Consider the following 61,146-nt stretch of genomic DNA (forward strand, 5'->3'; position numbering starts at 1 on the left):
CATCCTGGTTCATTATGGTTTCCAAACACAGTAACTGCGTACACACCAATGTAGTGAGGTGTGGTCCTCTGTTGCAATGGTATACATATTGTAGGTGTACACTATTTGTGTCTCTGTTTGTAGGTGTTTGCTCTCTCTCTCTCACGCTCTCACAGACACACACACATACACACCACCTGTTTTTACAAAGTAATTGAGTCACTTTATCCATCTCTCCCTCCTCTATTTTTTTTTTAAAGTTTACTTCACTAGGGTGGATGCTAACATGTGGATGGCTACAGTGGCGGGGGTGAGGTGGATGAATGAATCCTCCGGTTTATCACTCTCAGCATGTGTCCCTGTTTTATAGGAAGTCTGTGGGGGAATTCAAATTGACTCCACTCGGGCTCTGACTCTGAGTTTCTATTGTTAGACCCGGAGAGATTTGGTACCTTTCCTTTTTCTCCTTCATGCTCCTGACTACATTTTCCATTTCTGTTCTCCACTACTCCCTGCTCATATGAGCCTGTTAAAATAATTCTCGCTTAAAGGTGTTTATGCAAAAATTTGAACAATCAAAACCCTCATAAATGTACCTATTATCTGAAAAGCATTATATCATCTCTGTGTAAACGGACAATTCCAAAATGGTATAAACAGTATTACAAATATTTATAAAATCCTATGAATAATGTTTTTTTTTTTCTGTTTTTGTAGGTTTCGTTTACTTTCCTATTCAGGGATTGTCAACAACTGTGCAAAGAAACAATCAAAATATTAATTATGCATTGATGATAATAATAATAATAATAATAATAATAATAATAACAATAATAATAATAATAATAATAATAATAGAAATAGTAAATATGAAACAAACAACAATAATGAAACCATAAAAGGTAAACTGAAGTCGATGTGCTCGTTCCCTTTTTTGGTGATATTGATAAGAGCGGTTTTAAGGATTCACAGCTTTATTAGCGCGGATAGAAATTTTGATTACCTCACTTTACTGTTATCTGACCTTGGAAAAGTAACAAAGTGATGGAGCCACATGAAAGAAACGGGGTGTCTCATCATTCAGAGAAAGAGACTGACAATAATACAGTGAATATGGAAAATAATCCAGATAATCATTACATCTTATTGCAAAATCCTCAAAAGCACACATTTATTTAATAACAAATAATCAACAGTTAGTCACTGTTTGAGTTGTGTAATCCTGTTCTGTCTTTTTTTTTGTCAGAAGTGGGAAATGTCTGAAATGATTTGGTAAGGCACTGTCATGTGTAAGTGACAAAGATGACTTGGGTCCTAATGGAGAACCATACTGTATGGCCTGATTCACATTAAGAATTTAGCCCCGAATATCTATTAATCTGCACGATAGGCTCCACAAGTCAAATATTTATTAGCTCTGATTAGGAAATTCATATTTTAGATATGACTGTGTCTCATTCCTCTCAGCTCATAAATATTCACATCATTTCAGATGATAACCTCAGAAGATTTCAGACTAGATAGAGATTCTCTGTCAAAGATTCTGCTGTCCAGACATGTAACCATATCTTTAAAAGTTTCTTTGAACTTTATATCATTGAAGGTGGTGAAGGATTATGTGGGACATGTATTCGCATCCAAGTTAAACCACGGTGCATTTTCTGTCTTATGTTGTTAGATGCTTGATAAATCTGTATATAATCTCTGTGGTTATATTTTAGTAGTGGAGATGAGTAGGCCTGGGAATTCTCTCAGGGACAGATGAAATCTTCAGGAGAAGCAAGAAAAAGGGAGCAGTGACAGAGAGCATGGCGTTTGCCAAATTAGCCTGAGATCAGATTAGACTGACTGAAACTGGTCTGTGTGTGGTCACATCATGTGTTTTATGCGTGTGTGTGTGCGTGAGAAGGAGAGTGATTGTGTGAGTGCGCTCGCTGGCAAAGTGGTGTCTTTACAAGTTGAAGAGACCTCCTATTGGACTGTATGGGTCATGGGAACCTGCTCTCTCAGGGTCTCCATTGGCCATCACACACAAACACACACAACAACATCAGCGGTTGTAATGTGACGGGGTGCTTCTCTCAGTTTCTCTGTCTTCCAGTATCAACACTCGTCCCTAGAGCAGATTAGCACCACTTGTTTTTGCCAACTAGTTTACAGCTATACGTGCCTTAACCTGCAATTAAAACTCAGAGGGACAGTAGTCCCACACGCCTAAAGGGAAAACAAGTTCATGCATACTCTAAATAGGAAAGACACAAATGTTGAAATTTATGGGACATTGTTCCAATCTACAAAAAATTGTCAACTTTTGAGTCAAATAATGCTTTACTCCATTATTTTGTACTTTGAACTTGGAAACTGCATTTGGACATTTGTCTAAGGTCTAAGGCTGACGATACTCCCCAAAACCCTTTGCTCATTATAAACAAATGGGTTAAAAAAAAAGACAAAATGTTTGAAAATGACATTAGAAATGATTATCCTTCTTACATCAGCTGGCAATATGATGCATTACTTCAATTAAGCTCATTTTGGGGGGTCGGATGATTTGCAAACCATTAAGCAATATGCAAATGGATGTATTTGTTTGGGAGGTTTGGGAAGGAAAGAGGCAGGAGGGAGGGGAGTGGAGGGGTGTTTGGAAGGAGAGGAGAGAATTCAGTGCAATTGGCCAGACTACTGTCCTCTGCTGTGGGCTTAATGAGGTATACACACAGACAGGCACACACACATTGCAAGAAATTTCAGATGTCATCTGTGATGGTTGTTTGGCCATTAGCATGCAAAAGTGCTTTTATGCCTAATCAATAAAATTTGACAGGGAAAAGTTTAAGGGGCGTGGGGAGATGTTGTTCACGTTCACCCCGTGTGTATATCTTTAACTGTGAGAAAAATTGAAAATATTCTTTAAGTCCATCTTATGTTGCAAAATGTTGGACTGGGCTGGGACCTATTAATACTGTAAATAGAACAATGATTTGCAAGGATATCTTGTAAGCGATATCTAATTTTGAAAGTGAGAAATGTGATTGTTTTGGAAATATGCAAGTTTTTCTTAATTAGTAAGAATAACAAGTAGTATATATTACACATTATTCATAACTTTTCTTAAAACTAATGTAGTATTTACCTACTGTTAGCATGCTGTCTGTAGATTCATTGCGAGGGGGCAAAATTGTATTAGCAGTATAATTCAGTTGTTTCTGTACTGGACGCAGTTTGTGCTCTTGTCCTTTTGTGCAATAAAAATAAAAGTAATGTCCATATCCCCATTGTTGACCGTTCCACCATTTAACTCCTCGAGCTAATTGTAGTGCAAGTGTGCAGAAAACATGTTTGTTCCATGTTTATTTTTTTCTTTCCATCCATGCTGTGCAGAGAACTGAACAACTTTTGTAACACAAGTAACAGCATAATTCTAACAATTCTAACAATTATTCCTGACCTCAGTACAGTTATAATAATGCTCTTACTGAAAAATGCCATGTCATAATGAGAAACTGTCATAACCAGTCAAAACATTGAGGCAAGTTAGCAGTTACTGATACTAGTAGAGACTCAGTTCAGAGTGGGCACACAAGAGGAAGGGCTCAGGTGAGTTGCTCAGGGGATTGGCAGGTTAAGGTTTATCTTTGCCAGGTGGAGAGCCAGAGAGTGGGCAGCGAGGGGAAATTCACCCAGAGCAGAAAGAGGAAACCAGAGACAACAGAGGTCTGAGGGCCTGACATCTGAGGAATTTGAGACAATATAAGACGAATTTAAGTAACGCAGTTAAATTTCCTGACAGCTAAAGAAAGCCTGAAGTGGTCACCAAGCAAGTAGATTTTAGAATGTGGGAAAGATGAAGAACTAATCTTTCTATACACAGATGAGCAGATGAGTTGCTCACCTGTTGCCTACATTCACAACAGAGGAGAAGAGGTGAGAGAAGGGTGAGAGAGAGGAAAGGAACATAAAGGGAAGAGGAGAGAAGGGGAAGCCAGAAGCTGCCAGGGATCGTGACAAAAAGAGCAACCCAGAGCCTGGCTTTCAGACACAAGTTCACCACTCTGTGACGGCAGATACACCAGGTCAACAATAAAGGTAAATAATTTGATCAAGAATTTGTGGATTCTATTAATTATTTTATATAATAACAATAAATCTCTCTAAACCAGGGACAAACCTGAAAAACAATATGATCTTTGATGCCTGAGGTGTAACTGAATTAAAAGCAAATTGATCACATGAAAACAACAACACTTCTGAAAAGTATTGTTAGTGAACACAGATCTGACTTTATACACAAAAAACAACCAAAACAAACAAACTGGTTTTCTTAGTGCTAAAATACACATTCAGAGTGTGTTAACAGAAAAATAGATAGAAAAATATTTTCTCTTCACACTTGATTTGTTATATTTGTACTGCTTTATGCGTGAAAGCTTTAAAGTTTTGCAAGTCAATATATTCTGTTTTTATTGACATTTTACACAACTCTTTTTTTGGACTTGACTTGTATGTGTAGATTCGTTATGCATTATTAAGAGCAAAAAGAGCGTCTTACTTCTATATATTGAAATCTATTAGCTCTGCTGATGCCTCATAATGGAAGAAAATGAACAAACAAAAGAAAAGAAGAGTTAAACTGATTTGTAACTCGAAAGGCTGCTCTGAGAACATCACCTGGCTGCTCTTTGGATTTTTTTTCCTGAAAAACCAGAAAAAAGAATGTGTATGACCTGTAATAAGCTAATCTGTGTGCAGCTGTGGTCAAGCCTGCTTGGGGAGACTGTGTTCTTTCAGGCTGAACCATCACTGTCGCCTCTCACTTAATGACTTTCTGCTTCGTGAAAACTTGTGCGAAAGAGATTACATATAAAAAAATAGAAAGAGAGAGAGTGAGGAAAAGAGAGTGAGAGAAATTTGAGTTAGGGGTGGAAAGAAAAGACAAAGAAAGCAAAAAAAGAGAAAAAATGGTATATGGTGAGCACTGAAGCGTGCCAGTTTCTCTAAGGTTGCGTAAATTGGTTCAGACTGGTGTTGATCTTGATTACTGATCCATCTTGGTTCTCTTCTTCCCAAGAAGTCCAGTTTGAACTACCACACAGATTGTTTGCCTAATCTAACCCAGACAAGTGTTAGTTCCCATACTGTTTCCTGGAAATAGAGCAGATAGTTTTCATTTCTGCTGGCTTAGGTTTACACCACATCTACACGTCAGAAGTGCTCAGTACCCAGTACACCATCAATGCATAGCAGCCGTTTTTTTAATGTAAAATGCTGGAAGTTAGACTTAAAGCATAACCACATGCTTTCTAAAAAACGTGCACGTATAATGAACAAGTAGACTTAGTAAGATTTTGCACTTTTGAAATACAAATAACTCCAGAAATTGTCATTTTTACTTTATAGAAAGTACAAACAGTTAACAATAATTTAAGATATAATTTTATCACTACTTAATTAAATTATTGTGTTAGTTTTTATTTGATCAGAAACTCTTGCAAAAGTGTTTGTTTGGGCAAGATAACAAGCATTAACCTAACATATTGTGTCATGCAAACTTATAGAAAAACACAGACTCCCTACAGAACGGCTTTGCTCTGGTTAGGTAGCCACTAAGCATTGTGCTGCAGGTTTTGCCTGATCGGCTGTAACTATGTTTTCTTCAGGTGTACACTAAACATTTCCTAACTTAATAAAAAATCTAATGGATTTTATTTGCTGCCAAAACTATAAGAATAACCCCGTTAATAAATCAGCAAACGACAGGATTGCATGCTGTCACTTGCAGATATTTCTCATAGTCTGTCTTTACAGTATAGCTAATTTGAAAAAGATTTTGTTATCGGTATTGTACAACTGTTGTGAGTTGTTGTGTCAAATGAGAACCCATATCTATTGCTGATGCAAATGTATCATCTTACCTGAATATGAAGCCCTGCAAGGCAAGGCCACCGTGATTTCAATATCAGATGGCTCAGTCTAGCAACAATGCCTCTATTATGCAAACAGATGTTCTTTACAAAAATCTGTCCAGTTACAGGCAGCATTATGAATGTAATGCTTATAAAATAAATTAAATAAAAGTTCCTCTTTCCCTCATTGTCCTGTGCTTCCTTTTTCCCCTTGTGCCAATTACAGGCCGAGTGGAATTTGTTCTGTGTCTGTGCATCTCTCTTCCTGTGACCCCTGGGCTCATTCTCATGCTAAACTACTTTTCATTTGCTAACGATGTGGCACGGCTTCAGTCGGTCCATCTGAATATGTATGGGGGCAGTAAGGAGAGAACAGGTTTTATGGAGATGTGGATCCATTGCTGTCGCGTTTTCTCGGTTGGTCTGCTCCATTACTGATAACCCTGCACTCATCGCATACAGTAGACAGTGTTTTTTCAAGTTTATTGCAAGTTGCGTGTGTATTAATGTGTCTATCTGCATAAGTAACTGTGTGTGTGCGTGTGCGTGTGTGTGTGTGCGGTAACCTCTCATTTAGTCACACCTCATTCGGTCATTACGTCCACTAATGTGGAATATGCATGGCTCTACTCATAATCACACTTCTCTGATATGCAAAACGAGCACTCCACTGCACCTGGCATCCAGACACACACTTCTCATCAGCAACAGTCTCCTCACCCTAATTTGCTTCCCGTTGAAATGTAATAGGAAACCACTCATAAAGGAAAATGGTTTGTTTTGTCTGCCTTGATAATAACGTGTTAAGGGTTTTTTGCTGAATGGGAATGTGTGTGTTTGTGTGGGACAAAGGTTGTGTTCAGCTGCAGAAAACAACAGGAAATTGTAAATAGGAAAAACGGCTATGAACTGAGATAATAGAGTCGCTACAGGTGTGTTGAATTTTGTGCATGCTAACATTGGGACAATAATTGTTCTTTTGTCTACACCAGTAATGAACAAATCAATGCTACACTCATGTAAGCCACACAGAGCAGCTTGGACAATTCATTGCTCCGGTAAATATATTATCTGTGCAAAATCATTTCCAATACATGTGATAATTAATCATACAGTGACGTTTCTATTATCAACCGTGTCCTCAAGTGTGCGTGTGTGTTCTCTTGTACCAGTGTGCATGTGTTTACATGTCTATGTTGGCAGCAGATAGAACAGAAGGTGTGAAAAGTGGATGTTAGCACAGGCTGCAGATAAGACCGTAAAGCCTGTCTATCCAGACTGCTCCTTTCTCCTTTCTCCTCTCCTCTCCTTGACTAAATCTAAATAAGATCAGTTGGGTGTTTAAAGTCCTGGCAGCAGCCAGGTCCTCATTTCTTCTTCTAATGGATTACAAATGCCTGGCATGGGAGTTCTACCTTGTTATGTACCACCTTGTGGGGTGGAGCGAGGTGGACAGTTCAAAAAAAAGAAAAAAACTTTGAGTGAGCAATATCTAAATTTCTGTAAATACCTCAAAGAGAAATGCTATTTTAAAATTCAAATCCCTTCAAGGTTTGTTTAGGTTTAACATCAAGTATTTTACAAGCTTGTGCATAAGTTTAGCTCATCCTCATGAAGTGAGGGCAAGGAAGTTTTGAATTTTGGTCCACATATATGCTGTGTACTTGTTCACTGAACCTTTAATATGTTATGACTTCATGGTAGCTCTGCATTATGTGTGTCAGATTGCAAAGAAGGAACAGACCCTGCATACCTATCTAAAAAAAGGTTGGGAAGGGACACATCACCATGACAACACAGGGAGGAGTAGAATGTACGCCATTAAAAAATGCCAAGCTATGCCATGCATCTCGCTAGTCAAAACCATGCAGACGAAAAAAAACCCCCAAAAACATATTTGTGTGTACGGATAAATTAAAGCATGCTCACATGCACATGATTCCAAAGCCACACAAAACATAGTTCACTCAAGCACACACACACACACACACACACACACACACACACACACACACACACACACACACACACACACACACACACACACACACACACATTTCTTGTAATCCATTTATTCAGTCCTTGCCTAATTTGCCACAGCAATGACAAACTGAAGTAATTTCCTGCACATCTTTTTATTCCAGTTCAGTGAACTCTTAAACAATTCAGTTTGAACTTTGATTACTTGCTCCTCATTTGCATACTCTTAGTTTAAGACACTGTGGCCTCACATCAGTGGAAATGAGGTGACCTTAGAAGGCAAAAGTTGCACATTTATCCCCTTCACGCCTACGCTGCTTTGCTTGTGTTCGATAAAGGTGTGTTTCCTAACATGCCACAATAAACAGTTATGCTGTAATTATCGAATCAGTTTATCATTTTGAGACAAGTCTAGTTACACATTCAGGGAACTGTGTTAAAAAGAGCCGTCTACACAGATTTGGCAAGTGTTATCTTTTGAGAGCCAAACAATGTCAGCAAGCAGCATGTCTGAGTGGAATTTGACACAGAGATAATAGTGACATCTAGTGGTCGCTAAGGAGAATTCCGTGCTGATGACAAACAAAGCACTGCTTATTTGTCAGTGTAGCAATTTTTCTCCCAAAGGAAGAAGAGGACTTTCTCTCTGCTGTGTACCATTTCAGCTTTGATTCTTTGTGTGTTTTTAACTTGCAGGTGAAAGAACCTTTTTCTTGTTTTTCAGAATGTTTCTCTCCTGGGTCTTTTATCCCTGCATGCACAGCACACATATGCACCTACAAACACAGACTCACACACACACGCACACATAAATGCACACACCCAAGTGAGATTCTAGATCTAGGAAGGCTGTTTTTTTTCTGTGTGACACCAAATTTATTTAATCAATCCAGCACAGCCCCAGCTGTCCAACATGAAGTGTTTCCCAATTATCTTAATGTGATTTGCTCCCTGCTGTTGGCTGCTACACTACTGATTACGGTGTAATAAGATGCTGAGTCTACACGCGCAGACACACAGAAATATTTTTTTTGTCCTCTGTGTTCTTGTGTCATCAGATAGCCAGTGTGAGTTATGACAAGACAAGCTGTGACAAATAGGGGAAAAATAGACATAAACCCCAGGAGTGGAGGAGTGGTGGGATGGAGGAACAGGATGGATGTAGGGATAAAAAGCAGACAGACACAGAGTCTGTAGGCCCCAGCAGAGCATACACCAGTGGTTCTACTGTCATCAAATCAAAACAGAGCGCCCTGCAAAACGGCAGTGCAGACATCATCCTAACAATGTGGTGACAGGGCAGACGGGATTTTAAATACACATTAGGAGGCACGCCCCAACTCCTACAGGGAACAGACAGACAGTTGGAATATAACAAGACAGAAAGAGATGACAGAACAGTATATCAGTGTTTGGGGCCTCAGAGGTCTCGTGAATCCCAGCGGGCAACTCTGGCTGTCTCGGTCAGTCCCTTTGGTTTAATCCTGAGAGGTAGAATACAGAAGAAGCAACAGTTTTGGTGCCAAAGTGACTTAGTGAAGACAGTCAGATAATTAGATCGAATCTGGGAAATAGTGGTTCGGAGGTGTCGAGATGTGAACCTTCTGGCTAGGGGATCACACAACTGACAGTGTGAGCAGTGCAGTGGGTCTGCTGTCAGCAGAGTGGTTCTCTGACAAACGAGGGGAAGGAAGGTTAAAAGAGGCAAAAATTGTGGTTCTCTTGGGGCCTCTTTGAAGACCAAAGCCAGGGAGATGTTCTAAGCCATCTGAGCTGCAACCATGATTTTGACCTAGCTTTTATAACTTGGACAAGAGAGAGAAATAAAAGGAGAGAAGATGAAATTTGTCTTGGTTTTGTTTTTAGAACCTTGAGAATTCACAGAGGATAACATCTCCAAAGGAAACAGGAAACATTTGGAAAAGGAAATATGTTTTATTATGTTTCTATTAGATATTATACATTAATACTAAGTCACAAACAGATTGTCTGTAAACTCTGGCTTAGTATCTAATTTGTGTTTAGTTGTGTTGTCCACAGGGTGTTGAACATCATGAAATATGATGCCACCCTCTGAGTCTTTTGAAATCAATAAGACACTGTTTCACTCTGTTTATTTTGTCAATCTCTGCCCTCGGTACACATGCTTGCACTTCCTCTCTGATTTTGTCAAATCGCTCTTGAGAAAAAAAACAACTTTAGTCTTTTCTCCTTGACTTTAATTATTTGTCTAATTGATTTCATACCCATTTTCCACAACAAAGTTTCATATTTATGAGTAAAACTGTGGCCAAGCAACAGCTGTGTTGCAATTTTATGAACCACTTGAATGCTGGATGTTCTAAGCTGGAGCATTTTAAGGGTAATTACCTCTTTGTTCAAGTATCACTTATTGTATTGCCTAAATGAGTTTGTGCAGTAAGCTTCATTCCAGTGGTTCTAAACATTTCTGTATTTATTGCATTTTAAAGCTGACGATGATGATGAAGAAGAACAAAAAGATCATACTTTACGTCATATCTATGAGGAACGGCACCACGCTGAGTCATTGCTTTGTAGGTGTCAGAGGTCTTTACTTGGGACTAGTTGCCTGTATGGGGACTCTCTGGTCATGCTCTAATAGTATTTGAAAGTAAGAGTACTAACATTATATTATTATCCATGTTTTTCAATTTCACACTCAGCAGCTTCCATGTGGTCAGGCCTAATTGGGGCATCATCAGGGGAGTCTTTTCAATCTGCATACTATGTGTGTGTGTGTGTGTGTGTGTGTGTGTGTGTGTGTGTGTGTGTGTGTGTGTGTGTGTGTGTGTGTGTGTGCGCTCGCTTTTATGACTAGGACAAAAGCAGCATTGTTTTTTTTCCTTTACTACTGCTTTATCTTTAGCATGTATATTTAGCATGCTCTTAAAAAGAACATCGGGGAGTATCGCCATCCAAAGATGAAAACCTGAAGTCAACATCTGGATGTGAAAACAACAAAGCAGCAGGACTTCAACTCTGGCTTCTGCATTTTTGAGTCCGAGGCTATAAAGTGTAAATGGTAAACTCGTTCTTATTAAAACAACAAATACAGCACTTTAAAATTTGGTAAGTAATTTGACTGTCCTTTGGAATCAAATACAGAAAATATACGAACGTATATGTATTTGTAGAATCCTTTAATAAAATATCTATTTTACAGTGTTCAAAGTGTATCCTTGGAGTTTGACTGCATGCTCTGAGTTTGACCTGACAGGCTCAGTTCAGCTCACCGACATCAAAACACACCAACCTGAAGCTCTATCACTAACCACACATCAAAGGATTCAGTTCTTCCTGGGTCCATCTGTCCTTTCATTCCTTTCAGTCACTCCCCAGGCCCAGAGAAACAGTGCCACCTCTTCGGGATAGGCAGTCAATAGACCATTTCCTTTTAAAGGTAAACATAAAATTCATTGGCCTAAGGACGAGACTGAGTCCATGAAAACAGGTTTACAACACTGACATTCATTGACACAGTCTACAAAACTTGTGCAGCTGAAGTCACCAGGGGTGCTGCATAGATATTTTGTCAACAGCCCAAAGACAGCTCTAACACAACAGAGCTCTATAATCCTTGACATGTCCTGCTGGGAAAGGAGATGGGGAATCATTTGTGGACTCCTCCCCAAAGACCTCTGAAAGTTAGTAATGTACCATACCGTGACGGTATTTTCTTTACATTGTACAACTTGGCTAATAAAAAGAGCTTCACGTCATGCAGCATATCATAACAAATGCTTTACTTTCATGACTTTAAGAAAGCAGTATAGATGTAATATACAGACACTCATAATATGGATAACCCATGTGGTTTTAGGTTTAAATTGTAGCCAGGGCATAGGGTAAACATTTGTTTTTGATAAACTCAAAATTTTATATAGGAGTAAAAATTCTGGGCCGCAACTGCCAAGCTACAGTTACACAAAATCTATAGTTTAGACTGGCTTACAATGGATGCCATTGTTTAAGTGCATGAGTCACGACCACACTTAAATATACTGATCACATTTTTTGTCAGCTTTTTAAGATTCAACCACAAAAATATTAGTGCCAGAGCTAAATACATGAAAATTTTTTATCTAGGCTTTGAAATTATGCCATGAGAGATTTCCTTTTCTTTCTTTCTTTTTTAACCAGCTGATCAATTTAGCTTGACTTTAGAAATAAGGAACATCTATCGTAGCTCTGTTCAAAAGTACTAACAGTTTCTCTCTGTAAATCTTACTAGTTAGCGTATTTTATATTGTTTCTTTAATTAGCTCAAAAAAGATTTATCCATCCATTTATCATGCAGTCCAAAAAGTTTAAACAAGGCAGCTTGTGTGTCATATTTTTAATTTAAAGCGATAGATACGGTTTTCATACTGCAGCAACACATCTTGCAGTCTGGTTTGTGCTTAATTTGGTTTTCAATGGACAATGACCAGAAAACACACCCTGAGGCTATGTAAGGAGATTAAAGAAGTGCTGCATTAGATCCCCTGACCCCCACAATCACCTTACCTAAATCCAGCTGAGATGGTTTAGATGTAGGAAAAAGCAGGCAGCAAGTGCTCAGCATATGTGGAGATAAACTTCTCCAAAGCTGAAGTGCTGCTGGTAACAATCCCCGGAGCTGCTTGAGAGAATGCCAAGAGTGTGCAGAGCTGTAATCAAAGTAAAATGTGGCTGAAATTTAAGACATATATTTGTTTTGTTTACACTTTCTTTACTACTGTTTGACTACTATTTGTGTTATTTCATAATTTTGATGCCTTGAGAATTGTTCTGCAGTACAAGAGTGAAAAATAAATAAAAAACCCTTGAATAACTGGGTGTTTTCCATAATTCTGAATGATACTTCACTATGTGACTCAGTGCAGAAAAAGGATCTGTGTTTTTATTTATTTTTTAACCTTATTTTGGACAAGTGAATTGATGCGTGCTTTCTCAGAACTGCACAAGACCTGACGGTAATGGAGACATTATCAAAACAATCTGCTCCAAAAGCACATAATGTATATATTTTCTGTATAGTAAAGAAGTAGGATGAAAGGAAGGTATGTCACATGCAGTGACACGGTACATTAACCATATCTACCCATTACAAAAGGCTACTCAAAGACAGCTTAAGGGGAAAGAACGAGAGGCAGACAGAGGGTTAGGGCGCTTCGTACACATAGTTAAAAACAGCAGGAGAATATGCATTTGCAGGCCTTCCTCTTTCATTTAGCCGATGTGTCAGTGGAACAGGTGTGGTGTATCAAGCTGCCTATGACTTAACATGAACACTATAATTACTCCCAGAGCCATTCTCTGTGAAAAACAAGCATATTTCCCTGTATTTTGGACCTGTATAGTGTGTGTGAAGGCAGGAAGCTAATCAACTGAAGTGCATTCCATATTATTATGATATATTACCACTGTATAGGCTAAATATGATCTTTCACACCAGTCAGTACAGGGAATTAATCTATTTCAACTCTAAATAATGACACATGCCACAGGGCCTAGGATGGGTTGTTTTCTTCTTTGCTGACAGCCTGTGTTCTTCTGTTTTGCCCTAAGGGATTGTGGGATTGAAGAAATCTGCTCTACTTTTACTGTGAATTCTAAAGGTGAATACTGTCTCTCATGAGACTACAATATGCTTGGGTAATGATTTTAAAGGATTAGATGACAGTATTTTTGCATCTTCATACAACAGCGACCTCATCCAAATTTTAGTCGTAAAATGCAATTAAAAAATGCAAGAAATTACCCCCCAAAAAATGCACGAATCATTGACATTTAAATTGGAAGCAGCCCTTTTGAAAGTAAATCAAAAGTAAGTGAATAAAAGAGTGTGCTGACAAGGGGAAGAAAATATGAAACATTTTTCCCCTAGATTCCCTGTTCTGTCAGAGGAAGAGAATGGTGTGAAGCTGGGAGAATATCAGCTTCCTATAGTGCATCTAGCTGTCAATCAAAACATTGCCACTAATTGGATGGTGCCATGCTGTAACCTTGGAAACAAAGGGTCATATCACATTCACAAATCACAGGAATGAAGGTCATGGAACAATAATAGTTTGAGCAAGAAGTATTTTTCCTGATACTTTATATCTGTCACTATGAGGTCTACTATCAAAATAGGTCCGAATTTCAGTAAGACCAAACCTAACCAGCAGTTACCTGGCAACACAAATGCTCTATGCTACTCATTTTGCTATTTTACAAGGATTTGACAAGATCTTGTAGACGCAATCCTAAAAATTAAGGGATTTAAACAGACCTAGATTCCAAAATAAGCTCAAGCAATGACTGCTTTAAGCATGCACAGACACACATGCAGGTGACCTCACACTAGACACCCAATGATTGATTACTACCCTTGGGCTCTCCCTCTATCTGAACTTCCTGGTTTTTAAGTCTTGCTTCCTACAGGGGTCATTGTTTTTTGTGATGTGATTAGCTAACAAGAGTGAGGTCATGATTCATGCTCTGGTCTTCCAAGGGGTTAGACCACAGAGTAGAGACAGTTTCTGAGGTGGTCTGACTGAAGGGGTGAAGGGGGCAAAAGGTGGGGTAGGGTTGGGATAGGTGGAGGAAATTTACCCATGTTTGCAAGGGTTTATGTTTAGGCTATAAGGTGGATTTTTACACGTTTCCAGTTTTATATTCTATCTGTCTTCTGATCTTATTGGTAAATTAGGAGATATAAAACAACTCATTTAACTCTTAGCAGAAGGTTATTTGTTATTTAAACTAAATAGGTTTATCCTAATCGATAGACATATGCTTAAAGTTACCGTACTTTAAACATATGTGTATACCATACCATACCAGTCCCCTTGCTTTCTAATTTCTTAATATTTGAGAAACAATTAAAGTCACTTAGCTTCTGTCTCCAAATAAACATATAGAACCCAAAGTCTATTGTCCTTCGGTCTTACTCTTTTCTGTCTGCATATCTCACCCTTGAAACCCAGTGCCTTCATGTGACCCTTTTAGCTTTCTAATCGAGTTTCTTCTTTTAACAGCCATATGGTATTGGTTTCAGTTCCGCTGCTCCAATATAATGAGCTATACCCTGTGGAAAAAAATAAAACCCTTTAGATTTATTTAACAGTCTCCTTACGAATTCTAAGAAATGACCCTGTGATTTGAAAGGTTAAAAATTTATTGCAAGCTAGCACAAACTCAGCTAACGACCATTACTGCAGATGAAAAGCAGATAAGGCGTCTCATTTTCCAAACTTTATCACTGTGTTACCCTTTCTCTACTCTCCTCCTACTTCTCTCCTGTCTGTTTATTGCTGGTTTTAGTCTTTATGGGCGTCAAAGTCAGGGAGTGTACTGTCACTGACTGTCAAAGTGTTAGAAAAATTCACAAAGAGGATCCAGTTAAAACAAAAGACATTACAGAATTTGCTAGTGGAATTCAGGTTGAATTCATCCGTTGAAGTGGTAAGGATTTAGCTGTTCAGGTTTATTCACACAAAGTATGTTTTTCCACACAGTACTCCATCTGTGTTCATGCAATGAACCGTTAGAGATTATTGTTGCATGACACAATTTGCTGTTACCAGTCTGTGACGGTGTGAAAGAGGGAGGTGTGCTGACATAGAGCAATAGGGGACTGGTACCAGTGAGTGAAATTCCATATTTGCAGCACTGGGCTGCCACTGTTATCTGTCCCATACGCAGTTATATGCACAGCAGCTCAACGGCTACAAGCTGCTTCCTGTTTCACCACCAACACCCTGCAGGTTAATGAGCACTGCCACCACTCCTAGCATATATCTCTGGCTTGTCCCATTGCCACTTCCAAATCACAGTGAGTCATTGTGCCGATCGCTCCTCATTTCCTCTCCAGTGACGGCGTGAGCTGTGTGGTAGCAGGCAGAGTGCAGGATCCAGCAGCCTTCAACGCTCATAGGCTTAATGAAGGTGAGGGTGTTTTTATGGCACATTCTGACCTGTTCAGTCAGGTGGCACATTAGGCACTCTCTGAGGGCCTTATTACAAATGTCTTTACACAAATGCTTACAGATGCACGCGCGTGCGCGCGCACACACACACACACACACACACACACACACACACACACACACACACACACACACACACACACACACACACACACACAGAAAACCAGTAATTACTCATACGTCTGGCAACCTTCCACCCAACACTTCATGTGCCTCTATGCTGTGCCCCCACTGAACTGCTTTATAAGTGGCTTGACTTTTATTGATACTCCTAACTGCTGAAAATTGTTTCCAATTAGACAAAATTGGTCAGTTAAAATAGTGGAAGTAACTTAGTTACTGAGTCACCCCAGCATAGATTGTGACTGTATTAGAAATTGACTCCTTGGTAATGATAAAGAGGCACCACCATTATCAGAACGTGGTGGTAATTGCTTAACTGCTCCTAATTGCTTTAAATTGTTTTTAGATACTGTAATAGAGTGATTTATGGATGCCAGCAGGCTAGCCAACACCAGTTATTGACACTCGGGTTCCCCAAAATGAATTAAAATCACACCTGAGATACACTTTTGGGAATTGGGAAGTTCACGCTTCACTGGCATACATATTCTCATCAATGAGTTCCTCTGAGACTTAATGAAAGTCGTGTAAATGCATTCCATTGTTATAATGAATAGGTGTGGAACACAAGCATTATAATGACTGTCTAAACAGAGAAGTCAGCCGTGCAGTAAAGAAGATTAGAAATAACAGCAGAGTTGATGGTGTATCGGTAATATGATCATATGGTTAAAGTTGGTCTGAATTATGTTGGCGTGTCTCTTCAAAGTTCCAGTGAAGGGAAGGGAAGGAATTCTGGTTTCTGGCATTTCTTTAAGAGGAGTCAATAAAAGGCATTGCTGATAAAAAAAAAAGATTTTTTAAAAAGAAAAAAGGAGGGAGGAAAGTTGCGTGTAGTAGTTGTTAAAATCAGTGGAAGGTCTGAGGAATGAGGTGAATCCATCTCTGTTTCTGTTTCGTGCTTTTCCTCCTTTGTCTGCCCCTCTCTCATGCTCATCCTGAAGCCATCTCAAGACAAAAACAGTGATTTAAAATGACTCATTTGGGGAATGCAGAGAGCTAACAGGCTGAAAACTGAAAAGTCGCAATGCAACCTCACTTACCACACACCTTATAATAGTGTTTAGTATCATGTTTACTAAACAGGCTACACAAATACAGTAAACATAAAAAAAATGTATTGAGTATGTAGACAGATGACTCTTCCATGGAACCTCCCTAAATTCAAGAAATATTATTTTATTGCATTCCAAATGTTTTCTCTAGGATTTTTACATCCATTTGTAGGGTATTTGTTCACTAAACCCAGGCCTACATCTGTTTACTCTGGCATGTCAAACATCGACTCTATCTTTATAGGGACCCAGTCTCAGTGTTTATGAATGTGGGCCTCAGGGGACAAGGCCCTCACTGAGTGAACTGTGATGTTTGATAAACTGTGAGAACTCTGAAGTAAATCCAGGGCCACAGGCATTGCTGTTTCTCTATCTGCTGCTCCCTCCACCCTCTCCTTCCCCTTGGGGTTTCTGTATCTTTAATTGCCCGAAAGGAGAGATCGGAAATCACATGTGGCAAGAATGGGGAAAATGAATATTAGAGAGAATGATCTAAGAAAACCGCTTTCTACAATAGCCTAACAGGAAGTAAACTTCACATGCTTCCTATCTCCACTTCCCCTTGTCTGCCTGTGCCTGATCCCATCATCTGACTCTTTTTGATAGCTTCTGTAAACTCAGTAAAACAACAGTATTTAATGAGATTACGTTTATTAAGTGAAAGCCTTGCATATTGTATGTTGCCTCTGGTTCTTATTTGATTGATTAACGTTGAGTTTACTGAATATAACAATAACACAAGGGTTTGTCAGTCTTTTAAGTTTGAAAGCTATCTGTTCATTATTATGTGTGTTAAGGTAAGCAGTACTGGGATCAGTAATTTAAACCACTCGTGTGTTTAAACCATTACTGTATGCTTGGGATTTATTTTACAAAATACGAACAGCTGATCGGGGGAGGAGAGGTCTGCCTGATAAAAAGACACAGAACACAGCTGTGCCATATCTCACAGCTGCATACGTCAAGGCTACACTCAAACTACACAGGGGACAACGTTGTTAAGTATGCTTTGTTCAAAGGCTTGCAGACCATCTGAGGCTGCACGTCAGCCTCCTGCCCTGAAGGTGTAATTTACACTATATCCTTCCAAGTCTCTCTCTCTGTCTTCTCCTCCTCCTTAGTGGAGTGTTGTTGTCTGATCAGACGAGTTCTCCAGATGTTTTTTTCACTAGAAAGGAATGCAAAGGCCTATCAAGATCTCAGACTTCAGCTCGACTATTTAGTCTGGATGCAATGCCAAATAAAAATGACGTCTTTAGAGTTTGGCTCAATTTCACTGAAACGACATGTTAAGGTGACAAAGAAGCATTGTTAGGGTTTTTAAAAACCCCCAAATGTAGCGACTGTTCTGTAGAATATTAAGTTCAAAGTTATTATGCAGAAATCAAGTTGGGACTTTTGTCAAAGTTGATTCTGCTGATGAATTTCCTTTGAATAACATTCATTTTTACAAGTCATTGCAAGATGACAGCCATTCATTTCCTAGGACAGTCACTCCTTTCCTAATCGGTACTTTGCACCTCTCTCCTCCACAGAAGAGATAAATGTTTGGGAGAAAGTGCTGTTGATATTGGCAGCTCTAGAATTTACACTGAACTACACCATTTTTGAAGTACCTGAGCAAGTTGTGGATTCCTTTTGGTTATTTCATGCAAAAATAACCTCAGTTTACTTCTTGTTCACAGTGTAATATCGTGTAATAAAGAAAGAAAGGAAGGAATAAAGCAAATACATTACAATGGTGTACTTTGTACACATTATACATTACCCAATTTAGAAATTAAAGTAACTCATAACACTATTTTATATATTAAAGTATTTATTTTACAACATATAATGTATTTGTATAGCCATAATGTGGAACAAATTGTGCTTCAGTTCTGTCCTTATTTTGAAATATGCTCTTCTGTACTTTTTCTTTAGTAAAATACCTCTCAGTGTCTCAAATGTTCTCCCCCGTGCTCTTCTCCCAGCCGCCATACAGCCCACCTGTTTCTACTTTCAGGTCACTTCACTCCTACTGCAGAGACTGTCGCGCTGTCAACCACAAAGTTGCATGTTCCTGTTAAAAATAAACAAATAATCCCACGCTTAGACACTTGCCAATCACTAACAAATTCAGAACACAAAATAAACAGAGTGCAGACGGGAAAAAACAAACTAATTTCCTCTGTGTACTCACTTTCTGCCTCTGAAGGTATGTTTTTGCTACAGTTTTCAGTCTAATGGGCCTACTTGTTTGTGCGTTTGGAAAACGGTTTTAAATGGACTGTGGGTTTATTGTTTGTTCTACACGCTGATATTTGAAGCTGTGACTGTTTGACTCTTAGCTAGTCAGAAAAATTCATTCTTGTGGTATTTTACTGGGGTGAGTGTGCATATGTGCGTGTGGTCTATGTATTATCTGTGTTGTGAGGACCTAAATCTGTTTACTAATCAAATCACATTATGGTGATTGGACTTCAAAAAGCGAGTCTCCATAACGATGATGTGTCGTAAGTCTTTGTAATGTCGTCTAAAGTCATGGATACATAACTCTGTGTGTGTTCTTGGATTACTCATGATATAGATCCGTTTACACAGTCACACAGTGGGAACAAAGACAAGTTACAAAAAGGAAAAGAAAAACAGTTCCTTTGAAATCTAATGCAGTGAAAACGTTTCCCTGAACTTTTTAAAAATACTATTGAGTTATTCAAAGGAGCTTGCAAAGAAAAGCGTCTGGACTTCTTTAAGTTGCTTGAAGACGTTTCACCTCTCATCCGAGAAGCTTCTTCAGTTCTAAGGTCAAACATCCAGACGCTTTTCTTTGCAAGCTCCTTTGACTACGATGACCTGGATGACTGAGAACCTTCACAGACTATTGAGTTATGATAAACATCTATTAGAGTGAATGGAATATATTTCAGAGAAAATAGTTTATAGGGCCTAAGTTCATGGTCGCGGTAAAAAGAAAGTGCACCGTCTTTTAATTCTTAAGTTTTACATATTAGGACACAGTAAAGAGAAAATAAATTCTGGACTCTACCAGGTCTTATAATGTAAATACAATTTCAAATGAACAACATGATACATGGTGTTACGTGCCAAGAGATGTGGCTTTGCTTTTGTGTTCTTTTTATCTAACAGGTGTCAAGCCTCCACCTATTGGCCAGTTCAAAGTTGATTGGCATGTATCTATTGGCTGGTCTGGGCACAGTTGGCCAATCACACTCCAAGGATCACTACAAATGAGCAGCTTCCTGACCAGCTGGGGGTGGCTGGCTTCTGCTATGACAAACATTTGTGAACAGGCGTCTTTGTATTATGTGTGGTGGGAGGCTGGACAGGTAAGCTGGGGTACCCTATACACTGGTTGCAGGTTTTAAACTGTTAGACACACTAGGTTATGCGGTTGATGCCACTTATGTATGTTTTCACTGACCTTTTGTCGAGCAGCTAGGTAGGCCTTTTGTTTTGCATTTTTCTTTTAGTTAGGCCCTGGGAGCTCTCGACCTCTTTTTGTTTTATTACTTTCTTTGATTTGGTTCAACCGCCCAGTCCTCCTCCCCCACCTTTTTTCTTTTGTTAAGTTTGACTATCAAGGCAAGCAACCAATAAATCCTACCTGATCCTTAACTGTTCTGTTGTCTTCCTCCTCCATTGATTGTGGTTGTCCAGTGTTGCTGTCTCCTTCCTACCTTTGCCTCCACCATGGTGGGGGGGGGGACATAACGCATGTTTTTTTTTTTTTTTTTAAATTTTTTTATATATATTATTATTTTGCAAAAACTCAGCAAACATGTAGAATCAGTGTGTTAAAACACCCTTACTGCATCCATAGGCATTAAAAGGGTAAGTAACAGCCTCTTGTGCCTCAAATGCACTTGATTACCTGATGATCAGGAAATTATGGCATCTAGGGTTGTGCGACATGATCAAAGTCTCATATCCCGATATAAGACTATTCTCATCCTGATAACAATATATATCACAAAATAGTGCATCTTCTGTAAATGTCAGGCAACTCAACTTGTATGAAGTGTTTTCAGCTGGGCGTCGGGTACCTGGAGTTGAGTGTTTTGAACGATGCATGAAACTATATATTTTTAGATATAAGTTGTAACGGCCCCCATTTTCTTTGTGAGTATTTATTACATGGCGTGCTGCGTGGAAAAGACTGTTCTAAAGTTTGAGTTTAAGGTTTATTTTGAGCATCTGACGGCTTTTTCTTTTGCTTCTCATCCGTAAACTCTCTCCACACACTTTCACGTGATTCTTGCATAGGTGCTCGAAGAGGTTTGTTGTGTTTGAGTCTGTGGTGGGGACTGGTTTGCGGCATAATTTGCATGTTTTCTGGTCTGTGTCAGACATTTCATAACCAAAGTATGTCCAGGCTACAGAGGTAGCCCCTCGTTTAGGAATTTCTTTTGACTGGTCCTTTTTTGAGCTACCTAGTTCTGCCTCATCTTTACTGGCCGTGATTGTATTCTGTTCAATGCATGGTCGCCATCCAAACGATGAAAAAAATATTGCCATAAACAGTGTATTTTGCAACACCACAAAACAAACGATAGCGTATAATATGAAACGATAGATGTTTTATTTTCATGATCCAATATATTTTGTCATATGATGAAAAGTAGAAGTTTTGGCAGTGTGTTCATCAACACCAACAAACCATCTTAAAGAAGTACTTGTTGCTGGTCCTCAATCTGGGAAGAATTATAGGGCCATTTCCAAACATTTTGAAGTGAGAAAGATTATTCACATGGCTGTCCTAGTAAATTCCCCCAGAAGTCAGACCGTGCAATATTCAGAGAAACTGCAAAAAAAACTCAAGTTGCATCAGGCGTCCGTTAGATTCAACAAGTATGACTTCTCTTTCCAAGAGAAAACCTCTTCTCTCTAAAAAGAACATTCCAGCACAGCTTAGGTTTGCAAAGATGGATCTGAACAAACCGCAAGACTTTTGGAACAATGTCTTCTGGACAGACAAGGCCAAATAGGAGATGTTTAGAGAAAACCAAACACAGCACAAACACCTCATACCAGCTGTCAAGAAAATGGTGGAGGGGCGATGATTTTTGGCTTATTTTGCAGCCACAAGACCTGGGCACCTTGAAGTTATCGAGTCGACCCTGAACTCATCAGTATACCATATCAAGTATTCTAGAGTCAAAAATTTGACCCAAACTGGGTCATACAACTCACAGTAATCCCAAGCATACCAGCAAATCTGCAAAAGAATGGCTGGAAAAACAAAATCAACGTGCTATCAAACATGTGAAAAATATTCCTCACCCGAGAAGTGCTTTTTGAATGCAGCATTAACCTTAACTCCTTCTCTAGCGCTCCAATCCAATTTTGATAATAAGTCACACCTGCACCTCATTGTTCAGGCTCTCTTGGCTGTTTGGATTTATTCTGATTGCAGTGGTTGTTATGGATGTATTGAAATAGATTCTGTATGTTGAAAATAGATTTGGTGTGTTTAGAAAACCTCTTTCTTATCCTAGTGTTTGTTGACTGTTTGATGGCTGTATTTGGCTGCCCAGTGCCTGATGATGGTGATTAGAAACACAGCATTAAGATCGCAGACCAGACTTTGGATAACAACCATAATGTTTTTTCGCTTTGTATTTTAATTCGGTCTTTCTTTAATTTGTTTCTCCTTATCTTTTTTTTTCTTTTAGTTGGTGTAGATTCAAGATTCAAAGTGTTTATTGTCATGTGTACAGAAGAAATAGCATTTCTCTGTGCAATGAAATTCTTCCTTTGCTGTCCATACACAAATGCCAAGTTAGGTAGGGTTGAAGGAAAAAGATAAATAAGGATTAAAAATAAGACAAGATATTAAGATAAATAAGGTAAAAATGAGGATTAAAAATAGTGAAAGATAAATAAGTACAAAAATAAGCAAATGAAGACAAGTGACTTGTCAATGTAGGGACATCTTGTTAGGAGGCTTGTTAGGTGAGGTTCTCTCCCCACACTTACACATGTGAATGGAAGAGGTTGGGACACAAGAAAATGCAGTGAGACACATCTGACAAGGACTTAGTGGCACCGTAGTTTGCCTCCCAGATAGTTGTATAGATTTATTTATTGGAGCTGATATTTTATTTAATCTATTTACTTTTTAAAATAAATAAATGTATTCTAGAATAATATCTAATATCTTTTTTTTGGTTTTAACTTGTTTATTTATTTATTTATTTGCAGCTCCAGGCTTGTTTTTAACTTATTGTCAGATAAAGAATTGAAAGTAACGTGTTACACCTGTTCCCTGCCTGTGAGCTTTTACTACCAACTGATTATGTAACAAAGTCATTAGATTAATAATTCCTGAGGTGCAATTCCTCAAGTGGCATTGTCGGTTCTCTTTCTTTTTTTACTGCCCTGGCCACATACTGAATCCTGGAGTGTACTTAGTTTTTCACACAATGTATCAGAATTTTAACTTAGCTTTTGTTTCATAATGACATGGTGTACTACATCATGTCATGAGATTTTGTTTTAATAACTTCAGAATCTGGTGTGGCCCATATTTCTCATTTTTGACTATGTTCTGATATGTGAAACCCCGAGTTAAGAGGGTGTGCTTTCTTTTTAACTACATTGCAGTGATGCAGCTACATAGAAACACCCATGATGAGTAACACACGTTTGTAATGTGATACAGCAGCCGCGATATCTCGATGGATTCCTAACATTGAAGTATCGTGAGCTATCGGAATGCTTGCCATAGTGTTTGTGTCCACCCATCCACAAATCATTGACACAGAAGTAGTAAGTAAGCCTCTTTGTATATGTAGAAGAGTAATAGACGTGAAAAGGAATGATGCAGATTACCATTCACAAACAACTTTATTTAAAGAAGCCTTAGCCTTATATGACCGTCTCTGGGGAAAAGATTGAGTCTGATGTGTTTCTGTATAGTTCAATTTTCTTAGGCTATTCAAATCCTTAAATGGCTTGTTGACATGTCTAGTTGAGATCTAATTAATGATCCTTATCCCTAATCATCAATAAGTAACAATTGTTGACAATTAACTCTGCTCCAGTTGTTTAAGAGCACCACAAGCCTGGTGGCAGTTCTTGTAATCAAGATTAGTTAATCAGTTCAGGTCTATTGGAAGTAAATCTTGGAGGCCTCCGTGTGTGTCCGAAGTAAAATAGGAGCTGCTTGTGTTGACAGGCCTGAATAACTGCCCTATTGCTGTAGATCTTGACGATTAGTGTTAGAAATTACTCACAGACTGCATTACATTCTGACAAACACTGTGTGTGTGACTGTGCACACGACCCTCTCGCCAACGAATACCACAAGTATGCAAGAAAAAGCCATTTCCTTCTCTAAAAACAAGTAAGGATTGTGAATCTAATAATGGAACTTTAATGTCACAGTTTTTAGCACATTCGCCTCATTTGACTTACCAGAGAACTTAGCCTTCAATCTTACACCAGCAGTTTCTTTTTGTGCTTTAGCAAAACCTTTAAGAAAGAATAAAAATATATAACCCACACTAAAATGTGACATATTGGCCATGTACATATCCCAAACACACACTTTTCCAATGAAAGTGTTTCCACTTTTAAAGACTGGTGATTTTGCATTCTTGTAGACACATTTATGCAAATTGTTCTTCAAATAACCACCTTTCTCCTCCATTGCCCACAATCTTCTGTTTACATTTTGGCATTAGATTCTTTTTCAGGATGATGTTCACTGTTCAATGAAGAGATCGGATGAGATGGCTGCAGCTTTCCACCTCATCCAGATTGAACATCTGATGCCCCATTAAGAAGCATCAATTAGAGGTAAAACCTTTATACACAACTTCTTATCCTGTAGACTTAAGTGGACATTCTATAAGCTAGAATATGCTAGCTCCAGCTTGTATAAAGTGCTCTACTCATAATATTAATTGGAACAATGTATAACGCTCTGGGGTGTTTTTTTTTTTTTTTTTCTTTCTTTGTTTCTTTTAAATAACTCAGCCAGTTTTTAGGAAACTTTCCCACAATTTGTTAAACTGTCCACTAAAATCATGTTCTGGTACTGAAATCACCGTCACACCGTCAGCATCCCTCAGATTTTAAATTGTTTGAACATTGTTTAAAATCCCACAAAGGGTCTCGAGTTACTTAACATATGTGCTTCTGTTGCTAATAGGTTAAGCTGCCAATCGTGCACCACAACGTCTCCAATTTGAATCTGAGCAGGTATTATTGTTGTCTCTCTCCTGCAATTTGAGCAATTTCTATACTATGTTTAAATAACAGGATATAATGGTCCAGTACGTGATAAATAAATAAACAAACATTTGGGTGTTTTTGGAGACAAATATATGTGCTTTGAGTTTGTGAAATGTAGTAATGTAAAGCGCTTTGGGTGCCTTGAAAAGCGCTATATAAATCCAATCCATTATTATTATTATTATTATTATTATTATTATTATTATTATTATTAATGTATTCCAGTATGAGGCTAAACTCTTATGTCACTCAACCCAAATCCCAGGGAAAATCCCAAGGAAATCAATCAATTTGTGCAAGTATTTTACTCGATTCCTCACACACGCAGGCACACACAGTTGTTTCAGTCACTTCACACATGAACTTACATTAATTTCCCAATCATTTACCCCAACCATACCATATCGTCTAACCACATACTATCATCTCATCATATAACATATGTTCCAAACATTATCCTGACCTAAAAAACAAAAACAGGTTTACATTACAAGTATATACACACACACACACACACACACACACACACTTTTGACAAAGCTCTCTGGAGAATGGGCAGGGATCAAATGAACATTGGACAGTGTGCAACCTTATGTCGTCAGTACAAGTCATCACTAACTGCTTTCCGCTTGTGTATGTGTATTTGCGTGAGTGTGCGCAAGAGAACGATATCCTGAGGAAGATCACACCCTGACACTAAACCTCCCAACAGTGCGGGCGGATACTCTTTTCACCTGTTGACCTTTAACCTAATCCTCTTGGGTAACTGGGACCCAGTCGAATTTGTTGAAGATACACACCCACCACTGGAAAAGTGATATGATCATCACAACCAAAAATCAATAACAAGCATTTTCATCTAAGTTTATGGGTGGGATATCCTGCAACTCTTTTTTTCTTGGTCCAACATTACTGCTCTGTTCTTGAATAAATTCATTTTTTGTGCATGTTTGGCTCTAACCCTTCCACAACTCACAAGAAGTGCAGATTTGGATTGACTCACGTCTGTGTGTACATGAATAGAGAGTGCCAAAGAAATCCATGTTTACTTCAAAATCAACTCCTCCATTCGTTGCACAGTCTTTTGTGACACACAGCCAAAATCTGCTGCCTGAACCAACATTCAGCTCTTGGTTCTTTCTGCTTGTTAGTAGATCAGGGAAACCCAGAGTACACACAAGTTTACAAAAATGAGCCGCATAGACTTTGACTGGACACAAATGGCTATATAGATCAAAACACGGACAGTTTAACCATTTCCCCAGGGGATTACAACATATTTTCGTGATTAAATCGATGTGAGTTACTCCAATTTACTTGAAAACAATGTAAAATTAAATAATTAAACACAGGTAATCATCTATAAACTGGAATGTCATTGGTTTGATCCCCACCTCCTACTGTACAGCTTGTAGGTGGAAGTGCACTTAGCAAGATACTGAAATCAGGCTTGCCCCCAATGTATTCACTGGTGTGACAGATAAATTGATGCATGCTTAAAGAAAAAACGGGTGAGGGCATTATTGTAGAGTGAAGCACTGAGTGGTCAATAAGAGGAGAAAAGCACCACAGAAAAATGTGAGGCAGTCCTCAGTGGTTAGGTCAGTCCAATGAGCTGACTGCAATAATATTTTCAGCCATAGTTTTGCCACTAATAATTATAAAATACCACATGATCACTAACATGTTTTGCAGTAACACGAGCTGTGACTGGTGAGTCTATTCATGGTTATGAATGCTTTTCAGATCAGTTTTAAGCTGTTTTGATCATGCTATTAGCCGAAATACATAACCGTTAATAAGGCCCATCGTAACTCTAATAGTCGGAGCACTTTCGGAGGGATGAAACTGAAGCTGTGGAGCGTCCAAAAGAACGGCGGTACAGATGCTGAGGGCCCCTCCCCTCCAGCAGCAGCAGCAGCAGCAGCAGCACAACTGGGAGTTTGCCGTCTGTCTTTCCCGGGGCGTACTGCCACAGACTACCCAGCCATCCAAAATACACACACGCAGTGCACGAAGAGTTCAAGAGCGCTTTTCAGTTTAACTAACGTTACAGGGAGTGGAAATATCTGCAGGAAGACCTCATTTTATCCATCCACTTTCCTTTTGGTCGGGTTGAAGTTGTGCCAAGTGTCATACTTTTGGTCGTTTTTTTGTGTGTGTGTTTGCAACGGACAACTTTCTGAGACACTGCTATTCATGTGGTGCACTTGCACGCGAGAAGAGACGAAGTCAGCGAGCGAGCAGGTGAGGAACACGCCATAATAATAACGAGGGTAATAATCTACACCAAGTTATAACCGTGTGTCAGGTGGACCACAGTAGAGTTTAAATTAATAAATTAATACTGCAGAGTTTTAAAGGGGGTTTAACGCTTTATGTGTATCTGTACATTTTATTAAGCTGGATTTACAAACTTAAACGTATTAATCAATATTTAAGTTTCTTTATTGTTTTCTTTTTCTTGATAGATCGTTTAAAGTACAGAGACTGTATATGGATATATGAGAAGTTGGTAAGAGGGAGAATTTTTGTCTTTGCACAGTGTTTGGGGAGGGGGTGGGAATTCTAAATGCCCCCAAACTGAATGTGACTATATGGACTTAAGCCAAGTACATGTCTACTGTCTGAATTAATCATACATACAGTAAAATGTTGACGTGGACACATTTACCTCATTGAGGTCATTTATTTGTGTTTGTGCATGTTAGTGGTTTACAGTCCAGCAGAAAAGAAAACAAGTAGTGATGTAGTTCTTTCTCACTGGTCCACTCTCCCCATATATTTTTTTTAAAGGTTTACCTAACTTTGGACTGGGATCTGGTGGTTCTGAGAGAGGTAAACAAGGGAGGGAGGGAGGGGAGTTTGTACTTGTGTGGATGCATTGATTTCTCTGGCAGTGTTTCAGGGGTTTCGATCAGCATGACTGAGGTAAATAAATGACTTCTGCCTTGGGCGACAGAAAGACAAGACAGAAAATCTTGTCTGATTTTCTCCTTTAAACAGCGTCCAAACATTGCGTCATTGAGATGCTGTCAGGCATACCTAATACATACACACTGCAGTATACACACACATCCCCATGTTTACTTGGCCGGGAATGGGGAAGGCTCAAGACTGCTGTGGCTGTGATAGGAACCTTCCATGTGAAAAAATAAGTTACTATGTTGGACTGATTAAAGGGGTGTATTCCATTGTTTGCTATGCCAATCAATGCCCTTCCCATGCCGTGCTACAGTTGTGCCTCCTGTGTGCACTAATTCATTCCAGTTCTATGTGGCATGTCTGGACCAATCCAACATTTCTCTAAAACAACCACAGCATCAATATTGAGCTGTGTTTTAAATGGCCTACAGCAACACTTCTGAGCTCTGTCAGAAGTCAGTGCAGTCTCATGCTGAGGCTTTTTCCTGGACAGTGATGAAAACTAAAACCTTAAAGGGGTCTTTTGCAAAACTCAACAGGTTTCGGGTGGAAAGTGTTATTAAAACATACTTGTATGCTGCACACTAGTCTAGCCTAATATGGTTATGTTTGCAAAATCCCTCAGTGCTGACAGACAAAGCAACTGAGAAGACACATTTACTGCAGTGATGTTAGTATGTTTAGAGTGTCTACAACAGCTAGGTGCCAGTGACTTGCAGACAGACTGACTGGCTCGGTTTGGCTGTTTTTCTGTGGCCTCTCTGTGTCCCCACTCTGTAAATGAACTGTGCTTAGGCTCATATGGAGATAAACTGCATAACAGAGTCTTTCCAGCACTTACAAAGAACAATACAGTTGCTTCTCAAGTGTGTAGATGACAGTTTGGTCTTGAGAAGAGTTGTTGCATAGCCTAGATGGGTGTACCCCTATATCCTCAGGCCATGAGGATACAAGTGGGTGCACTTACAAATGTCAGTCACTGTTTTCATGCCCTATATTGCTCCCATCTGCCTCCCTCAGGATGGTATTAGCTTACACGCACACATTTGTTCATACATGCAGGCACTCATACAGATTCTGAGTGGCTTTCCGGCATCATGACCTGTTCTGTGTGAGTAGAGTTACTGGTTTTGTTGTCAATTATCGGCAAAACTACCTGCATGTTTATCTTCATCCAACCGTCTCAGTTACATGGTCTGTTCTCTCTTTTACATATTCCCTGGCTTTGTTTTCAGCTCATGTTTTTTAATTGCCATTTTCTCTGTTGACGAGTTAAACCATAGATCAAGTATCACTCCTTGCTGCTTCCTCCCAGCTTTCCATTAACCCTTGTGTGTGACAGGAGACCTGAGCTGGCTCTGTGACAACTGCATGTGGTTGTGAGGAGCTGTGAACCTTGTCTTCTATTGTTGAAGACCAACAGTAAACATAAAGTGAGTCTTTAATAACAGGTGCTGGGGCATATTATTTGGCTTTGGTGTATTTGGTTTCCATACCAGCAGCCTCCAGGAGTGTTCCCTTTCCAGTGTTTTGAGATACAGACAAAATGTAGACAGACAGGACCTCAGGGTTGGAATTTAATCCATCTTCTTTGGTATTCCCCACAGACGTACTCTTCACTTCCAGAACGGAAGGAATTCAACTGGAATGTCCTCTTGTCTAGGCATTTCCATTCACAGATTTCATGCATATTGGTTTAGAGCAAAGTGTAATTGTGGGTTTATATTGTTTAAATTAAGACCTGAGTCATTTACTCTGGGAAATCCTCACTTAAATCCATTGACCAGGGCAGTAGAATCAACTGTCTGGAGTCCATAGAGTCTAATTTTGTATAGTTATGAGAGAGATTTGGTAATCAAACATTTTAGAAGTTATATGATATAATTAAAGGTAACAGATTCAGGAAATCCAGGCTGTCCGACTAGTAAGGGATCAACCCTATTCTGTTGCATGGAGAAATATTTGGCATCTTTACCAAGCATGGTTTGCACTGTGTATTCCTTCATTATTTGGGACTAATTTACTGCAGTGTTTTCAACTTCAAAGCCCATCTCTGTCTCCATCGCCATGTTTTGGATGATTAAATGTTGCGTGTAAGGGGATATTTTGGCAATTTATTTTGCATTCAATTTCTGGAGCGATATCTAATTTCCCAGGAGATGCACATGCTGCGCTGTTAGATATTATGTTTCAGTCAGATAATGTGGGATCACGTTAGTGATTAAAATGCTAAATGAATCACAGTTTGTGGCCTTGATGTCTACTTAATAAAATGAGTAAACAAATTACACAAAAAACTTGCACATTTATACTATGAAAGTTCCCCAAAAGCTTTAATTTATAAGCATGTATTGTAGCTTGTGGGGGGGGGGGGGGATTGATCTGTATCCAGAATAATACCTCAGGGATCACATGTTTCATATTTACATTTTTTGAACCAGCAGTTAATTCCTAGCATACTTTAAAGCCGCTGATTATGAGCCTTTATATCAGTCTTATTGACAGCTTATCTTATTGACCGCTTTGCTACTGTTATTTTAATGTGGTCATAAAGTCTAACATAAAAATAAAAGACATGACATGTTTAAAACACAAAAAGTAAGGTTGATTCCTGTCTTTATGGAACAGTGACGTATTTCCTTAATTACTTCCATCTATACCTGGAGTTATAGTTTGTAAACCCACTTTAAAATGTAATGTTTCTTCCATATTCTTTGTAGTTTGTATTTTTAGCATTTTTCCTGTGAGACATTAGCTCACACACAGAGAGTTGCATGCTTGCTTAAATACAAGGCTAAAGAAAGGATGATTGACTCTTGCCAAGAAAAACAATTAATGTCTTGAGAACTAGAAACAATTACCTATGTTGTTCTGCTAGGTCAGTGCCTGTGGTCAGGGAATAAAGACAAATAGCTGTGCTAATGCACTCCGTCCTGTGGAGATGGAGGAGTTAGATAATAGTGTACTCTACAGGGCACCTGGGTGTTGCTAAATGCCTCATTAGGGGTGGTCTTGGTGCAAGCATGCCCATAGCCAGAGCACTTCTTCACCATCTGCTCTTTTCTCATGACTGCTGGCAACTTCTGTTGTGTATTCACTTGAGCTAGTTTCTCTTTACGATTCTTGTACAGCGTGTCGGCTACTAGATTCACTGATAATACTAACTGAGTAGATGTTTTATGGCATGCAAAGACTGTATTGTTTAAACCGAAACAGAAGAGTCAGTATATTTAAAGGTGCTTTGTGTTGGTGAGAGATCAGAAGCCAGGAGCCCTTGGCTGCTAGCTTTAAATCTGTCACCATCTCTATCAGGATTGTTTCTCCTGACACCCTGCACTGTGTGCCGGCCATGCTGCCAAAGACAACAAGGACTCTAGTCACCAGGAAATAGGGGTGTTAGCTTAACTTACATGGCACAAGAAGTTGGTTTCCCCCATTATTCACATCTCTTGTTCACTTTTTCCCTTATTTCTCTTTTCATTTCCGTTATTGACACATTCAAAGTACTGACTCACTGGTACTCTGGTATTCCTCTTCCAGTGTGTGTCATCTATTACTCAAGAATTTTTTTTTTTTTGTTTTTCTTCCAAGACTTGTACTTTTCTTTTCCTGGGGGTCATTCTTCTAGCGGGGTGTTGCACATGTCTGTGCTGCAGATAGATGTGGGCACTCAAGCTGTGAAAAGAGATGCATTACTGAAGTGCTTATCACTTGAGTGAAATTGTATCACTGCTCTCCTGAAAATACTGTAGGGAGGATAAGCTTCACCATCAGCACTATCAGTATCGCTCACAAAGTGCAAAGACTACAGGGATTTTAGCCTCCTAACTTTCTCACTCTCTTTGCTGATTGCCCATCCATCACGCAGAGCTCTATATCTGTATTTCTAACCCTGAAGGTGTGAACACGTCTCAATTTGTCATCCTAAATAAACACCAGTCTGTTTATCAGAGTCTAATCCTCTTCGTTTTAAAGCTATGGGGCACTTGGAAGGGTGCCGCTCACCCCTGTTTCTGCACAAAGAGCTACAGTTTTAAACATCAGATGACTGAAGAAAGAAATCAAATAAACTTAAGTGAGTTGTAGTCGAACACCTAATATCTGTTTCACATTTTACCTTGCAGTACAAAATCGATGGGCAAAGACCCGGGTCAGTATATTTACTCAGGATATCACCTTTTTTTTTTAAGGTGCTGCTTACACATTATCAAATGGCTATTCTCTATATGTGGTGGACTTCTAAGGAGCATACATGCTGTCAATATTAGAGATATAGGAGTGTGAATGTCATATCTAATCTAGCTTTAGCTTGACATTGTTTATGTTGTCACTTGACAGGTTGATGTGTGCTTTCTGAAACTGGGTGGAAGGAAAGTAATGATGGTGGCAAAAGGTCTTAAGGGGAGGCATTCTTTCAATGCATTCATTAATTTCTCCATCAATAGTCTGGTTAATTAGTATCCTAATGGCTGTGGGATTTGCAGGAATGCAGGTTAAAGACAGGGACGGTACTCAGTCTGTACTTAGAAGATGCAATGAATGCATCAACGGTGTAATAAAGGGCACAGATTTCATGAAGCTGCAATGTGTGTAAAAAAACATTTTGCATGATTCTGCACCCTGTTTGAAGAGGTGGTAAAGTTAATCTGAATATTATCTTGTATTGTATGAATTGTGCTGACAAGCAACTTTAATTTTAAGAAGGAAAATTAGTATCAGGGTTCACTGACAAAGCTTTATATACTAGTTCCACTGCTTCACTTTTTAGGTGTCCATGTACCACTGAAAAAAATATAAATTTATTAAAACACAGATTTTCAGAATATAACAAGTGATTAGTTAATTTTTAGTTCTTGTCTTTTTTCCTTCTTACTTCTTCTTCTTTTTTTTTTTAAACTTGTAACAGTCTGTGCTCCTGCTACTTATTCTAAACCACACATTTATTCAAAAGCACAGCTTTTCAATCCTAGTCAGACAGCTAACTTTTCAGAATGTGAACTAATGTCTGGGCATTTTTAATTGATTGTGACGTCCTAAACAGGGCATGGCCCATTTTTTACATGGTATAAAGGAGGAAGTGACAGGGTCATCAACCAATCCTTAAGCTACTGGCAAGTATCCTTAAGGCAAAGAATTAAGTTGAGTTATCCATGTGAAAAGGATATGGGAGGAGAGAGAAAAGCGGAGACGTGCCTGATGAAAAGTAGTAGAATGCAACTGTTTTGTTAGTCTGACCTTTGTTTGGGGCAAACAGATTTAAAGGCGAAACAAAAGGAGAGCCGGTGACAAGCAACAGCTGATGTAGGATGGGCAAAGGAAGGGGACATGCCTGTAGGGCTCCATGGCGAAACAGCCACAGAAGTTTGTGTATATTCCCCCTCTCTGGAGTTAGATGAGACTGCTTGCATCCTCATACACTTATGATTGCTCCTCCCTAGCTTGACTCTTTACACTGGTCTCCCTCCAAGGTTGCAGAAAAGCACAAAGTGAAAACACTACAAGATGACTCCACACAGTATGAAGAAAGAGGACTCTGGCAATCAGACCTGGAATGAGGTTGGGGCTATGTTCTGCTTGTCTGGCAGTAATTATGGAGGCAAAGGGAAGAAGTTTATGGCTCTATTCCATCCGGAGGTCACACTGTTTGGACTGATTTTGTTGGCCATCCTCCCTGTTGGAGCAAGCATCAAACAGAGTGTCCCCAGGGTCAAACTCAGCCATAGAGGTAAGAACTAAATATTGCTGATGTTTGTTTTAATTCAAACAATATTGCTGTTTGACATAGGATTTTATCTTTTCATTTTTTTTCTTTCTTGTCATACATCTTTCCATCTTTCAGTGTGCATCTTTTTTTTCTTACTTGAATGTGACTTGTGCAACAGGCAGAGGAAATGGTAAGAGGAGAATTTAGTGAAGTTTATGGAGATGATCTGTAGCACATAAACATGAAGCAAAGTGAAAGGTTTCTCACTTACTGATCCATCAGTCTGCTGTGTGGATATTATCTGATTTTATAAATGTGCTCTGTGTCCATGTATGTGGCTTTGCATAAACCAAGTGTGTTTGCTTTGTGCCACCAAAAGTTAGGAAGTTATATTTTTGCATTCCTCAAACCTGAGTGCAAACTTTACTTCAAAGTTGTCATCCCTAATGCTGTGTATCAGCTACAAGGAACCACACATATTAACTTAACTTTTGTTCCATAAAATTGAATCCCCACTGTGACCTGAAAGTGAACTCACTCTGACTTCAACCTCCAAAAGCTTTTGGTCTTTTGGTCAAGGCTTCTAAAACCAACTATGCCTGGAAATAGATACATATGCATGTCCTACTGTATGTGTCCAACAAAAACATATGCAAGTAGCTGCAGGAATAAAGATTACTGTGGACACTGTTTTTTCAGCAGTTAGCCTAGTATTTAGCTCTACGGTTTGTCTTATTTTATGTTTCTTCCAAGCCAGTAAAGTAAAGTACTTTATCATGTCATGTAGTCTGATTGCCTTTAATTTGGCTACATGCTACTTTAATCTTCACTAAAGTGAATGGCTATTTGACAGCAATATCCATATTTGGTTCTCTCAGTGAGAATCACTGAGGCAAAGACAAATCTGTCAAAAATAACAAAAGCTTAACCAAGTGCATGCATCCTGCTCCTCTTGTCATCATTTCATTAGTGGACACTGTTCAAAAGCAACACCACCCAGCAGTGAATTCGCTTCCAGCATTGCATCAGCTTTACGTAAGCCCAAATACAGATTCAATGACTAAAGGGTGAAATTATAAAAAGTAAAAATCCCTCATTGAGGGAGTACCTCTAAACAAACTGCTTTAAAATAAAAACCCAAGAACTTTAGTTTTCATCTAGTGAACATGTAGCATTAGCTTCTAATCAATATGTCTGTCTGACCTAAAATATAATAGTGTCTGCCATGCTCCTCTGAATATTCTGAAACCAGAGGCATCCTACATTGCATATTTATTCCTGAGACTGTAATTGTTTCACCATAATCAGGTTTTGGTGGAGCTACAAGTGAAAACAGAAATGACCAGATGGATCATTCAATAAATGAACGTGTTACCCTGGTAGCTACAAAGTCTTTGATTACAAATGGGAATTGAGCAGGATAATTGTCTGGATAAATCATAGCAAGCATATGGGTGTGATGTGACCTGCATCCTGCACACCCCTATCCTTCACCATATGAGGTATTTTTAGCAGTGACAATGTGTCTGATGCAGTTGACCTCCTGCCATGTGCTACATGTGAGAAAGGGCAGATTCAGGCATTGCTTACAGCTCTGAAGAGGTCTCTAAGTCTAAAGCTTGATCAAGTCTTACTCCAATAACTGCGTGCATGAAAGCAACATTGAGTTCCAATAACAAAGCTAATCAAGAGGTTTTCATGTTGTTTAGGGCTCTCCTCTTTGAAGAAATGTGTGGAGACTATGCTAAGCTTCAATAGGCTCATAGTGCTGTGTGTTTACAGAACAGATTACTGCACACCACACCAAGGGCTAGCAGGCCTAATCTCTTTGTGAGTTTTGTCTGTTTGGGGCATGATATGTGTGTAGGAGGGAGATACATCAGCACATGGGGGTTCAGTGTAAAGGGGAGGTATTAAGGGAGATTGTGTGGTGAGGAGGGGTCCCAAAAGTTCAAATATTGAAGGTTGGTAACCTCTCCAATCATTCTCACCAAGAGGGTAATCACAGTGTCAATCCTTTCAGAGTGACTCCCACAGGACTCCTCTGCACCGAGCCAGTGTTTACTCAAGGCATGTGGCAAGTGTGGTGCGCTGAAAAGAGCCTCGTGATAGAAGAGAGTTCCTCTAATGGAGATCAAAGACACGATCCTGAGCTAAAAATGTCGAACATATTCAGCTTTCAGAAACCTATGGACCTTACAAGCTGCGAGTCCAGGTCTAAAGCAAGCAAACTGTATATATAATTTCATATAAAAACAGTACGTGTTCTGCATAAAAATGTACAAGTGAATAGCAAAATCGTACTATTGTGTAATGGATGAACAACAGGTATTCCTGTCTAAAAGTCTACTTACTGAGATACTATGCTATCTAAATTGAAAAAAAAAAAATCGTATTTATGAGCATGTGTAGCTAAACAGGATTATGCAACTTTAAGTCGAGACTTTTTTCATCTCAGTGACTGTCTTTGGGATTATACTGGTTTTAAACTGCTGAGAATAAATTGCGCCCCACAGTGTAGTCCTACCAAAATATGTTTTTTCAATTTAGTTTAATTTGACTCACAATACTGCATTTTACATGGCAGTGGGGATATTTGTTAATGTGTTTGTCTGTGTCTTTCTCATACTGGGACAGAACTGCTGAAGGTGGGCAGTGTATCTCTGTTTTTGAGCCCCTCCAATGGCCTTCATTCGCAGTCGCTGTTGTTGGATGAAGAGAGGGGTCGTCTTCTGTTGGGAGCCAGGGACCACATCTACTTGCTTGACCCTGACAATCTGGCTGAATCCCCTACAAAGGTATGCTATATATATGCATGTGTAAAATCAATATAGCATAAAGAATAATCCAGGTTCAGACGTAAAAAGACAAGACACTGTACTAAGTAAAGAGCAGTGCTTATTTTTGCATTTGTTCATGTCATTTGTTATAATGTAGACATTTTTTCAGGTACACGTCAATATATTTACAGGAGTGTAAAGTAGAGCCAGAATGATATATCAGGAGGGTCAATATATTTATAGATATTATCTGTTTGCTGATATAGCTGTATTAGCATTTATAATGGACAATAAATGAAAATTATAAAAATAAAGAAGAAACCAGGTGCACAACCTTATGAGTGTTGATGTTTTTCCACCAGAAGGCACTCTCCAACTTCCTGTTTGAAATGCCACAAACAAACAACAAAACAAGCTGAGTTGGGTAGAGTATAAATGAGTAAAATATCGAGGACCACTTGTAAAACTAAAACAAGAATACCTCAGTATTGGTTTAAAAACCTTATATTACTTGAAGAAATTTAAGTTTAAAGCTTTCACACACGTTAACTGACCTGTTAGTTAATGTGAACAATGCATTATGGAACATTTAGCTGCAACCTGTTTGGCAATTAAGTAGGGCGATAAGAATCGTTTTTTCCATTAGAATTTTCCTGAAATGCACTCAGCTATGTATTGTTTTAGGGAAACACTGATCTTTCAGTCAATAGCAGTCTGAAGTTATCTGTCTAGTAAGGTCAGGGTCATCAACTTAGAGAGTCCTTGCCCCCACCCACACGCATGGAGCACACACACAATTACATACATCAGGTATGTACACGTTTGATGGAGTGTGCATGCTCAGACTTTACACAAACACACAAATGCATTTGGATGGATGCCATATGTTAACATTTGTAGATGTTAGTGTGTTTATGCAGCTGAGGTTGATCCACTGGTGGGAAGACGGTGTGTTTATTTGATCTTTATCTGGTTGTTTTAACTCTTAGTCTTGCTCTTAAAGTGTTGCATTTCTGTTGCCTTTAGGGGTCATTGATATAGATGCCAGAGAGATATGAACAGAAAGTCTGACCCTCTGAGCCCTGTGAGATCAGCCTTGACAGTGAATGTGATCTTCCCCTGCAAACTCAGTGTTTATCAATTACTGAACACGCATACCTGGACTGGGACTAAAAGCCCCTGAAAGTCAGGGCTTTATGATGCTCACAAGCATTCCAGGTGTTTTTACCTTTTATTATAAAGAAGTCCACATAATTTAAGTCTTTAAATAACTATATATGCTAAAGTAAATTACTCATTTTTACTAGGTGAAACAAGGTCAGCGATCACATGAAACTCTATCCAAAACTAATTAAAACACTAACACAGGCACACTGTTCTCGCTCAGCACATCGTATTGTAACGCTGCTTTTCTGTATGATAATTCAGCCATGAATAAGTTTGGGGATAGCACTCCATGGTAGGATTTAGTGGAGGTAACACGCTAAGCACATAAGCCTGTTATAACACATGTATGAGTATGGTGGCATACATTAAAGGGAGGCTGGATGTTATACCTCAGCTAATCTCTTACCACAACACCTACAGGTGTTTAAATACTGTAAAAATGCCATTTGTTATTTAGATATGGATAGAGATGAAAGGGAAAACATTGTGTAGTTATTATTCGTTTCATTTTACGTTTAGCATATTTCGGTGTAAAAACAGAATGAAATAAAATACTATTTAAAGCAAAGGAAAAAAAGTTTGAGCGTTCAGGGGCCTGCTCTTGTTTTTACCTTTTTAACTTAAATGATTCATTAAAAAAGAATCAGGTTAAAGGATCTAAAAGAAATCCAGAAAATCTTGTATCCTACTCTATATTCTCAAAAGTAACAGCTATTCATGGAATGTTTGTCACAAATAAAAAAATTTAATCTTTAGAACTTAAATATTTTAGCATAACATGCACACTATAAAGAACTGCAACAGGTCTTCTGTAAATTGAAGCTGAATGCTCACATTCTGGTTATATTGTAAGAAGTGAAATATTTCTGATTTATCGGTTATTAGATTCACTGGCCTGCTCTGAAGGAAAACGTGGAAATGTGCAAACTGGCTGGCAAAAATGAAAATGTAAGTGTTTCTAAAGAAATCTATAGAGTTTAAGTTTCTGTGATTACTAAATGTATGTGTTCAATCAGTCCTTCCAGTGTACCTCATACATGTTCTTTTTCTGTCCCTGCTTGTTCCAGCTGGAATGTGCAAATTTTATCAGGGTCCTTCACAATTACAACCGAACACATGTCTATGCCTGTGGGACAGGGGCCTTCCACCCCACTTGTGCATTCATTGAAATCACTGGCCACAAAAAGGTAAAGTGGGCATGAGTGGATCTTAACAGGAAACATTTTGACTAGAGTCGATAAATAGGCTTACGTTTGTGAATCCTCTTAATTTTGTCTCTCAGGATGGCGTTTTGAAGCTGCTGTCTAATACAGAGGAGTCTGGCAGGTTGAAATGTCCTTTTGATCCCTTGCAGCCATTTACATCAGTCCTCACAGGTAAGATAACATAGGTGACATTGTACAAAGCAGTCCTCTACCTGCCTTATCTTTTATTGAGCGAGAATTTTATAGCTGCAGAGCGCCACGCTTCACTTCACTCAGTTATTTGCAATGAATTTGTATTCATGTCTTTGTTTGTCAGCCCTCTTCTCCCATTTTTGGGGGCCAAGAAAGTTACTTGGCAGACAAATGCAAAACAATTGTGTCTCTTGCATGTGCTTGTTTCAGTATGTTAATTGAAATCTTACTCACTCTGTATTTATTTTAAAAAAAAAGCTGTAAGATTTGTTTTCTAAGTCTACTGTGCTTCTATTTAGATCAGTACCTGTATGCGGGCACATCTTCAGACTTCCTGGGCAAAGATACAACGTTCACACGCTCCCTAGGCCCTCCTCCTGACCAACACTACATACGCACAGACATCTCTGAAGACTACTGGATCAATGGTACACACATGCTTGCACACATCCACGTTAACAGGCTGACTGCACTCCAAACTTGTTATTGCTTTTTCGCATAACTTCTGGCCTCTCTACTGATACAAAGAGCCTCTCTGTGCCCTCAGGATGGTTATTGGCATTCCAGAGGGAAGGAAACAGCCCACTTATTCATTTAGCTGGAACTTTTATATGATTGCCATAGCTGAGCCAGGACCACGCCTATGGGGGAATTTACAGTGTGCCACAAAGTTCACAGTCCTAGTCACACCGCATGTTAGCCAGGGGTATGCACAGTCATCACTTAGGACTGAGGAGTGACCTTCTCTGCATGCATCATCTCCTGTTTGCAGTGTTTTATAGCCACTGATGGACTGTCATGTATCAACAGTTGTCACTAGAACCTAAATCCTTACACATGGTCTCCACATTTCACAACTACACAGTCAGAGATTTTTGGAGTAATGCGCGCTCTCTCTCTCCCTCTCCCTCTCTGTCGGTGTGTGTAAACAGTGAGTGTCGACACAGGGCGGCCGTCTCGTTTTCCCATTTCTTGGAGTGTTTCGGTGTTTCAGTGAAACATCTTTTCATGACTAGCAATGACCTTCTGTCCCATGTGTTAGCTATAATGCATTAAGCCGTTCCAGTTGGTGAATCACCCTCTAGTGGTTGGCTTGGCTTCTAGGTGTTGAGCTAATGTTGATGTAATGTCACTGTAACGTTTAAACTTTTGGGCCTGTTCCCTCCTGATGGCAACATGCTGTTGTTTCTCCTCACTGCTATTTTCCTACATCATATGTAGCACTTGTTGTTTTAATACAGTGTCCAGTGCCGTAAATGCAGTTGAAAATTGTGCTTACTAATAATTCTTAGTAGCTTGAACAGTTAAAATCAATCCAAAAATAACCTATTTGCCCTCCAGTAATTTTCAGAGGCAAACATGCTTTGTGCAGTTTAACTGTATTGTAAGTATTAATTATCCATTTGATAATTAGCAAGTGTACAGATTAAATTTTGCACATACACACAGGATCATCACATAAAACATAATATATTCTTATTCATAGGCCCGTGACAGTTTTATTTTTTAATTTTTTCACAATCAAAAACATTTTAGACATAGAATTATCTCTCAACTCTTTTGTTCCATTCAGATGTCTGGACTGTTTGAAGTTTTTTCTGCTGTATCTTCTTTTGCAATTGTTGCATTCACAGCTGTCCTGCTTTACTGTCACCTTTGCATCAGCATTGTGTCTAACCACAGCAGGTACTTCCCTTTGCATTATTCAGTTTTTAAATGTTTGCTAAAACATCCAGAAGTATCGTGTCAGTTTCATGTTGATAGATTGCTTTCACGTCCCAAAGAGGCCAAAAAAACCAGTAACAAAGATTTTAAGTACAGGACATATACACTTGTCATAGATGCTCACATATAAATCAGATGTTTAACCCAGGGTGTGTAAGAGTATCTTTATGCTGCACTGATGCATAATTGATACTGCCTGACATACTGAAAATCATGTAAATTTAAACAAAACTGCTTTTAAAGTCAATTAAATCTTCTTTTACAATTGCTGCATGTACCTAAGTGCAGTTTATGTTCAGCCCATTTCAGCTTTACACTTAGTAAAGAGAGAGTAATACATCAAATCTCTCTGCAGAAATAGAAGACGACTGTAAATAAACACATGCTAAGTGTAGTTTTAATGCTACCTTAAGACTGCAGTTCATGCCAAAACCATTATGACTCATTTTAATGCTATTTCCTCTGTCTTCTCCATTCTGTGTCTTCAGAGGCCAGGTTTATAGCTGCCCATCCCATTGCAGACACCTACAATCCAGATGATGATAAAGTATACTTTTTCTTCCGCGAGGTGTCCTGGGAAGGCAACGACAAAAGCATCCTCTCCCGAGTGGCTCGTGTGTGCAAGGTGAGATATTACAGGAGAGAGGTGTGGAAAGTAGGAGATATATGGTGGAGGGGTGAAGGGGCTGGTACAGTATAACTAATGAGCAACAGCAAAGCCAATGAAAGACAGTATGATGCTGTACATGGATGCTGAGGCCCAGGTAGTGATGTGGTAGGTGCAGAGAACTGGTGCTTGAAAAGACAGCCTAAAGTAGATAGGACCTTGTAAAATAAGAGATGGTGTCCTGATCGGGTGTGAATCTTTGGCTGGGAGGAACCGTTCCCAATTTTATCCCAATTCTTTTGTGGTCATCCAACTCTGTCTGGAGCAGTAAATCATGGTTAGAATTCTTATGTTTGCTGTGTTTTTACTACCTAGTCAGTCACTGAGGTCAATATAGGTAATTTCTTTTCTGAAAGACCTTTGATGATAATGTGTCACTGCCACTTAGGTTCTGTTTGACAGCACGTCAAAACAACTATAAGTTTAGCTGCACCGCTGACTGTGGGCATAAGCAGTGCAGTTGCATGATCTGAGGCTCTCTGTGCACCACGCCGTGTGTCGCAAGAGGCAGACTAAACACAACAAAAAGCAAGCCATTTATTATGGCTGATGAAAAGTCCATAAATACAAAGTGCATAAGAAAAATAACAAAATAGAGACTATAGAAGTGGAGACAGCTGGGGCAAACTAGACGGATATAGGCAATCAAGAGAGGGAGACAAGATCAAGTTCAAGGGGGCCAAATACTTTTACAAGCCACTGTAAATCACCTTTTCAAAGATGCTTAAACATAACTGTGAGGATGAAAAATGAAATCAAAACAGGAATCAAGCCCTCAACCTATACTTAAAAAAAACAAACAAGCTATAAGACCAAACAGAAAACAGCCAATAAATGACTAAATCCAGAAATCAAAAGATTCAACTCTATGTAACAGACCAGGCATTATAACACAGTGTCCAATTAGTTCTCAGAGTGGAACTAGGTGACATGGCAGTTTAATATTAGCATGCACGATCCAGGACTGCATTCTTAGAAAAAAGCTTTCAGTGTGGTTATGACTTGAGAATAAGCCGTAAAGCAGACTGGAAGGAGATTCGTCTGAATTACGGCCCTTTCTTCTCTGAGCCATGTGTCTCTCATGTACTTTGTACTTTGGTTCATATTCATTATCTGCATTGTGAATGACAGCTCCTTACATCAATCCTCTTTGAAGATTATCACCATTGTGAAAGATCCCCATTAAGTGCTTACATTTTGGGGGGTCTCTTAAGCACAAGTGTGTTTTTTGTGTGTTAAACCATAACAGCCCTTTCTACACCACTTGGCTAAGCTTAACAAGGGGGGTCTTTTAAGTTTTCAATGCGTGACAAGGAGATACACTTGAACCCTCTTACCATACCTCAGTCAAAGGTCTCAATTTAAAACAGCAATTCATATGCTAAAGTAAAACCTGCATTATTAATCAGCATTTGAATTCTCCCCTTCATCACGCTGCACTTCCCCTTCGTTCGTTTTCCTTTTATGTTTTTCACCCTTCTCAGTGTTTTCCTTTCACTTTTCAGTTACTCCTGACTGAAGGTCTTCTTTGTGCAAGTTAAACAAGCAAATGTATTCCAGAGGCATGTGGTTCACTTGTTTATTTTCATAATTAGTGAAGGAAACCTGAGTCAGTCTATGATGCTCTGTGTTGTCTTTCCAACCGCATTGGCTGGATTACAGTGTTTATGCTCAAATGTATATTATTAATTACAGTTCGTGTTCAGCCGCGTTGGACAGCTGCACTCTCCGACGATGGTTTGTTACAGAGTGTGTGGTTGTGTTTCAGAATGATGTGGGTGGGCTGAGGAGTCTGACCAATAAATGGACAACCTTCCTCAAAGCGAGACTTGTGTGTTCCATCCCTGGGCCAGATGGCGTGGACACACACTTTGATCAGCTCCGTAAGTGACTGTAAGATTAAAAACTGAAAATCTGGTCAATAAAGTCAGTTATATGTTCTAAAAATTGTCTTCGGAGAAAATTTCATACAAGGACGGAAATGCATCAACAGTACCACATGGCTAATGGTGCTACCAACTGCAGTTCTTCAATACTGCAATTTATTGTTGGATGCTCGCCTAAATCTTTTCTGTTTGGTTATTGATAACAAAAAAAAAAACCTTTTTCATTCTTTTTTATTTTGTAGAGGATGTCTTTCTACTCCCAACCAGAGATGACAAAAACCCCATAGTGTATGCAGTCTTCACAACCTCTAGGTATGATTTTTATCAACACAACCTCAGGTCCTTTCCTGTTTCTCCAAGCATTAACCTGACCTGTTCTTTTTACTTTTCCTCCAGTTCCATTTTCCGTGGCTCAGCAGTGTGTGTTTATAGCATGGCAGACATAAGGGCTGTGTTTAATGGACCTTATGCCCACAAGGAGGGGCCTGACCACCGCTGGGTAGAATATGAGGGGAGGATACCATATCCCCGTCCTGGAACGGTATGTTGTATGCCAAAGAGAAGAGCATAAAGGAAAAAAAAGAAAAGAAATCATCTGTACCTTCTGCACTTATCACTGTTAGCTATTCTGTTTCCATATATTGGATAAGGTGTTTAATTTTCCTCCTAATCGAAAAATTATAAACATGGCTTTAATGTAAAGGTTTGCTGGAGGGCATACTTACATCTGCACATGCAGCCTGGTAATGCATGACCTTCACTTACACTTTGATGAGGTTACTTGAGAAGTTAATCAGATTCATGTTTCATTTTGTTTAAAAAAAAAAAGATTAATTAAGCGAAGTAATGTGATGGACAATTTGGTGCTGACATCAAGTGTGAAACAGATGTTTCACATATGCTTTGTCTCCTGCTGTTCTTATTTTAGCCTCTAGAAGGAGACACATACCAATAAATTGTTTGAGTGAATCTGCTCCATAGTTGAACTGGTGGAAGGAAATATAGAAAACACGGTCACTAATCAGCTGTGATTTTTTTGTAATTTTAGTGCCCAAGCAAAACATATGATCCAAAGATCAAGACCACTAAAGACTTCCCGGATGAAGTTGTCAGATTTATTCGATTCCACCCTCTGATGTATCACTCTGTCTACCCTCTCACTGGTCGTCCTGTGTTCACACGTGTCAAAGTTGACTACACCTTGACTCACATTGTGGTGGACAGAGTTTTGGCAGATGATGGCCAGTATGAGGTTATGTTCGTGGGAACAGGTGAGTCACACCTCTCCTCCTAGTTTTTGTGAAAGTCAACATTTGACCAGCAGAGGGCAGTATATTACTTGTTGTTTTCGTTGGCATTGGACAGATTTTGTGTAGGGTGAAATGAACATATGCAGTCTATGTTTTATATGCTTCTCAAGCAACTCTCTGAAGATATTCTGGTGGTAATTTCACCCCTCTTTCTTTCTGTCTCACTCTCCTAGATGTTGGCTCCATTCTTAAGGTAGTGAGCATCACTCAAGAAAACTGGTCAACAGAGGAAGTGGTTCTTGAAGAGCTTCAAGTGTTCCAGGTTTAGTTCAAAACACAGTTATTCAAATAAATACACACATATGTTACACACTGATTTGCTGAGTTTTGTTTCCTCATAGTGTAGCTGTCAGTGACTTATAAGACAGTGAAATATTTATATGTAATGAATACATAACTGACCTCCAATAATTTATATCCATTAGCTTTTAAGTTGATGGAGTTTGTTTTCTTTTTGCAGAATCCCTCGCCTATCCTTAGTTTGGAGATCTCGTCTAAACAGGTTTGTTCTGCACACTTTGTGCAATTGTTCATGCAAATTTGCTCTTCGCTTCGATTAAGCCACATGCATTAAGTTATATGCACATGGCTTGTGTGGCACAAATCATATAGTTTTTATCTTGTTATTCATGTTTTGGTTTTCCTCTCTGTCTGTAGTCTTCCCCATTTTCTTGTAGCTCTCTCACCCTTACGCCTCATTATATAAGGGTCAGGAATGTCAGTAGACACTTCAACCCCAATCACAGCTTCCATTAATCACCAACAGTGTTTGACCTGTGTCTGTGTGCCTGCCCGCTAGAGTTTTGAGGCGAGTCAGACTAGATCCAGTTGCAACTGCGAAATTCAGCCTATTCATTTTGCAAGCCAAATGTCAGCCTTCACAGAAACCTAAGAATATCTTGGAGTATTCTTTAAGTTATAACCTGATTTTCAAAAAGTAGTAATCATTTAAGAAACTTAACCATGTGCTTTTAATAAAATAAAAAATATATCAGACTCATATCTATATGCAGCCATTCTTTCAGCAGTATACGCTATCTTAAATTGGTCCTACACCACAAAGGAAACCATATGAAGACTATGCACTAAAGCATACTAGATCAATAGCAACCTTGCAACCGAACTTTTTAGAGCAGCAAAGATTTCTTTAAGTTTCTTGAAGACGTTTCACTTCTTATCCAAGAAGCTTCTTCTTAAATTCCAAGCTTAGAGCTGACGAAGCTGGTGAAACAACTTCAAGAAACTACCAGATCTGTTTTATATGAACTTGTTTCAGTGCCAACTCTGTAATTACATCCCATACTACACTGAAGCAAAAATGCCTTCAAATCACAAGTATCACCTCACATAGTTCACTCAAGGCCTTCCGTCTGTAGTCTACTGTTCTGTGTAGGTGTTTATGTTTTGTTGTCCTAGCAGCCTTGTTTCTGTTGATTAATGCCATCTTCGTTCTGTATTGTAATGTGATTTTTATCTGCAACAGATCAAGAATTTAGTGGAAGCCGGTTTTTACTCACTCAGAGCAGTTTAAATGTAGTGTATTTAATGTTGCGTAGAATCTTTTTCTTTATAAAAATAGTACATAGTGTACAAAGAAAATGTTATGCTAAGAAGGGGAAATCTTTAAATCTCTGTGTGATTCATTTAAAGCAAACATGTTCTGATAGATGAAGAATGCTAATGCGGAAAGAGGAAAACTTTTTAATAAATATAATTTTAATATAGAACAAATATTTTTTCCATAAAAAATAGTTTTAGGTTTAGCAGACTTAACTAATTAACTATTTACGCAACATAGTGATATGTCCTCTGTTGATGATGTACAATTGTTAAAGTTGAAGGTGCTTTGTATGTTTGTATGTCTTGAAGCAATGTTGTGTTTTACCATAGCAACGGCTCTACGTGGGTTCAAGTGAGGGTCTAGCCCAGGTTTCACTCAGCAGATGCCACCTATATGGCCAGGCTTGTGCTGAATGCTGCCTGGCACGAGATCCCTACTGTGCCTGGGATGGACACACATGCGCACGATATATCCCTGCCTCTAAGAGGTATGCACATGACACTTGTAGTACTTTTGTATTTTTGAAATGTCCTCATGCATTAATTCAAAGCAGTAAGCCTGAAACAAGTATCTGAACAAACCCCAAAATAAAAGGAAATCATTAGAGTGCAAATGTGGACCGGTGAACACTGACTCGTTGGTTCCATAGTTTGCCAGGGGGTGTGTCTGTTTGTGTGTGTTTCCAAGGCTAGTTCTTAATGCTGGAACTCTCAGACGTTCATAGCTCTCCCTAAATTTTTTTTCTGTTTTCATTCTCTTCACCTCACAATATTTTCCAAGCCATTAGGTAGTTATTTTTCTCAGGCAATGATTAAAGATATTTCAGCGTGTTTTCGGCTGACACTGTCATTCCACACTTGCAGAGTGTGGTCCTTGAGGTGAAAATCAAATCCTGTTCTGTGTTTTTGTTTGTGAGCTTGCTTGCATGAATCCAAGCTCTGAACAAACTGTGCCCTACAGTTTGGGTTCATAGTGCCATATTATTGCCCAGTAGGGATTTTCTTATGGTTTGTACAATAGTGGAGGCCTCCAGGGCTCTTTGAAAGCAGACCTTCAGAGTGTCAGGGAATGTAGGCTACAGATGTCCCACCACACAGGACTAGCAGGAAGTGGAGGAAGAAATCAATACAAACTGAAGGAGCCCAAGTGAGCAACACAAGTCAGAGGTCAAAGAAACTTGTTTCTTTCTTCTTTAAAAAAAAAAACCAAAACTGGTACACTCTAAATGTTTTTGCAGGAAAACAGATAAAAATGCCAACAAGATGATGCCCTCAACTCTGTGTGTCTGTGTATATATGTATATTTATATATGTGTGTATGTGTCTGTATGTGTGTATGTGTCTGTATGTATGTATGTATGTATGTATGTATGTATGTATATAAAAAACACCCAGCACGCCCCTGCGGGCGGTTTATCCTTCAAGCTCGGGTCCTCTACCAGAGGCCTGGGAGCTTGAGGGTCCTGCGCAGTATCTTAGCTGTTCCCAGGACTGCGCTCTTCTGGACAGAGATCTCCGATGTTATTCCCGGGATCTGCTGGAGCCACTCGCCTAGCTTGGGAGTCACCGCACCTAGTGCTCCGATTACCACGGGGACCACCGTTACCTTCACCCTCCACATCCTCTCGAGCTCTTCTCTGAGCCCTTGGTATTTCTCCAGCTTCTCGTGTTCCTTCTTCCTGATATTGCTGTCATTCGGAACCGCTACATCGATCACTACGGCCGTCTTCTTCTGTTTGTCTACCACCACTATGTCCGGTTGGTTAGCCACCACCATTTTGTCCGTCTGTATCTGGAAGTCCCACAGGATCTTAGATCGGTCATTCTCCACCACCCTTGGGGGCATCTCCCATTTTGACCTTGGGACTTCCAGGTTGTACTCGGCACAGATGTTCCTGTACACTATGCCGGCCACTTGGTTATGGCGTTCCATGTATGCCTGCCTAGCATCTTGCACCCTGCTGTTATGTGCTGGATTGTCTCTGGGGCATCTTTACACAGCCTGCAACTGGGGTCTTGCCTGGTGTGATAGACCCCAGCCTCTATGGATCTTGTACTCAGAGCTTGTTCTTGTGCTGCCATGATTAGTGCCTCTGTGCTGTCTTTCAGTCCAGCTTTGTCCAGCCACTGGTAGGATTTCTGGATATCAGCCACCTCCTCTATCTGCCGGTGGTACATACCGTGCAGGGGCCTGTCCTTCCATGATGGTTCCTCGTCTCCCTCCTCTTTCTTGGGTTTCTGCTGCCTGAGGTATTCACTGAGCACTCGGTCAGTTGGGGCCATCTTCCCAATGTATTCTTGGATGTTCGTTGTCTCATCCTGGACTGTGGTGCTGACACTCACCAGTCCCCGGCCCCCTTCCTTCCGCTTAGCGTACAGCCTCAGGGTGCTGGACTTGGGGTGAAACCCTCCATGCATGGTAAGGAGCTTTCTTGTCTTTATGTCAGTGGCTTCTATCTCCTCCTTTGGCCAGCCTATTACCCCAGCAGGGTACCTGATCACGGGTAGGGCGTGGGTGTTGATGGCCCGGATCTTGTTCTTACCATTCAGCTGACTCCTTAGGACTTGCCTGACCCTCTGCAGGTACTTGGTGGTTGCAGCTTTTCTAGCCTCTTCATGGTTCCCATTCGCCTGCTGGATCCCCAGGTACTTGTAACTGCCCTCTACGTCTGCAATGTTGCCTTCTGGTAGTTCAATCCCCTCAGTTCTGACTACCTTCCCTCTCCTACTACACTTCTCCAGTCCGAACGACATTCCAATGTCATTGCTGTATAGCCTGGTAGTGTGGATCAGTGAATCGATGTCTCGTTCACTCTTGGCATACAGCTTGATGTCATCCATGTACAGGAGGTGGCTGACAACTGCTCCGTTCCGTAGTTGGTATCCGTAGCCAGTCTTGTTAATGATCTCACTGAGGGGGTTCAGGCCTATGCAGAACAGCAGTGGGGACAGAGCATCTCCTTGGTAGATCCCGCACTTGATGGTGACTTGTGCTATGGGCTTGGAGTTGGCCTCTAGTGTTGTACGCCACATCCCCATTGAGTTCCTGATGAAGGCTCTTAGGGTCCCATTGATCTTGTACAATTCTAGGCATTCCAGTATCCAGCTGTGGGGCATTGAGTCATAGGCCTTCTTGTAATCAATCCAGGCCGTGCACAGGTTGGTCAGTCTGGTCTTGCAGTCTCGGCTGACTGTTCTGTCTACCAGTAGCTGGTGTTTTGCGCCTCTGGTATTCTTGCCAATTCCTTTCTGTGTCCCGCTCATGTATTGACCCATGTGCCTGTTCAGCTTAGCCGATATGATGCCTGACAGGAGCTTCCATGTAGTACTGAGGCAGGTTATTGGTCGGTAGTTGGAGGGGACCGGTCCCTTCTTGGGGTCCTTGGGGATCAGGACCGTCCGACCTTCAGTTAGCCATTCCGGGTGTCTCTCGTTAACTAGCAGCTGGTTCATTTGTGCTGCCAGGCGCTCGTGGGGTGCAGTCAGCTTCTTTAGCCAGTAGGCGTGAACCATGTCGGGCCCTGGTGCTGTCCAACTCTTCATACTGGAGACCCTTTCTTGGATATCTGCCACTGTGATGGTTACTGGACCCTGTTCAGGGAGGTCGCTATGGTCTGCCCTCAGAGCCACTAGCCACTGAGCATTGCCGTTATGGGTTGCGTCCTTCTCCCATATGCTCTTCCAGTATTGCTCCGTCTCCAGCCTTGGTGGTGCTGTTCTCTTATTGTTCCCTTGCCACTGAGAGTACACCTTTGCTGGTTCTGTGGAGAACAGCTGGTTTATTCTCCTGCCTTCTATCTCACTGGTGTACCTCCTCAAGCGGCTGGCCAAGGCTGTGAGTCTTTGCTTGGCAGTTTCCAAGGCCTCAGGTATGGACAGCTTGCTGTATTTCTTATGCACCTTCTTTGTCGCACCTTTCTGCAGCTCCGTTAGTTGGCTAACCTCCCTCCGTGCTACTTTGATCTTGCCCTCTAGCCTCCTTCTCCATGGAGGGTACTGCCCCTTGTGGCTGTTCAACTTGTAGCCAAGCATCTCACTGATCACTGCTGCCGTATTGTAGATCAGTTTGTTAGTGTCGGTAATCGTGGTTGTAGGTATTGTCCGTAGTGCTGCATTAACAACATCTCATTCCAACAACGCCCTGTTTTCGTCTCTTGCCCACCGATGCCTTCTTGTTCCAGTAGCCCACTTTTCGTCAGGGTGCCCTGGTTCCTCAACACCTGACGCGGACCTTGTTGATCCGGGCGACGTCCGAGCCGGCATGCTTTCATATTTATCTGTCTCGCTCATGTCTGCGGTAGGCTTGCTTAGCATAGGGGGTCTAGCCTTAGGACCCTTACTGGATACAGACGCCCCAGGCGGGAATCGAACTTGCGATCCTCTGTTCCAAAGGCTGGATAGCGTAGTGGTATATATATATATATATATATATATATATATATATATTTTTTTTTTTTGATATCCTATTGTAGTGATAGACAAGATTATCTTATGGAATAAAATGGAGTGGTTCTTCTTCTTTAGCTATACAACTATAAAGCTAATGCCTCCCTACATTTTAAGTGCTTTTGAAAAAATAGTAATTCTCAGACAATTTCTTCACAGGTTTATCACAAGTAATGGCAAATTTGGCATTCACGTGAAGTGTGTCAGAAACATTAATTTTAATAACTATTTGTTTGACTGATTTACAAAATGCAGTATTGAGAAACACAAATAAAGGTATTAAAACCCCTTTTTCTGATTTTTGTTTTGTTTTGTTTTTCAGTTTTCGCATGTTGCAGTGTTAACATCAATCTGGATTTACTTACTTTAATGACTGAAAAGAATTTCACATAATTTTCATATAACAGTGTTATTACCAACTTTGATTTTGGCTTTTTTGGCTTATTATGGCTGTTTGTTTTATAATGTCTAATTCCTGTCGAACCTTTAACTGTGATAATATGGTGATGCTAAAATTGTAATTCATAGAATAGAATTCAGATAAATGTCTAATAAGGACTTCATGAGTGGATAATCTACTAATATAATGTACACAATGTATATTAAATTAGCTAGATGCTAATTTTGTGAAACTCCCCTCGTGGAGAATACTGGACTGTGAGCGTAAAGCATATAAGTTCTTTATACTTTAAATTCTGCATCTCAATACTGAAGACTAAAGTGGTCATACGCTTCCTTGTTTTTTGCTTTGTTTCTGTGTTTACTTGCAAGGCGAGCTAGAAGACAGGACATCAAGAATGGAGACCCTGCCATGCAGTGCTGGGACACAGAAGACAGTATGTACACTTTATGTCTTAAGGGGTTCGGCCACTGTTTGTTTTTGTAAAGCATTTCTTAAAAAGTCAGGAAAGCATCTGATCACTTCAAATTCTGTCTGCTTGATAATGAACCTAAACCCGCAGACAGATTCAAGAAGAACTATAAACACTGTCAAGAAAGACAAAAAAATCCTGCAACAGATGGTATGGCTCCCACGGAGCTCCGATGTCAAGATTACAGAGTCAGATTGGGATCACATGAAGAGACAGAATCAACGGAGAACGGAAGTTTTTCAAAGAAATATGACAATATGTCCAAGATACTTTCATGTTGGCTGACACAGCTGAAATTTGTGTGCTTGTGTATCCATTGTTGGGGTTTTCATGTCATGCAACAAACATGTTTTTAATGACAGTGATGTCCTTTGCCTGGTACTGCATAATTGTCACAAAAAATAATCTAATTATGAGACATACATCAGATACTGTATCTTTGTTAGAACCTGAGAAAACATAGACACTACTTTTGGTTTTTACAGGTCTTGGTACTGGGAGTGTGGAGGAGAAAATTCTCTTTGGGGTGCAGAGCAACTCCACATTTTTCGAGTGTATCCCCAAATCTCAGCAGGCCCGGATTCGATGGTACATGCAAAAACTGGAATCTGAACGCAGAGAGGAGGTTAGAATATTACTGCATTTTTCATAGATTCAGCTCTCCTTCTGTAGTCTGAAAGTCTTTTGCTTTTCTTGGGTTCATGTTGAAGGGGTTGCATTTATTTTCTTCCTACATCAAAAAGTGGGGAAAGGTTAGAGTGCCTAGGAACAGTGTTTGCTACAGCGGCACTAATTTCTCACAGAAATGCTTCAAAACATCAAAACACACCACAGCGGACTTCATGTGCACTGCTTTTGGAGTGTTGAACTTCTCAGCAATTATTTGTACTAAAAATCTCTGCATACGCATATTTTTAATAATGTCTAAGGCCTTGACAGCAAAGTTTCCAGCCATTGCAAAAACAATAGGGTGGGAACAGAAAGGCATAAAAGCAGAAAGAGGTAATATATTTGTATTTGAGGTGTGGAAAGGAACTAAATAATGATGACAGTTGTCTCCTGATTGAGACAACAGAGATGTGCTTACTCAGCACCTCAGTGCCTTCCCCTCCCCCTATCCAAACATACAATCTATCCTGCACCCACTGCAAGTGGCCCTTTTAGTGCTTAACCTCTCTACTTCCCACTACACTAATTTCCTCCTACCACTGTGCTCTGTCCTCTCTCTCAGGGGTGAATGTAAGCACAGTGACAGGTGCATAGGCCACTAAAGACCCATGTGCTTCTTTATGGGCTCACACTGCACAAAGCTCTGCTTTTTGTCTGTGGGTGGATGAATGCATGTGTCTGTGTTTCTTTATGTACCCCTACAGTGAAAAACTATAACAGAGAACTCCCCAGGGACAGCCACGGGTTTTGGTGCAATAAACACAATGTGGTGTTTTCTGTGTTTGTGTGTGTAGGGATGAATAATATGTGACCTGTTGCACTGTTGACAAAGTGATGGCGGCTTGGATGGAGTCAAATAAAGAAAAGTGATTTAAAATTTCAGGTGTTTTGAATTTTAAGTAAGCACATAGCTCCTTAGGATTCATACCATAAAAGTACTTTGCAGGCAAAAGAGTTAAAATACAAATATAATGGAGATAATTTTGAGTATAGGTTGAAAACAGTGCTAAAAGAAAAACATGATAATAAGATAATCATGACAAGGATTAGACAAATACAGGGAAGCTATATAAGCTAAAAATAATAATAATTACAAAAAAACACGGCCAAAGCTGGAGCATGATTATGAGATTATTATGTGACTATACATAGTTACTATATATTATAAGATAAGATAAGATAACGCTTTATTGTCATTGCACAGTCATACATAGTACAGTAGTACAATGAAATTGGAAAAACTGTCCTACGTCGGCACTACATATAACACAACACGACACGATATGACACATCACAACGTAACAAACAACACAACACAGTATATTAACTTAGTATAAAAAAGAAGAATAAGTGTATGTGTATTGCACACTGTTATTATTGCACATTAATTATTATTGCACCTTGTTATAAATATAAATATTATTGTTATCGTTTTAAACATTGTTACCTCCCCCTAAAAAGTCCAGGGAGGTATCCAGTCAGGTCAGCTATTTACATTGATCAGGGCTATTGCCCTGTTGTAAAAGCTGTCCTTGAGTCTATTTGTTCGGGACCTCAGCAGCCTGAACCTCCTGCCAGACGGCAGCAGCTTAAACACCCGGTGTCCTGGGTGTGTGCAGTCCCGTAGGATGCTGCGTGCCCTCTTGAGACAGCGAGTGCTGTACAGGTCTTTCAGGGAGGGAAGAGGATGTCCAATGATTTTTTGGGCCATGTTGATGACCCTCTGGAGTGCCTTTCTGTGTGCTGTGGTGCAGCTGGAGAACCACACACCGATGCAATATGTCAGCACACTTTCAATGGAGCAGCGGTAGAAGACGGTCAGCAGCTCCTTCTTCAGGTCCATTTTTCTGAGGATTCTCAGAAAGTGGAGACGCTGTTGGGCCTTCTTTAAGATCGCAGAGGTGTTAGAGCTCCATTGGAGGTCTGTGTCTATGTGCACACCCAGAAACTTGAAACTGGAGACCCTTTCCACGCACTCCCCGTTGATGCTGACAGGCTGCAGCTCGGACTTCCTCCTACTGAAGTCAACTACCAGTTCTTTTGTTTTGGTGGTATTGAGGTCCAGGTTGTTGTCTGCACACCAATCTGACAGCCTCTGAACTTCAGCTCTGTATGCAGTCTCATCTCCCCCTGAGATGAGCCCCACCACAGTGGTATCATCTGCAAACTTGATGACTGTGTTGTCTGGGTGGGAACTAACACAGTCATGTGTGTACAGAGTGTACAGTAGGGGACTCAGTACACAGCCTTGTGGAGAGCCGGTGTTGAGGCTGAGGGCTGAGGAAAGATGAGGCCCCACTCTAACTCTCTAACTCTATATATATATATTATACTATAGTATTTCCAAATACATTTGCAAACTGAACAGTGGAAGAGCAAAGTAGTTTATGAGCAATATTGCCTTAAAACACTTTTTTTCTCGTTTGTGAACTCAGACAACATAAAGTAATTATATAATAATTTCTGGTACTTAAATTATTGGCCTTTTTACTTCTTTGTCATGTCGGTTTATACGTACAATTATAGTAAACACAAGATTGTGCTGCTTCAAAGCAGCAAACATTGATCATAAAAAGGATGGAGATCAAGTGAAAAACAAGCTGGAGGTCAGAGGAGCGCACACTTTTCAGATGTTGGAATTCATAGTCAGTTGTGTGGGCGATATCTTGAATATGTTCAGATAGCATTCTTGCAACTAATACCATTTGATTTCTTTAACTGTCTTAATTTTTCTCTTTGTTTTAATTACCTAGTGGCAATGGTGTGTTTGCCGATATGTGTGTTATGTATAAAGTTTGGATCTATGTTTTTAGGCCTTTTTTGGATGCGGAATTGAAACTACATACCTATTACAGTAGTTGGGTGTAATAGTTGTATCTTGGCCTTCTAGCTGTGTAAGGTGGTTTATGTGTTCTCACAGCTGCAAAGCATGTGATCATTTAAGTGTCTTGCACATTTCAATCTCTTCTTTTCTGCCCTGTTTTCTTCTGTCATCCTTTTATCTTCCCTGGCCGTTAACTTCCTCCTCAGCCCGACCCTAATCTTTGCTCACGTCCTGCCCCAATACTCCTTGCCTACTTAGCTTCCTCAAAACTTTCATGCTGTGTCCACAATTTCCCACAGTTTTCCCTCCTGTGTTTCTGGGTTTTGATAAAGGCAACCTCAGCCAGCTGTTCATAGCACCTGCAGCCCAGTCTAAAACTTACTCAACTCATAATCTCCTTATCCAGTGCCTCCTCTTATCTCCTAGTAAAACTCAGCTATTAAAGATGTGAGCTAGAAGAAATTTTGCCATCTTTCTCACATCATGTTTGTGCACACGTGTTTACCTCCTGGAGCCTGCAATGCTAGCCCATTGGGTAATCTCTAATAAGAAAAGTATGGAAAAGGTTAAATGTGTTGCTCAATGCTCATTAGCACAAAGCACCTATTTCTCAGCTTAGGTGGGAATTTCTTAATTTGATACTTAAAGCATCAAATTAACTTAGAAGTAGACTGCAAATATTCTCGCCTGTGTTTCATTTAACAGTTTAAACGTCATCATTAAATAACATTTCATTGCTTTACTCCACATTCATGCAAAGTTGTTAAAACAGAAGAGCATAAGTGTGTTTATGAACGCTATACACTACTATACACTATACACTGGATTGCTTTCCCTTGTAGGAGTTGCTGATGTGATTGCATGCCCAGACACACACAGACATATCCACACACAGGCATACAAATAAAGACAGACCATCTGGCTAAGTTTAAAAGCCTGGCATTGCTATTTAGTCACAGATGCCTTGGTTTTGGATGGAAGAGTGCAGGCGACTTAAAAAGCAATCAGATAGGCACATGAATGCTAATTGGATGATTTTAAAAGGCAGAGGACAGAGAGCCACGTAAGTGTGATGTTTATGTTTTTAATACGTATACCATATGTTTTGTCAAGTCAGTCAGGTGTGTCAGGAAATGAGAATGTGGTATGAGACTGGCTAGTAGGTCTAATGTGTGCAAAAGACAACATCCAGAAAGACTCTGAAACCTGTGGGTGTGCCTCTGCCTTGACTACACATCATTAGTGTCAGATCTGGAAACCACCACAGAGCTATCCAAACACACACACACACACACACACACACACACACACACACACACACACACACACACACACACAGAGAGACACTTGTGTATGTAAGAAAAAAATGGTAAAACAAGACCACAGCAAGCACATGGGCAAAAGACATGGTAATATTCTGCATTTCTTATCAGTTACACCTCTGGGGGTCAAAGTGCAGCTGTGGGAGGTATCCCTTTGAAGCAGCCACACTTTCACACATGCTGGACTCACTCCCTCATGCTCTTTCTGTGTCCTCTTAACACAGCTTTGTTTTTTTTAGGCTCTGACAGCAGTCACATCATCCGATGAACCGTGGTGGATGCTAGACGGAAATAGGGCCAAAAACATTAGCATGCCACTTACCTTAACAACAAGCACATACATTCCCAGCAGCGCTCAACGTTTACTCTCATTATGCATCTAAAGATCTCTCATCACATAATGACCTGTGCCCACCCACGCCGTGAACTATACTCGCCACACCTAATTCCATATGCTTCCCGTTTTAGGGGTCATTACCTTGTTCAACACAACTTGGTTACAAATCTTCAGAAATGTATCTGTTTGAGGAGGGTGTAGGGCTGTGCGATATGACCAAAATCTCATATCCCGATATTAAGACATCTATCGTCCGATAACGACATAAATCACAAAAATGTAACATTTTCTGTAAATTCTGTGAATCTCGGGCAGCTCGACTTGCGTGAAGTGTTTCCAGCTGGGCGTCGTACCTGGAGTCGAGTGTTTTAACTGATGCATGAAATAATAAATTTTTAGACATAAGTTATAACGGCCGCTGTTTTCTTTGATGGCCACTACAGTGACCATCAAAATAATGAAAAAATATTGCCGTAAACAGTTTATTTTGCGACACCACGAAAAACGATAGCGTAAAATGTGAAACGATAGACGTTTTTATATCGTCATCCGATATATATCGTTATATCGAACAGCCCTAGGAGGGTGATGTGTTAGCTGGGGTTTGTGGTGGTGGGTTGGCATTATGTAGCTCTTATATGTTTCTTGTTGTCTCTCAGGTCAGATTTGATGATCGAGTAATTCACACGGAAAGAGGTCTCCTAATTCGCTCCCTTCATGCTTCTGATGCCGGTGTGTATATCTGTGTAGCTCAAGAGCACACACACTTCACCCATACTCTCCTCCGTGTCACTCTACAAGTTGTTACAAATGGACAGCTAGACAGAAAAGCCAAGCCGAGTGACGACTCTGCCGGGGGGCTACACCATGGAACAGAGGCACGTCAGCGATATAAAGACTACCTGAGAGCGATGAGCTCTCCCTTCAGCTCTCTAGAAGAGTACTGCGATGCACTGTGGCTGGATAAGAGGCCGTTGAGGGTTCGAGGGCGAGGCTTAGGAAATGGCAAATGGAAACACATCCAGGAAATGAAGAAAAGCCGGAACAGGAGACACCACAGAGAGAATGTGGAAAAGAAAGAACATCAGAAGCAAGGGAGGGTAGTGAGGACAGCAGAACAATAGGCGACAGGATATAGAAACATTAAGGATGTTTATATTAACTGGTTTAAGGATCAAGCTAATGTGACTCAGAACTGTGAAACTGCAGTGTCAGATGAGCAAGTAAACTTTAACTCTTAAAGTGACATGAAAGACGATCAGTGAAATATGCAGTGCAAAAATGCAATATACTTAGCAAGCAACTTGAAGTAGTAGAGGTATGTTACAGGAAAACGCACAGTTAACTTTGTAAATAAATTATCCATTGATATCACTCAAGCCTCCGTAGTTTGACAGACTGCTGTTGCTCGTTTTACTCCAAAGTTTCATAGGGCTAATATTCCATTTGGTCACTTAATGACATTAAAAGTTAGGATTTGTAATATTGGAATTAAGATGACGCCATTACTTTCATTATGTATGACTGTAAATATTGATATGACATGTACAGGAGACATAGCATGCTAAGTTTAGTCTTATTACTGACCTATAACAGTAATCATTTATGATGTTATTCTAAAAAAAATGACATATTTTTGTACAATCCATTTACTCTTGTGTACTGTAGGTGCAATAGAGGTTTTTTTTTATTATAACTGTTTGTGAACGTTATTTAAATAAATGTGTCTTGGAGCCTCTGTTCCTTAAATTTATTGCTTACTTATATTCTGTGCACAGATAAAATCAGTATGCAAAAACTTTACTGCTGCAGTTACTGGCAGTCTCAAGTATATGACAGGCATACTCGGAATTAGTTAGGGTTAGCTCAGCTGAGCCTCTCCTGATATAGCAACACGGGTCCCTGTACACTGTATGCAGATGTCAGAATGATTCAGGACCAGCTGGTTTGTTTTTTAGTGTGTGTCCCTGTGTGTGTGAGCGTGTAAAGGTAAATGTGTAAAAGACAAGAAGAAGAAGAGAAAGTGGCAACTTCAGTAGAAACCATTTGAAATATAAAAGGCTGTGATCAAACCCAGTTACAGATTTCCCAAAATAAAAATAAAAAGTTGAGATGGCATCAGTGTCAGAGGCATGAGCATGAAAACCAAGCATTATGCAACCCAGTGTGCCTGGCCTGAATTTTATGTACAGACTTACAAAGAAATGGAAGTAATATGATACACGGTGCTTGTATTTCAGGCTGAAAATAAAATGACAAGGCTCTTCTGTGAAAGGCATCATCACAGTCATGGGAGTCCTGTTTTAATTGATTTAGTGGTAACATCTTAAATTTCATTTTGAGTGAGCTGCTGAAATACTGGAAGAAGAGTCACATAGAAAATTAGTCTCAAACTCAAATATATATATAAAAAATATGACTTTTAGAAATATTATTATCATTGCCTCATAGACCATAACTGGTCTATCATAAATAGCTATAACTGCCTTTATGATGGACACTGTTTTTCTTACAGAGACACATTTTATTGTGCTTACTTTCTCCCTATCTAACTGTATAAATAGGTCTCCCATTTTGTGCTTTTCCACAGTGATTTTCAGAGCTTCTTGTAACAAAGACAATAAATATTTCAAATGCTTCCTCTCTGTCTATTGTTTATTTATCAGTCAGCTGTAAAGAATAAACTGCATCTCCCCCGAACGGAAACAGCAAGAGGACTTTATAAAAACTAGAAAATCTTTTCTTCTAAATATTATTACATTAAAATATTATTTTTCACATTTTTTTTACATTAAATTATTTATCAACTTATTTCACATAAACAAATGTACATGCATATTTTAAGACAATGTATTTTCTTAAATCAAAATTAGTTCAGCTTACCAAACATTTATTTATACTTCACATCGTCCTGTACTGTGGCATTTTCATTTCCCCTCTTTAGACCATCACAGCCAACTGCCACAGTACCACCACACTCTCAAAAAAAAAAAAAAAACAATTTGAAAGACCACTAAGGGTGATAACTGTCAAAAATATCAGCTCACTGCTCAGTGTTGCTATTGCTAATGGTTTCATTTCAACAGCATCAACTTATTATCTTATTATTTATTACAACTTAGTGTTCCTTATTTATATATAAGGCTGAATGATAATGTGCTATCCTGCACAGAAGATCTGTTGTCAGATGCCATAAGAGATCGTAATTGTAGACATAAGCATACTATGTATGCTCAGAGTTAACTTGACCCTCACATGTGGCTGGAAAACAACCCATGAGTGAAGTGATTTGCTGTTCTAGACAGGCAGACAGAAACAGTGGGGGTTAAATGAGGAAACAGAACCATGGAAAGGAACCAGAATTTCTAGAAGGAAGTGGTTAATTTGATGTGATTGGTGTAATGAGCAAGCAAGTGTGCTTAGGAGCCCCTGGAGCGAAGCCTTACAGTGTATTCACACACAGACAAAGGCACACGTACACAGTATACTTCTTTTTCTCCATCAGTGTCATGGCTGTGTGCAGGAAGGCAGAGGGGAAGGACCCAAAATGCAGGACTCACGGAGGCAAAAGTAAACTCAGAATAAACTGCTTTATTGCAGGCTGCTGATCAAACAGAAGACTAACTAAACTGGAAAATATAAACTAACAGGCAGGTAAATACAGTTAACAGAACACACAGCTGAAACTGAGGGTGAATAGACATTGACGACACGACAGAGAACAAAGGAAACACAGGGCTTATATACACACGGCAGTAATCAAGGGATGAGAGACAGGTGGGGAACACACCTGGGAGAAATCACAGCTGACGAGACAGGGGAAATGTAACCTGAACACACTCACATAAGACAGGGACCTTCAGAATAAAACAGGAAACTAACAGACACAGAGGACCAGACAAGACACCATGGACAGACAGAGGGACATACAGGCAGAGAAGACTAAGCACAGGCAAAACCTAAACTAAACCCAGAAATAATAATCATCATCATCATAGGATAGCTAAAGAATCAGAACATAATTATAATGAGCACAATCTGGAAACACACCAAAATACAAGAAACCGAAAAAGCAGGGTCAAAATGACCCAGAACCGTGACAATCAGTTACATTTGTAAAAATTGGTTTCTCTATGATCAGTGATCCACATGGGCAACTACAGCAAGAATTGGTTCTATAGATGGGATCTACAGGTTAGATATGATCTACAAAGCTATGTAGGTGTTTTAGTGCTTGTTTTAGTGTCTTTACCTTACAACATAAAGCACCTACAGGTGGCAGTTGTAATTTGGCACTA

The 61,146-nt window shown here is 39.7% G+C and overlaps 1 protein-coding gene across 3 annotated transcripts; it reads left to right on the forward strand.

Annotated features, from left to right (window-relative positions):
* Positions 1-27,228: 27,228 nt before the first annotated feature.
* Positions 27,229-60,577, forward strand: sema3d (sema domain, immunoglobulin domain (Ig), short basic domain, secreted, (semaphorin) 3D). Of its 3 annotated transcripts, none has more exons than XM_026176096.1 (18): positions 27,229-27,504; positions 33,651-33,907; positions 36,524-36,684; positions 38,719-38,781; positions 38,901-39,020; positions 39,116-39,209; positions 39,530-39,658; positions 41,444-41,580; positions 43,391-43,505; positions 43,751-43,820; positions 43,905-44,049; positions 44,557-44,779; positions 44,992-45,080; positions 45,279-45,320; positions 46,709-46,866; positions 51,596-51,660; positions 52,182-52,321; positions 57,508-60,577. In XM_026176096.1, exons 2-18 carry the CDS (start codon positions 33,685-33,687, stop codon positions 57,970-57,972), a joined length of 2,439 nt encoding a protein of 812 aa, XP_026031881.1. In that variant the 5' UTR covers positions 27,229-27,504; positions 33,651-33,684; the 3' UTR covers positions 57,973-60,577. The 3 variants fall into 3 exon arrangements, with proteins under 3 accessions (XP_026031881.1, XP_026031883.1, XP_026031882.1); XM_026176097.1 differs by lacking the exon at positions 27,229-27,504 and adding an exon at positions 29,537-29,615; XM_026176098.1 differs by lacking the exon at positions 38,719-38,781.
* Positions 60,578-61,146: the final 569 nt, after the last annotated feature.

Source organism: Astatotilapia calliptera, chromosome 7 (assembly GCF_900246225.1).
Source record: "Astatotilapia calliptera chromosome 7, fAstCal1.2, whole genome shotgun sequence".
NCBI classification, from domain to species: Eukaryota; Metazoa; Chordata; class Actinopteri; order Cichliformes; family Cichlidae; genus Astatotilapia; species Astatotilapia calliptera.

Bases quoted from the DNA above. Each gene is read 5' to 3' on its own strand.
- sema3d (XM_026176096.1), top strand. From the start codon at position 33,685: ATGACTCCACACAGTATGAAGAAAGAGGACTCTGGCAATCAGACCTGG. The intron at 44,050-44,556 runs GTATGTTGTATG...TTGTAATTTTAG, and splicing joins CATATCCCCGTCCTGGAACG to TGCCCAAGCAAAACATATGA. The intron at 45,321-46,708 runs GTTTGTTCTGCA...GTTTTACCATAG, and splicing joins TGGAGATCTCGTCTAAACAG to CAACGGCTCTACGTGGGTTC.